Raw genomic sequence first — 62,778 nt, 5'->3', positions numbered from 1 at the left:
TCGTAAAACTCGTAATTTATAATTATATTATTTTGATTGAGTTCATATATTAATATTTCATGAACATGCTCCTTGTCACATCCTAATTTATCTATGATATACAAGAACAGTAAATGAATTTGTGGTTGTATATATCATCATCCATGATGATCATGTTTTAATTTATCAATGCTAACAACCCCCATTAGACCAATACTCTAGAAATTAAGTGCAATTGATATCGACAAAAAAAAGGTAATCAAAGAGAAGAAATTGAAAGATTAATATTAATTAATTGATATTATTATTATTATTATCTCTTTGTACGAATGATGGGAATCCACTTAGCTATTTGCATGGCATATTGGTGCACTATGCAATTTCAAAGTGTTGGGTCACAAACATATTTGGCTCAACCACTTAAAGCGCCACTACATGGTAATAACCTTAACCTATCAAACTACTTTAATGTTTAGGGGACATAAAATAATTATTGCTGATAAAGGTCATATGATAAGATTTTTCCTTGTTTAATATATATTTAAGGTAATTATAAAATCTTTGGGTCTTGAGATTTGATGCACTAACATAATTCTTTTTGTATTAAATTCATAATTTGATGGTTATCAAATTAAATTCTAGTGATAGCTAAAATGTTGACAATGATAACTGGTGCTCCTTATTAATAATCTTGATATTGATTGAACACTTTGATAGTCTAATACAACTTCGATCTTCAAAATTACAAGTTGTATATCAACCACTATAATTTGGCTCTATATACTAGCTTCCACCTAATTCATACACTTAACCAATAATTAATTGTCATTTAACTCTTTAATTATTATGATTTTATCTCTCTTTTTTTTCCATTAAAAAGATACCTTTGTATCATATTATCATTATTAAATATTTTGATTTTTATCAACGTTAATTGGGATGGAGTGTTGAAGACTCCTTCTTTAATTAAAAATCTCGAATTCGAATTTTGAGTATGAAAATTTATCATGCTTGGAAATTTGAAATATTCAATAAAATAATTCAAAATTTTTCGTAAAAAGTAAATAAATGAATTTATACATCTACGGGAAAAAAATTAAGCAGACGGTAAAATTGAGTAAATTTACATAAGAAACGAGGACCGCACCACTAGTCCATTGATGCATTAAACCTTTTAATAATTAACCTATTGTAATTGTGCATGCCCATTTGAGGTGCCATTTATGAAATTTGCATGCAAAAAGGTAAACATCTATATGAATAGCAGCAGCCACTTTCCTTTTTAAAATTGGAAAATTTTAACCCATTTCAACAATGTGATTGATACGTACAATGTGATGAAAATTTCTTTACATCTAAATGATAGAAATCTAAGAAACATATATATATATATATATATATATATATAATGTACTAAAATACATTTATTTACATTTAATATAATTAAAAAAATATAAAAACCTAATAAATTAGCCCTACAATTTGTGCGCTTTATGTAACAGATCATATATTAAAAATGGATCCACTTATATTTGATTTAACACGCATTTTATTTATAAATTTTTGCATTGTTTTTATATTTTTTTAATATAAAATTATTTTCCAACATATTATTTCAAGTGCAACCCAATATAATTTGATATTATATCTTTTTACAAATAGATTAATTAGCATATTTTCATCACCTTTCGTGCCAATAATTAATACTACATATTTTTTGCCAATTTATAAGCATCAAAAATAAATTCTTTCAACGGACTTGATTTGAAAAAAATAAAAAAATAAGCGAAGCTGCTCCAGCATTCGGCCTCAGGGGCAGGGCAAGTTTTATTTTTAAACCTCTTATCTGCCTTGTCTTGAAAAAATCCTAAACAATTCTCTCCAACATCTAAACTATCTCAATGCCAAATTCATATTCTTGCAAGCACCGATAAATATTTAAAACACGACATTTATTCTCTCTACAACACATCTCTAACATTTACGACCTGTAAAAATCTCTAACCTAAATGCATTATTGACCTCCGGAAAAAGCATGAAAAAGAAAAAAAAAAAAAAAAAAAAAAGACTCGAATGGTATGATCCCTCCATCGCCACAAAATGAAAGGGGCGATCTCGTAGTGCTAGAAGATAACAAACATATATATATATATATATGTAATTTTAGAATGTTAAAAGGTTGCACTAATAGCTACCATATGATAACCATATAGTTTTCCCAACATTTCTTCTTTTAATTATAATTTTTCTTCTTAAAGCATTCATCGCCGCATATAAGAGTATTCGAGCTTCTGTTGAAGGAAGAACTGCACCGGATGGGACAGCAATACAGATAATAAATAGTTCCCAATTTTCAAGCTATAGTCTGTTCAACAAACTGCAAATTTATGCAACTAACTTCTCTATGAATAGCAAATTTATGATGTCCACTTTATAATTTTGACTGAGGTTGATATATACCTCCTCTCAGCCTCTATTCTTTATAATGTTTTTGAGCTTCTCATTTCCAACCACAAGTTCTGCAGCTATTCCTGGTTCATTAGCAGAATGTCCTGCATCTGGAACAACCTGTTCAAAGTGCACTTACTCAATAATAATCTAATTAAGCGGAAAAAAAAAAATGAAATGAAGTTTTTTCTAATAAGATAGGTTTTTATATAATTGTATGTACTAAGCGCCAAAGAAAATCACTCCCGCAGAGAAAAGCAAAGCACTAAATACATCAACTGACAACCAAGATGTACACTTTTTGGTTATAAACAAGGGAGATCCCCATTGTTATTTCTTACATCTAAATTTAACCCAACGGATTAACTCATATTAGGACATCTTTTACTTAACTGCATAATTCACAGTCCAATCTATGAAGAGTGAGGACTGTTGACTGAAACAGCAGATGCATAACTAGCCTACAGGATACAATTATGTTTAAGGATTCAAAGAAAGGCATTAACAACCCAAAAATAAAATTAGTTATTGCAGTCAGATTGGTTGAAAGAATTTATGAACATTTTAAATGAACAAAAAATCAATGACCAAGATTCTTATGCCTTAATTGGATGAATTCAGGAAAGAAGCTTAGTAATATAAACCATGTAATATCAGCAATTGGAAGGTGCTAAGAGAAAAGCTAATCTACACTTTGGCTTATCATGTACTCTTATCCACAATAAAAATGTTAATAACAACTACCCCATAGAACTCTCCAAGATAGTTTAAGCATCATATTTGAAATATGCAATAGAGGAGAATCTGTCATTGAAATCCTTCATTGGGGAAAAAGAAAGTCTTAAATCAGCAACCAAGAATGCCTAAAAGATAAATATATTGTAGAAGGGCAGTGAAGCTTAGTATTGAGCAATGCCTCAAGATCATACCCTCCTTTCCTTTTCCTTTTTTTTATATATCATTTTCTTTGAAAGGTATTACATCTCTTAGAAATTTGCCTACCTTAAAATCTGCCTCTGGCCATGCCTTGTGAAGATCCCAAGCAGACATCATAGGGCAACAAACGTCATATCTTCCCTGCACAAGAATTCAATAAATAGAATCATCTGGATGATGCAATCGCGATTGAACCTACTAAATTTGTTTGTCTAACTAAAGGATTCAGTTTTCAAAATAAGAGGAGAATATAAATAGCAATAAAGGAAATGTACCTGTACAATTATAGTATTTATATGCCTTATTTTATCAACATTATCTAATAGGAAAGAATCTGAAGTGAAAAATCCCTTGTTCACAAAGTAATGGTTTTCAATCCTCGCAAATGCCTGCAAGGGACAACACAAATTTGTCAATATTTCAATCAGATCAATTTGCCTGATGATCAATTCACTATGACAAAAAAGGACAGATTCCAAATATTATAATCCAATAAAAATTATTCAAAACAAGTATGCTATAAGGAATTAAAAATCCCGCATAGCTTTTTGCCCATTCCCCATTTCTTAAGATTTGAGCTCCCCATTGAGAAAATTTTCCCAATAAACTGTCTTTTTAATGCAGAATCTATGGGCATTCATTAGATTTTCAACACTAAGATTGCATGACCTCTTAGAAGTATCCTGCCTTTTCCGGTACTTTGGTTTGAAGCCCTAGCTCTGATATGCTGACTGACGGCTATCCAATGTCCCAGTGCTAGAATGGAAGAATTCCCTTTTGTTGATATATCATGATCGTTGTGTGCGTAAAGTAAGCATCGACACAGTTATCTGTGCGTGTTGGTTAAGAGAACAGAATTGGTAAAACAAAGTCAAATCTTTCTCAGTCCTCCTTTCTGAAGAAAAAATATCTCAACTCTTCATCCCTTGCCATTTTGGCGCTCCCGTTGTTTGCAAAAAGACAAAAAAACGGAACCAATTATAGCAACAGTGACACTGTAACATTTCATATCAAGTGACAGATCCATAAACATTATCATCTTTGGCTGAGGGAACTTTCCTTTGGAAGTTATCTTTATTGAAACTGTTTTCATGATGGTATTCAATTCATTCAGCCAGTGAATCATTCACCCACAACTTTTCACTTCAACTCCCTCACTTCAGTTACAATAAACTAGCCAACCATCTGCTTCCAACTTGTCCACTAAATTGTCTCCAATCAAGCCATGCACAAACAAATAGCACTAATTCATGCCCTTGAGAGAAATTAAACCTCCCAAAATAACATGGCCAGTTTTCTAAACTAAAGAACTTGGAAGACTAGCTTGCCTATTTATAAACAAAATTTCAAGATATATTGGAGCATTGTCAACCAAGCTATGACCAAGGCTTTTGATGCCTTTGAGTAACTCCCTTTTGCTTTCTGACCAACATTTCTCTGGAGATTGCCACATCATTACTAAAATACATGGCCTTCAATTCTTTCAACTAGAAAAATATTTACTATTAGTCATTTCCTTCTCATCCATCAAATCAGTTTACTGAACCAACTTGGTCAAACCGATACATTTGCTACTTCCAACTAAGAAAATATAAAACACTAAAATAATCTATGAATTTCTGCACCTGAAGAACCTAAATCTCCCATATAACACATTGAGATAATTAACCAACATGCACTGGAAATTTCTAACAAAAATTAAGGAAATAAGAACTTCTTGTGGCAACTGTGCTAAAACTGGAAAAGCCTATATATTGTATGAAAAGGAAAGTGAGAGGTAATACATGCAATTTATTTAACCTGGGAGGATATAACACTCAGCTACTCACAACTCGAGCGAATTGTTGCATCGTAGTCTGAACATTTTGCATGAATAACATATATAAAACCCCACTAATTGCCTAGAAAATCTCCATTCTGAATTTTGCCAGCCCCACAGTTGAATGATTTATAAAGAAAGGGAATTATACTATACAGTTGAATGTTGTATAAAGATTCAACATCAAATAATTAAGGAATTATACTATACATGGACGTGGCATTGGGACTCAATAACAAAAATAGGCATAATTCAACAAAAATTATGCCCATATGCAATTGAGTAGGCATCCAATAAGTATGCTGCTCATACAAACTATGCAAAAGCAGAAAGTTATTTTCTTGTCGAAAAGTAAAATTATTTATTCATATGGAATAAGGCATCAAAATTAGTCCTAAAATAGAAAAAAAAATAGAAATTCTAATGCTCGATCCTGGGTCACTTACCAAAGAAAAATTGTCATCATCCCCTTTTTTGATGTTCTCTTCATTTGGAAGAAGATGGGCAGTCATCATTTCCCATTTGGTCCATGCTCTTGCAGCTGCATACTAAGAAATTATGAGGGTAATGTGCCCATTATTCAAACAGTAAGAACCTGGTTCAAATGTAATTTAGAGACATGCACTTACTTCTGATCGGATTTCGAACTTGTATGTACCAAAAATCAGAAAAACAAAACATAATATTAGCTGGAGAGTGAAATTGAAATAGAAGACATCTGTTAAAAACAGATGACATCTCTTACAGTCTTACTTGTGTTTCTTTATCATCAGAGTTTAATCTCTTGCTGTAAGCATCAATGAAACAAACCCTTTCATTTTCTGGGATGAGATCTCTAAATGGCTCCCAAGCTGTACATCAAAAATATACACACAAGCAACTTAATATACTGCTACATTTTTTTATCACAATTAATAAAATAAAATAACATATTGGTTCTACAAGTTACGTTTGAGAGGAAGACATGAATAGTAATCATAGAGTTTACCTGACACATTATTATCAATAACTTGGAATGGATAACTGTAACCACAAAATTCTATGCATGTACATCAAAATTGTACTACAAAATAATATTATCATCACCTCTGAAGAAGAAACATAGAAGTCAATGAATAAGGTCACTAACAAATTTATTAACAATATCATAAATCTAATTCCAAGAAATGAAATGAGCCGTGAATGCCAACTAAGTTCTCATTAATTTCTACACACATTCCATGATGAAAATTTCAGGTTATATATATTGCATTTCTAATACAATATCAATTATAACATCTAAAGAAATAAATTTTAGCATACCATCTGGGTAAATAGCAGCAGCACCACCCTCGTAAAACCAATCAATCTCTTTCTTCCGCAAAAGAAAGATCCCTCTGAGGACCATGCCAGTAACCTTAGAAACAATGTAAAAATGTCAGCAAATAAATGTCAGTTGTGTACACGTCCAGAATATATTACCATGTTTCAATTGACCTGGTTTTCATCGTCTGAGAGTTCCTCAAAAGAAGTAATGTTATAGTAAAGCAGTTATGCACCTTATCAGGGTGAGCTTGGCTGTATGCAAGAGCCAGTGTACTTCCCCAAGACCCACCAAATACCTGCATGGTAGAAGAGAATTAGCAGTCAGTGTACCATCCACAAATAAAGTTAACGTTAAATTTCGTTTCCAAGAATCAGATAAAACTTTGCCTGCCACTCGGGAATTTCGAGGTGTTCTCTTAGCTTTTCAATGTCAGCAATGAGGTCCCATGTGGTGTTTTCCATCAAGCAAGCATGAGGTGTACTCTTGCCTGCGCCTCTCTGTTGAAAATGATGTACACAATTCATGTTTTAGAGATAAGATGTAGCATACAGTTCAGTTTGATAGTGATTAGCAGTGATATTAACCTGATCAAATAGAACGATCCGATAAAAATCTGGATCAAAAAATCTACGATTGCTTGGCGCTGTTCCACCCCCTGGACCCCCATGAAGAAAAACAACCGGCTGCAACAAGAGTTAATAACATGATAACCATATGAAAACTTAAAGTAACTTATCTTTGTTTTATTGAACAAAAGAAAACATTAAAAATTTTCAAGAGGTGGCAAGAAAATGCACAGATTATTAAATAAGACTTTTCACAGGAGGATACTTGCATACAACCAAACTACTCTAGCAAGTAAAGAACAAGAACATAAATTTATTTAAGCTAGAATCACATACAACATGTGCTAACAGCTAGGCAGTATTCGTACTATAAGTTTTATTCTAGAAAGCCCCTAGACTTTTGAACTCGTTGAAAAACATTAGCACTTTTCCAGTTGGTACTTAATGCATGTACAGGCAGTATAAATGCTCAGTATGATGACCAACAGAGCAACCAAAATATCAGCATGCATTTTCTAAGTTCTAATATAATCAAAATTTTCCCATTATCCTCCAATGTAAAGTAAAGACTCAATTAGCTGATCAAATGAATATTTATTCTTCTAAATTTAGAAAATTCAAACTAAAAGTAGCATCATCACGTGTATGTAAGGGGATACAGAATTCAGCTAAAACTTGGAATTAGATGAGGCTGCGATGCCTCATTATTGCATTTTCGTATCATTCTAATTTCAAAACTTTTTTGAACTAAGAGCATTGCATCAACCAAAGCCTAAGCAGTTAGTATAAAATTTCATCTTCCCCAGCCCATCCCAACCCAAAATTATATCTAAAACAAACCACCATTCCTAATAATCTATTCTTAGCTTGCACAAGTATACCATGACATATAATGCGTACAAAGAAACAAAGAGAAAAAAAAAAAAAACCAAAAGGACAAAAATGATGCAATAACCACTCACATGACCACTAGGATTGCCCGATTGCTCAAAATAAATTGTATGAAGATCCGAAACCTTCAAAAAACCAGTACTATACGGCTCAATAGGGGAATAAAGATCCCGATTGAGCTCCGGTGTCGTCTTTCCCGATTCCATAACTTCTAATTCGCTCTTATAACCAATATTTCGCACACGTAACAATAAGCTTCTCCTTCCTGCGGAGTCACAAAACCAACAAAGAAAATAAGAAGAAGATGATCAAAAGCGCCACGGAAGTGGAGAGGGAATAGTTGCATGAAAGACTTAACTGGTGGAAGGATAAGAGAGGGAAAGAAGATGGGAAGAAAAGGTGGAGAGAGTGGAAATGAAGGGAAGTGAAGAAGACAGAGGAGTGAGTGAAACTGTAAGACCTAATAAACCCATTGTTAATGGGCATCTGAGTAATGGGTAGTGTCGTAAAATGTGGTAGACTAGCTTAAGATTCCCAAAGCCCAATTGCCGAATTCCATTTGCTAAATGGGCATCGAATTCCACCTGTTTCTTTGTCATTCTCATTTGTACATATCTAGAGGAATAATAAAAAATAAGTAATATTTTTTTTATTTTTACATTTGTATAAAAATAATAACAAAAATAAGATTTCTTTTACTATTGGGGGAGGGGAAATAAGATTTTTTTTTTTTTTAATATTGACAGAGAGGATTCAAATCTGGATCTGTTATCAGACCGTATATACACATACAGATTAATTTTCTCACTTTCTCTAAGAAGGTGAAAGATAGGAGGGTTCGGTGGTGATTATAGGAGATAAATGATGATTGATTATATGGACCTTCAAACTAAGTATACAAAAGAAATACATATACTAATGCAACCAAATGTTTTCCCCTAATTTGACCAAATTTAATTATCGCGAAAACATTGCAAAATTTTCTTTCCTGAAAATTTACTTTCCTAGAAAAGTTTTTTCTGCAGGAATATTGAATTCTGGTAATTAAAGTTCTCTCCAATGAAAGTTTTTTCCTTAAAATGCCTTATATGAGAAATTATATTACTTACAAGGCAAAAATTCATTATTATATCACTTACAATCTAAGATCTAAATGATACATCCTCTTGTTCTTAATCTGTTGCTTAAGGACCTTTTCCATAGTAAAAATTAAGGTTAATAAGCTTTCAAGTGCTCATATCAAATGTGTTACAAGCTTTCATATTCTCATCTTGACTATTGCCAGCTTCTTTCTTGATGACAGTAATATCAGTAAGTTTATGAGGTTCAGCTTCTTCCAGCATTTGAACTACCATTCTCATTGATGGTCTTAAAGCTGGGATCTTTGCTGTGCAATGAATAGCGATCCGCAGAACTTTAATGGCATCCTCTTTTAGGTTCTCTGATATGTTTGAGTCAATCATATCCAGTGCACTCTCTTTGCTACTCATTTTGCTGCAAACCCAATACACTATATCTTTATACTCTCCAAATTCTGGTTCAACTGGCCTTCTTCCTGTGACCAACTCCATTAGTACTACTCCAAAACTATACACATCACTTTTCTCATTTACCTTGCAAGTGTATGCATATTCTGCATAGCAAAAACAAATTATGCAACAAGTTAGTGAAATTATCAATGCAAGATTGAAAGCAAATAGGAAATATTGTCAATGTAAGATTGAAAGCAAAGAAAGAAGTGACAAAAGTTACCAGGAGCCATGTATCCATGAGTGCCTGCAATGATATGACTCCAATCTCCTCCACCACCAGCCTGCACAATCTTAGCAAGTCCGAAATCAGCAATTCTAGGCTTCCACTCTTCATCTAACAAAATGTTACTCGACTTCACATCTCGATGAATTACTGGTCTGTCAAATCCATGATGCAAATACTCCAATCCCTTCGCAGCCCCTACTGCAATTGTATACCTCAACTCCCATCCCATCTTAATCTTGTTACAAGAATGTAACCGATCCCACAAGCTTCCATTTGGTAGATACTCGTAAACCAGCAGATTGCTATCCTCACTTGTTATACTACAATACAGTTTCACAACATTTACATGCCTTACAGCACTTAATGTAGCCACTTCTGCATCATATTCTGCTGACCGGAAATTCTTTCTACTCAGCATAGCTGAGCTGCTTTGCAGGCTTTTTCGGTCGCTTGAATTCAACATCCAAATATGTTTCACAGCCAGTTCATTTCCATCATCAAGCACAACTTTATACACATTTCCTGATCCTCCTTTCCCAATCAAATTCTCTGATTTGATAGCATCAATAATGTCCTTTTCACTAAAACTTAGTATTCTAAATGATTTCATATCCCAAGAACCACGCTTTAGTGGATGATCAAGATTGTTTGGTCTTTGCTTCAAGAACAATAAATAAACAGCAGAAATTACCACAACTAGCAGACCAGCTGCAAAACAAGATAAAAGCACTCGAAGGTGACCAGAACTTCTAGCAGTTGATGAACAAGGTTGGATATTCCTCAAATAGTTGCTACATAAGCCTGGATTCCCACTAAAGCCTTCACGAAAGACCTCAAGTGATAAAGATGCAGGTATTGGACCAATCAACTGATTATTAGACAGGTCAAGATTGCTAAGCCTTACAGATGATAAACTCTCTGGAATTTGACCAGAAAGTTTATTACTGGACAAATTCAAGGAATTCAAAGTAGGCAAATATCCAAGACTTTGAGGGATTTCTCCAGAAAATGAATTCCCAGAAAGGTTTATAACAGTAAGAGAGACACATGTGCCTAATGAATTTGGTATGGTACCAGAAAAAAGGTTTCCATCCAAATAAAGACTGTTTAGTCCCTTTAATCCACCAATACCTTCTGGGATTTTTCCAAGAAATTGATTTGAACTCAACTGAATTGACGCTAATGAAGAAGCATCAGAAATTGCAGCAGGTAACTCACCAGAAAACCGATTATTAGATAAAATTAGTAATCCTAACGAATGTGCATTACCAATATCAGCTGTGACAGGACCTTCAAATTGGTTCATACTCAAATCAATGATAATAAGATTTTGCAAGCCCCATATTCTTGGAGGGACAGTACCTGAAAGTGAATTGTTATTTACACGTAAACGAGTCAAAGACTTACAATTTGCATAGCTTTCAGGTACTTGGCCTGTGAACTTATTCTGCAGAATAAGGAGATCGGTCATTTTCCCATTTTTGCACATATCAGGAGGTATTGGACCTGTCAAGAAATTCTCTGAAACATCAATGTATAGGAAGTCTGCCCAAGAGCCTAACTTTTGAGGCACTGAACCTCTAAACTTGTTAGTGTAAATAGAGAACTCTTCAAGGTACCTAAAGTCACCAAATTCCTCAGGAATCTCACCAGAGAATTGATTTTCAAAGAGATGTAAAGAAGCAAGATTTTTCAAGGATTTCAATTCCCCAATTTCACCTTCAAGCCTATTATGTGAACAATCAAAATTCACTAGGCTTGTGATATTTCCAATTCCTACAGGAAGTTTTCCAGTCAAGGAATTATTATAAATCTCAAGCTGTATAAGCTTGGAAAGCTTTCCGATTCCTTCAGGAATTACTCCAAACAACTGGTTATCAGAAAGTTCAAGGTTTTGAAGCAAAGAGAGACTTGAAATTCCCTCTGGAATTTGCCCTCTGATGCTACAATTAGTAAGGTAAAGCCAATATAACTTTTCAAGCTTTAGTACCTCAACAGGAAAAGAACTTGTAGCATCAAATGGATTATCACCCAAGCTTAAAAATTCAAGACTGGTAAGATTTTCTAGTGATTTCCATGGAAAAGAACCAGAAAATCCACTATTATTCAAACTCAAAATCCTCAATTCAACTAAAGTAGACAAATCAGGCACTTCCCCAGAAAATGAATTCCCTCCCAAGTGTAAGACTTGCAAGCTTCTGCAATTTTTTAAATCTTCAGTAATGCTTCCGTGCAAGAAATTTGACCCCATTGAAATTATTTCCAAAGATTGCAAAGAGCAAATTGAATCGAAAGGAACAACACCGACAAGTTGTTGTCGAGAAAGATTGATTTCTTTGACAAATCCATTGTTATTGCAAATGATTCCAGTAAAGTTACAGACAGGATTTTCTTGTGTCCATGAATTGAACACATCTGTTCTTGAATTCTTGAAAGCAGATTTCAAATTTAGAAGAATTTGACGTTCATCTGATTTGGCTGGACAAACTTGTATGAGAAAAATAAAAAGAAAGAAAATCACCAAAAAATGACATTGCCGGAAATATTTCCCGTCAGACATTCCTGTGGCCGGTGAGGGGCTTAGGAGAGGTTTTTGGGTTGTAGTAAGAGAAGTGTGGAAATGTAAGATTTTTGGCAGACTATAACATTCCAAGTAGAAGGTTGGCTTGAATTTTGACGCTAGTTCACACTTCAACATGTCATGTGATAATTGCAAGAAAGAAGGAAAAATAGAGCACGTAAGAGCAAACAAATCTTAATGCAATATTTATATTTGTATTTTTTTTATTAGTTAAATAACAAACATACAACAGTCAGGATTATTTGGTTAAATTTCATATATATTATTATTGTTTCTAGTCAATCATCCGAGCAAAATGCGTCGGATTATATAATTTTATATTTTTTTAAATTAAATTTGTTATTTTAAAAAAAATTATTATAATTTATATTTTTGTTTCTTTAATTTAAATAATTCACTTATTTATTTTTAATTAAAAATAAAAAGTAAAATTATATATTTTTTTTTTGAAATTTTCAAGTAATGAACTGAAATATTAGTTAGCACAATTAATCATTGTAAATAAATTATTGTAATTCAATTGATGCAATTGATTAATTATTTTTTCATCTTTTAAATTCTCATATATTCAAGTTACATAAGGTATATAAGAATATTTAATTACAATGACATAAAATTTTAGTGAATTTAAATTAATATTTTAATTCTATTTGTTAATGTAACTATATTATTTAATATTAATAATTACTCTATTATAACTCCATTAGTTTTTTTATAGATAAAAACTATTTTATAAAAAACTCAATATTTATTAAATGTAAAAAATATTAATTATAATGAAATCATTCATTAAATTTATTAGTTTGTAATTCCATTATTTCATAAAAAAATGATTTTTATTAAATATAAAAAAATATTAATTATATTAAAAAAAATAAAATATCATATCATTAGTTTAATATTTTAATATGTCGGCACATAACCATTTAAACTTTAGAAAGTATATAATTATATAGATATAGATTTTTTATTTTGATGTATTATGTAAAAATAATAACTTTGTATAAGTATGTATTTATCATTTTTAAATAACAACAAATAAAATGTTTACATAAAAGCTACGAATCAATGTGAAAAGTTTAAATATGAAGCCGATAGAATATTCTTACGTCTATTTGTTATAAATATGAGTAAATAAATGACACTTTAAATAGTGTATTTAGTAATTATAAGAGAATATAATTATATTACATTACAGATTTATTTAATAATTAAAGTTAATCTTTTAAAATTTTCATCTCAAATTCTTTCTTTCAAAAGCATAATCAAGTCTTTCGTATTAATTTTTATTTTTATCAATAAGGGTAAAAATAATTTTTTTCGAACAAATAACTAAATAGTAATAAAATTTTTATAGATTATTACTAAATAAAAGGAATGTAGTTGTAATTTTATTTAAATTTAAGGAACTTAAGTAATGATTATATTTTTTTTACAAGCTATTTTCTTTTTGAATATAATCTATTATTTTGATATAATTTTCATAGTAAGTAAGAAAATTAGATTCAAAAAATTGAGAAAAAAACAAAGGCTCTCTCTAGAAAACGTTTTATTGATAGGCAGTAGAAGTCAGCACGTGAAGAACAAAAATGGAAAACGTTGTGGCCGCCCAAATTGACTCAGCGCTCCATAGGCTGCCACGTGGGAAGAATTTGTTCAGGCGGTGACAAGGAAGGTTGACTTGTTTCTAGAAAAACAAAATATATCATCACCTAGCATTAATCATTTAAAAGAGGCTGAGTGTTGAATTCTTGTAAACAGAATAAATAATGTTCTTTAATAAATAAATTTGATGCAAATAAAGTTTAATTCCATTTCGGTTGATGATACATGTAGTGTATATAAAATTAAAATAAAAATATGATTAGTCATTCTCAAAAAATAAACCTAATTAGAATTAGTCATAAATCCATCACTAATTATAATTAATTTCCCGTAAAAATAATTATTAACAATATAATTAATATGGTTAAATTATAATTTTTTTAATACCTCTTTTATCCTTATAAATTCCTCTCTCATGTTCATATTAAAAAATAAAGCATACATAAACATGGTGATATAATAAAAGCCAAGTGGCAATTGGTAATATTAAATAATAATTTCTTCAAAAAAAAAAAAAAAAAATAGAGAGTCAAAAAGGGCCAGTGAGTAAAGTAGGATTATGTTGCTGTCGTGGGTATATGCCAGGAAAGTGGTGCACTCGATTATGAACCTTTGACTCACTGCAAACCTACTTTATTTCTTTCATGCTCTTCTTTTCCTCCTTTCTGACTGGCGGGCAAAATAGATTTCTAATTATAAATATTAAAGGAGAATTATTTAATTTTTCTTTTTAACTTTTTTGAAAATATAATATTTATTCAAAGTTAAGTTTTAATCAATTTTAACATAAATTTTTAATAAAAAAATTAATAGGATAAATGAGTGATATAATTTTTTGTCTAACTTAAATAGATTATTCATTTTTAATTAGTGACGAGGTGATCTAATTTTGTTCAGCAATAGCTTTTTAAGTAGATTTTAGTGTTAGTATTTGAATTATCTTTTAGAGATTAAGGTAGTATTTTATAAAAATGTTTAGCCTTTAATGTTTTATGAAAAGCTACTAAAATAAAACGGCTAGCAGCTACTAAAACAACTAATTTTGCGAACATATCCAAGTAAAATGAACAACATTTTATATAAAAACTATAAAATTCATATTTTATATAATACATTTATACATACTCTATTGTATTTTGCAAGGAGGTAGTTAAAAAATGTAATTGACAAATAAAATGGGTCAAAATTATTAGTTTTCAAACATTAAAAATCAATTTGTACATTTTACAAGTAGATAATTTATTTATATATGTATATTTTAAAAAATAAAATGTTGATTTATTTAAAATCTTAATCATATGTGAAAAGTAATCAATATAATTTATTCATTAATCCATATTAAGAGATGGGTGACACTCAACAGCCTAGTTAATTAGCTTAAGCCTACTTAATTAACTTAAACTTAACAAGTTACTTTTCTTTATGCAACATTATTTGAATGTTCCAATAAAGAAATGTTTATAGAGAGCTTCCTGTCATTTAATTAATTATTTATTTATTCAACCCATAAACTTATTATTTATATTATAATTTAATTTTCAAGAATAAAAATAAGAATTTTAGGAAAAAAAGAAAACAACATGCAAATATTTTAATTTAAGATAAAAATATTATTGTGATGAAGCACTCACTAATAAACTTGAATAAATAAATACATAAAATAAATAAAAGAAGCCATCTTAAGCATCCACCCACTAGATTCTGTTGCATTTGAATTGGACCTTTTTGCAATCAAGTCCATATAGATTGCTTGTCTTTTTCTGATTATGATACCAAAAAATGTTCAATTAAAATTGCATTATTGCAAATCAAAATATATATATATGCAGATGTGAATTGTTCCTCAACAACATTACAAATCCAAGTAGTAATTAAAATTTGTTTAATTTCCATACGTGGTTAGATATCTTGAGGATTGTCTTATAAATCGACAAGAAGTGACATATCATCACGAGAAAATATTCAAGATCAAGTGTTAGGTATATATATTATATATCATTGAAATTATGGTTGGTGGGTTCTTTTTTTTTATTTATTTATTAATTTTTTTTTACTCTTTTCTTGAATAAAAGATGAAAGTAAAGAACTAATAAAGTGTTGATTGGGGTAATAAGCAACCTAAATTCCTGTAAAAATGAAAATAAAAATTCGATATTCGAAAAGCATATCTTGTTGAAGAGCAATAAGTTTATATGCTTTTATAGGTCGAGACAATTACACTTTGTGATTATTAAAAAAGAAAAAATTAAAGGCAATGGGAACAATAATAAAGATAATAAGAAAAAGAGGAGAACAGAAAGAGACTGCCTGGACTAATAACCATGCATGGGACATATACACATTCAGTGTACCTACAGAAAAGTCGATGCCCATAGTCAAAACTGAGTGTCTAAGACCAAGACATGCCTCCCTTGCCTATGCTTTTTTCCGAGCTAAGATCAAGAGAGCTGGGCCAATCAAAAATAAATTAAAAAATTATATGTATGTAATTAGTGATGGAGCCAAAAAAAAATTTTAAAAATTCAAATTAGAGAAATTAAATCAAGGAAAAAAACTTTTTTAAGAATTTAATTTGTTAATAATAATAATAATAATAATATCAAGAATTACAATCAATAGAGAGTTTGTTAATATTTTAACAAATCAAAAGAATTATATTTTAAAATTAATATATTAATCACAATAGATTCCCATTTGAATTCTTTTCTTTCTAATATTAAAATAAAAAATAATTAATTTAATAACTCTATTCATATGGAATATGACCTGCCATACCTGTTAATGGGCTCAAGGATCCATTGGACTTGACCCAAAAAATACCGTCCTTGTGAATAACAGTTTTATCCTCAAGAGACAAGTTTGGATTACTGACTTTGTTCGGTAAACTGAAGTGATTCAATTTGATTTAATTTAATTTCATTTTTAATATATTCAGCTTAGTTTGGTCTTGATAGAAGTAAAAGATTGAGGCTAAGAGAATGCTTGAAATGTTTTCGATTGTAATGTGTTCTCTGGTGGATGAAATACAAATATTTATAATATCTTATATATTTTAACCGATAAGATAAATGCCGAGTAAAAATTCCGATCATAAATGACAAGTGGAAATTTCGAACATTAATTATATGATTAATATTTGAATTAGTTTGAGTAACGCTCGATTTATTTTATTAATTGCTCCTATCAGGTCTTGATAAAAAAATGAATTTTTCTATTTGATTCAATTTTCATTAATTTCGAAAACAAGTTCAAATTTATCCAAAAATAATTAAAAAATGAATCAAATCAATGGAATCAGCATTAAAATCTTGAACTTGAACCGCATTAAAATCTTAAAAAAAGTTTATTATATCTATTAATAAATGGAAAAGATAATATTTAAGATGAGCATATTTTGGTTCTAATTGAAAAATTCCATATCAATGAACAATGAGCAAGTAAAAATATAGGCTGGGCTTAAGTAGTTCCATTTCCCCAAACCCAACTTCTAGGCCTTTTGGACATGTCTGCTTCTGCACATCTTACACATTCTTTGTCCCAACTACCAATAGTACACACAAATCACTCTAACTGCCAAACCAACAGACATCTAAGGTTATGGATGGATGGACTGAGAAAGAAACCAAAAGAGAAGTTACACATTGTGTGAGAAGGAAATGGCAGAAAAAAACACAACCCTTTGTCAAGAAAACATTTGAGCCACATTCAATAATTCAGATGGGATAAGGGTTCAAGAAATTGTTTCCACAAAAAAAAAAAAAAGGAATTTTGGTAAGAAATTTATATATATAAACCATAAATATGTCAACTTCTTGCCTCCCTCTCCCCATATATTATTTTTCGCATTTATCTCTTCATTATTTTCTTCTGGCTTTAAATACATTCCTTTTATTTTCTTGCTTGTAGTTTGTGATACCTCAGTTACTTACCTTCATCTCTCTATCATAACTCATAGCAGCCATGGAGTCGAGTTCAGATGCTACCCAGAGAATTGCAAGAATTTCAGCTCATCTCAACCCTCCAAATTTTCAGGTTTTTCTCTTCCCGTGAATTATTTGAATTTTAGCATCCTGGTACTTGCTGGCCCTTTCTTTGTATGTGTGACCATGAGCAATCGTTTCTTGCATCATTATGGACTATTCATGTGTTTTATCTTGTGGCATTCCCAATATTCTTCTTGGGTAATGAACTAAAAGCCTAATTTATACTCTTAAAAAAAAAAAAGCCTAATTTATACATTTTTTCTTCAATTGGATATGCATAACCATTAGGTTTGTCTGGGGTCTGATCAAATCTTTCATACGTCCTGTCTTTACAACTTGTTTTAACCTATTTCAGTTTATGTCTATTGAAAATTGAAGTAATTGTAAAGATTAACCTCAAGTTTACTTTTAAACCATTTAATGGGTTTTGATTGTGCTGTGAATGTTGTATGGATTGTGGCTTTTCATTAGATGGAGGGAAATTCTGTTCTGAAGAGAACTGATTGCCGGGCGAAAGGTGGGGCACCTGGGTTCAAGGTGGCTATCTTGGGTGCTGCTGGAGGCATTGGCCAACCTCTTGCATTGCTTATGAAGATGAACCCATTAGTCTCAGTTCTTCATCTCTATGACGTTGTGAATGCCCCTGGTGTCACTGCTGATATTAGCCACATGGACACTGGTGCTGTGGTAATCATCAACACTCATTAATTAGTTTCATATTTGTGATTGAATTATTGTCATTTTGTAAATCAATATTATTATTCTTATTATTATTTAGTTAATTTGGTTTCAGCTTGAGTTTGAATTTGCAGTGTTGGAGACATCTCCAGTGCAATTCAACCAAAGTTTTGCAAATTAAAATATTTTCTGAGATTAAATATAGGGATTTGAGTGGATTCTTGGAGAAAATTAGTGAACTGTTTTTTCTTTTCCTTTTTTAGTTTATGGCTTTAGTTGAACTGCTGCATATAATTTTCTGAAGTTTTATAGTCATTCAGCCAAGTAGAACATAGTGGCTTGGACTCTGAACTCTAAAGAAATTGATGCTAATCGTTAAATTTGGGTTCCTAGGTTCGCGGTTTCCTAGGACAGCCACAGCTTGCAAATGCACTGACAGGTATGGACCTTGTAATCATACCTGCTGGTGTGCCAAGGAAGCCTGGAATGACTAGGGATGATCTTTTCAATATTAATGCTGGGATTGTCAGGACTCTCTGTGAAGGAATTGCCAATTGCTGTCCCAAAGCAGTGGTGAATTTGATCAGTAATCCTGTTAATTCCACAGTACCGATTGCAGCTGAGGTTTTCAAGAAAGCTGGAACTTATGACCCAAAGAGACTTCTAGGAGTTACAATGCTTGATGTTGTGAGAGCAAACACTTTTGTGGTACGCATTGAAGAATAGGGTTAACTCTCAAATGTTCAATGTTCATTTAGATAAAGTGCTTACACAGTGATTTGCAAGGTAAGAATATGGTCAAATATTAATAATTCAGTGTCATGGTTACAGGCAGAAGTTCTGGGACTTGATCCTAGGGAAGTTGATGTTCCAGTTGTTGGAGGTCATGCAGGAGTTACAATTTTACCTCTTTTGTCACAGGTACTGGAGATTATTTGCCAAATGTCAACTCAACATTAATTAGATGTTTTAATTGTTAGTATCCAACTATTTGGCACATATGCTCTCTTTGCAGGTTAAGCCTCCCTCCAGCTTCACCCCAGAAGAAATCGAATATCTAACAAAACGAATTCAAGATGGTGGAACAGAAGTTGTTCAGGTAAGACTTGAAAATTAAATATGAACAGATTTTGTTTGCCGATGGTACATCTCCATACTAATAGGTGTTACTAATCAAGATTGCCATAGTTACGATCTTTCATTAAGTGCGATATTTTCAGTCAATAATCTCTCATTATATTATATTTCCTAATGCATTGTTCCTAGGTATACCTTTCCTAATGTACAAGTTGCATGAATTGCTTACAGTTATCTGCTATATTTTCTATTCCATTTGCAGGCAAAAGCTGGGGCTGGCTCTGCAACACTGTCAATGGTTAGCCAATTTTGTTTCCTGTTTTTTATCAATTTTGTAACTTTACTTGTATCATCCAGAAATTTCTAATTGATGAACATGCTGAAGAAAATAAAAAAAAGCCCCACATGATATTTACAGGCATATGCAGCTGCAAAATTTGCTGACGCTTGCCTTCGAGGCTTGAGAGGAGATGCTGGCATTGTGGAATGCTCATTTGTAGCTTCTGAGGTACATTATCAAGCCCCTTTTTTATGAGCAACTTAATAATTTCTACATGATCTTTTTAATAAGCTAGCATATGGTTTGTGACAGGTGACAGAGCTTCCTTTCTTCGCATCCAAGGTGCGACTTGGTCGTAATGGAGCTGAGGAAATTTATCAACTTGGCCCTCTGAACGAGTATGAGAGGTACGAATAGAAAAACACTATCAAATTTACTAATATTTAGCAACAAAGTATTAGTAAATAACTGTTCTGTTTATTCCTCTTATGACTCTCAAACAGAATTGGCTTAGAAAAGGCGAAGAAAGAGTTGGAATCAAGCATTCAGAAGGGAACTTCCTTCATCAGGAAATAGTTTCATGTTTACGAAAAGCTTATTATCGTGTAAATTTGTCGAGTTCGTTATAGGAAATCCTCTTGTATGTAGACCTTTTCACGGTTAATCCTCCGAATAAATTTTAGCTGATAAACATGTTTTTCAGCTTAAGCAGAGGGGAGTCTGTAGTTGGTGGAATTATTCAGACATGAACATTTTCTTTTACTAGTTAATTAGCTTTTTTTTATAAAAAAAAAAAAAAAAAAAAAAAATTGTTAAGTACAAGAACATTAACTAAAAACCACTTTGATGTGAATCCTTGCTTGTTTTTGGCATAAATTAATTAAAACATAACGATTTTTCCATGCAGCTGGAGTGAAAATATCCCTGACCTTTATTATTTCTTTGCATTTTGTTTACAAATATACATCTCATCATAAATATATGTTTGGGGGGAAAAAAAAGCACAAGATTTACACTCGCTAGTAACTTTGGGCAAAATAAGTTACAAGGAGAAGGGGTTAGAGGGCGGGTGAACTGTAGGTATCTTAGACACCGTCACATTTCCCTGGAGAACATTAGATGCTACAGTATCTTCCACAACCACAGGGTTAACCTGCATTACCCTCTCAGGCACAACTTTGTCTCCATCAACCTTAGCCAGAACCTCAAAATGCATCCTGACAGACTCGGGCTTTGTCCTCCACTCAGGAAAGTTTTGCCAATCAAAATCCCCTTCTTTCAACTTCTTCTCAACCCCAAATCCGATCTTCACGAATGTCTGAGCTGACACATCTGCCTTCAACAACTTGAAGGAGCCTTTCTTATTTGCCCTAGGACCCAACACAGCAGCCAGCAATTTCTCAAAACCTAGCAAATTCACGTTCGAGCCATTCACAGAACCAAAAGGCCACATTGTAGTGAAATGCTTAGGAGTTAAGACTGCTGTGGCTTCATCCAAATTAACAGGGGAGAGTGCATCAACAGGCTGGAATTTTGCACTTTTGGATAACTCCACGAGGCCTGGGGCGAGGCGTTTTAGCTTGAGCCTGTTATTGGAAGAAGATGACGACGATGATGGAGAAGTGAGGGAGGTAGCGCCAACTATGCGGAGGGATAGAAGTGGTGCTCCTTCAATGCGAGAAGCATGACGGAGATGTTCAGCTAGGGCCAGAATACCAGAAGCAAAACCATTTTGAGTTCGATTGAAGGGTAATGGAAAATCAATTGGGTGGCGTAGGCTAACTGATCGGGCACCCTTGACTGTTACCACAGCACCATCTGCCAATATCACTTTTTTCAAGACACCAGCATCTACATCATGCTGCAGAATAAACAAAATCCATCAGGTAAATAAATGAAGAACTTTATCCATTTAAGATAAAAATCTGAATTCAGGTTCTCATTGGCGTGTGTGAGAGAGAGAATATCTAAAGAAATTATTGAAGTGACTGATTTGCTGTAAGAACAAAAGCAACTAATTTAACTCGAGCATAAACTCCAGTCTAAAAGTGTGATGTTCCCATCAACACATAAGAACAGCTCCAAAAGGCAAATTTCAATATCAATAAATAAGGCCATTACCTAGTTATGATCCTATACCATTAAAATCAAAATTTCAAAACCAATAAAGGTCATCTAAAGCATCATACACCCTTCAACAAATTTTTTGACAGCCTTCAACTTGCACCTACTCAGTTAAAAGCCCAAGACTTTTAGGCTATATTTGTGTAATGAAATGCAATGTAATCAAATGTATTTCTAGCAAACATTACATTAAAAATGCATTTGACTATATTACATTTCATTACATCTCAACAAACAGAGACATAAAATTTAACCGCATAGTATATAAACCCTTAATTAGATTAGTAATATTAATTTCAAAGCCAATCTGCATAGAACCTTTGATCCAGATATTAAAATCAGGACTCCTTTCCACATTTCCCAAATATGATTTCATATCTATCTACCCTACCCAACACATTATTGAGACAATGCCAATGAAATCTTAGCAACAATAAACTGAAAGTATGCGTATTCAGTATACTTATCTCCCACTGGTATCCAATTATTCAATTCCAATATCATCAATCTTAAGCTGAAACCCAATATTGTGCCTCACTTAATGTTCAATAAACAAAACAACATTTCAAATACAAAACAATTAAAGGAAAAAAAAGTACTTTCCTAATGATAGCAAATCCCATAATGCATAAAACTAATACGTACCGGTAACTTAATACGCATATCCTTAGCATCTTGAATCCAAATCTCCATAGGTCCAGCAAGCTGAAAAGGAGCTAGGACAGGCAACCCATGATCCGGCATCACCTTCTGTTTCACTAACCCATTCTGATCACCAGCCCTAACCAATCCCTCTTTTTCAACTCTAAAAATAGGCAAATCCACATACTCCCATCGATTCACATCCTCTAATAACTTTAACGGAAAAACCTGATTATCTATTTCAATGTCGAATTCATACGCTACCGATCGACCAACCAAAGCATCTCTAATATCAAACCCTGAAACCTTAAAATCTTCCGCTTGAAACCCTAGTCCCTTTACAATGGCCTCCTTCAAATCCTAAAACAATTCAAAAATTTATCAAAATTAAACAATACTAAACACAAATTCAAAACTTAATTAATCTATAATTTGTCAGAAAAGCTTACAGATATGGCTTTGGGATACGGCGGTGAGGGGTTAATCTCCGGCGACGACACAAGAGCATTGGAGAAGGACAGACTCGTAAGTAAGATGAAAATGAGGGTCAGGTAATAGACTAACATCTTCATTCGTTGATCTTGATCGTAAAAACAACTTCTGTAACATTCGATTTTTCGATATTTTAATGGAGCATTAGCAATGGCGATTTATAAAGGGGAAGATACTGGAATAGTGTAGGAGGATCTAAGAGATGATGACGTGGCAGGGTCAACCACTCAGAATTCAGAAGAGAGAATGTGATGTGGTTTGAGAGATCTGATTGGTTACGATTCGCTGGAACTTGGAATTTGTTATGATGACGTGGAACGAATTTTTGACGAAATGATGGGTCAAGAGAAATTTCCGCCGGTAGTTATTTATGTCTTAAAGTAGCTTAGTCGACGTCGTTTTTAATTTGCAAGAGTGAAAAAACTAACTACCAAAATGAAGATATGGCGTCGCCCGGACTCGAACCGGAGACCTTCAGTGTGTTAGACTGACGTGATAACCAACTACACCACGACACCATTGTGATTTACATTAACAGTAACTAAATATTAATCTTTTAATTATTAATTTTCAATGCGCTTTGTTGTTATTAATGGACCTAGGAAGCCCAATTTGAGTATGAATTTGGTTATTTTTATAAATTAGGGAAATTTAGTGACCCATCTCCCTCTCTATTTTTTTTTTTTGGATTGAAATTTAAAATGAATTGAGAGGGGGACATAAAATAGAAACACAACGAAGAGAACAAATTTGTATAAGCTCTTTGAAGTATAAGTTTGACAATGACAGTTACCTTGATAAATAGATACATGTGACTAAGGTTTTGACATGGTAAAAACCTAAATTGTGATGTGCAATAATTTTAGATTTGTCAATCAATTTGCCACCCCTATGAAAATTGTCATACCATAGAAGTGGAAATTTTTTTTTATGGTCGGAAATATTTTCATATCAATTTACGTGTTGTCCAAGGTAAAATTAAGATTAGATAATGCGTTGAAATTAAAAATTTTCTTTATATATTTGAAGAAATTGCAAAACTTCTATTTTAATTTTAACTTCCCATTAATTTTTTTTTTGACACTACAAAAGTGGTTTATATATTATTCATATCAAAAATAAGAATATCATCGATTAAAGTTGGAGGGACAACACCCCACTCCAATAAATCAGTTATAGAACCAGCTACCTGTGAAAGCATATGAGCAGCTTAATTTACTGATTTTTTAATAAAACTAAAATCTATTGTAGCAATATTAGATATAAGCATCCTACAATTTGAAATAATATTACCTGCAAAAGACAAATCAGTACGATTTGTATTTAATGCCGTGACAACCATTAAACAATCACTCTCCAGCAGCAACACTCTATGTGAAAATCCTTCCTTCAGCCAACCGAGCACTTACCTTGTACCAAGCAACTTAGCCATAAACGACTGAAAACATCTCTAAACGACAAGCCCCACAACCTAAATAGAAACCATACTCACCACGAACCAGCCACCCCACACCTGCTGTATGTGTTTCCGGACTCCAGGAGCTTCCCATTAATTTATTGTATGTTGATTACAATTCCTTTACTTCAATCCAACTAATTATATTATTTTCTCTTAATTTTAAAAATAAAAAGTACCTTCAAAACGTAACGGTAGTTAAACTAATTATATATTATTTATTTTGAAAATATCTTATTTTTAATAAAAAATCAATTTTCTTACCGTATTTTCCATCTAAATAAAAAAAATAGAGATGAGATCCATATATTCATAAATTAATCTTTTTGAAAATATAAAATTTCTATTACAAACCAAATATCGAAATCTTTCCTTTTCGTTTTCAAATTATTTTTCTCCTCAAACTCAACGACGTAATTCCCTTGTAATATAAATAAATTAATGGTTAAATTTTTATCTCCTGCCATATATGATGTCACGACTTCAAATCTGATAATTAAATTTTCCAAATCTTTTTCATGTAATAAAATAAATATTATTATTTTTTATCAATAGCAGGCTTCGAACTTAAGATAACAACAAATAAAAGAAGATAGTAAATTATTACAACTTTGACGTTACTTGGAAATTTCAATATATGGTAAGATCCTCTTCATCATTAGAAAAATACTCCATTGTCATTCCTAGCTATCATCATTCTTCTCTTTACAATGGATTTTTTTGTAAGAAGCTAATTAATTAATGGTTATATGGATTCTCAATAGCTAAAATAAATTTTATTGTCTGGAGATTGGAGACCATATGTCAAAACATCCTGCATTGTCATCATGAATTCATGTCAATTATTGAATTTGTTAGACAAACAAACAAATAAAATTAATATATTATCCATTAATTAATTAACTAATTATTAGAGTGTCTTCCAAAGAACAATTAATCTTATTTTTTGTACATTAAAAATAAATTTTGATTATTTTTATTTAATATTTTTGATATAATTTTTTTTAAAAATAAAGATTTAAATATAATATCAAATCAATATATTTAGATTGAAATATTTAGAGAACGTTTAGATGTAAAAATTCACTGGAAAGTAATTTGAAAAAGTAAAATTTCAATATTTAGTTGATGTGGAAAGTTTTATATTTCCCATTTCAAAATGTGAGAAAATTAATTTTTATGAAAAATAAAATATTTTAAAAATATTATTATATTAACACTTTTGATTATTTTATCTAAAAAAATATTTTTATTCAAATATGATAATTTAATATTTTTAAAATTATTTTTATAAAATATATTTTTTTTCTAAAAAAGTGATATTGTGTGAAAATATTAATCTCTAACAAAACACATTATACAGAATATTATTTGCTAGAGGCATAATTTTTTCTGCTTCATTAGCAAACCATGAAAGGGGAAAAAAAAGGAATTGCATGATTGCTAATGTTCCATTAATTAGCTGAAATATCCTGCCAAGGTAGGATTTGATATAATTAGTGTAGCATCTCAAGTTTAGTAAGATATTTTTTGTTTTGAGTTAGACTCGTTCACGGTTTTGTTCTTGGGCTAGAACCACCTTATAGCCCAAAAAGCCTTTTTACAGGTTGATAGGATGGAACCAACTCACATCTATCTTAGACATTGCAAGATATTGTTCGTTCTGGCGAATCAACTCAGGCCTTACGGCTTTAAAAGTTTCCTACTAGTCTAAAGCTTGTCATTTTTTATGTATTTTACTTCCATCTCGTGTTCAGATGATGTGAGATTCGTCTAAAATATCACAATCAGTATTAATAAAAATACAGGAAGTGACCTTCTGTAATTTTGTAAGATGTCTCTTCTATGTCATCTATATGTCTTTTTGGCTATCAAGCTAACCCTAGTAATTGTATGAGATCTTTTCAAATGTATGAATGGAGTTGACGAGTGGCCAACTCATGCAATTGTATGAGAAATTTTCATTAGACTAACCGAGATGTTGTGCAATAATTTTTTAAAGCAATTTTTAGTGTTTTAACTAAATGTTAATTTTTTTATTATTTAATAACATAACGTTTGAATTAACTCTTAAAAATTAAAGCAATTTTTATAAAATGTTAGCCGTGCATGCTATTAAAACAGCTAACTGTCAAAAAAATTAATCTTGCTGAATAGACAATAAACCCGAATCTCCTGTATTTCTCCAATTTGATGTCAAATATATCCTAATAAATAATTATATATATTCTACTAAATCATACATGATACATATGGCTAGATCACAATCTCTGGTATGGACTAAATGACAAATTACATCAAAGTCATATAAGACTTTTGTACAAACTTTATTTAATGAATGCACCTAATTAATTTATGATATAATAAAATTTTATAGACTCTTTCCTTCAATTTCTTTTTTTTTTTTAAATTTAGGACTATCAATTTTTTTAAAGTCATAATCAAGTACCCACTAATCTCAAAATATAGGCTTATCCTCTTATTAGCACCTACTAATTGGCAATAATTGTACCAGAATTTTGTTGGAGTTTGTCTTATTGTTCATCCTTCTTACCATGAAAATATTAAATCCATTCTTATTTTATTATTATTATGCTTTATTCTGGTCTTTAAATCATTTAATTGCTATCATCAACATAGATTAGAGGCATTCTTCTAACACAAAAATGTCAAATTCTGAAAATTTGTCAAGATGGTGGTTGGAAATGTGTACAAGACATTGTCAATTACGAAAAAAAAAGGAAGTTTCATGAAAAAAGGTTCAAAAATTACATGGGTTTTCTATAATATTTTGTCGTGTGATGGTATGCAAGTTTTTAACATTGTATTTTTTTTCCTCCCTTAAAAATATTGTAAGGGAAATCCATATCAATTTTTGAGATAACGGCAGGATTTTAAAGCTTCTTAAAGTACTGAATGATAAATAATTAATAAAAAAGTTAGTGTATACAACATAAACTTAAAATTTAGTTTGAAACGATGATCATCCATTTGCTTGATCCATGTTCAATCCTCCACGATAGTATTCCATTATGTATAATGTCTAAATATTGACTCTGCTGTCTAGAAGCCACGGTTCACTTTGTGGGCTGCCTTAGGCGGGCTCTACTGTCTTGGGCTGAGAATCGTAACAATACGATCTTGTAGGAAGGGGGTAGTGTCTCCCATTAGTGCTTGGGGATTGGCACGCCCTATGCGAGTGTCTTAAATCGGGACATCAAGACCTACACCAGTGATCCGAGCCGATGGGAGAAGTGACTAATACACCTGGTAGTCCTTTTTTTTCTTTTTAAAAAAATAAACTTAAACTTTAAGGGTTAATGGTTTTGGATTTGATATTTCCTTCAGACACTTTGATCAAATACAACAGTCTCATGTTAAAGACCTAATTAATTTAAAAGCAACACTTACAAAGATAGGTTGGACAATAAGTTTTATGTCTCCAATACAAGCCAATCATACTAAAAAAGATGTGCATAGTTTACAAGCCATTAAATTCAAAATTATATCTTTTTTAATTCACATAAAGATTTAATAGGCAAAATTAACACTGCGAGTTATACAAACAGCAGTAGCTCTTTTCTTAATTCACCAAATTATAAAAATTATTATGATTAAGAGCACTCGAACCCTAAACCTTCCACTCCTCACAAAATTTAAAATTGTATCAAAGATAAATACAATTATTAATTAATTTAAACATTATCTCATCTAACTCCCATAAATTTAGCAATTAGAATAACCATATACAATAGTTGCCATGGACCTAATAGTTTAGTTTTATGCTACTCCTGTTTATCAGTAGCCCCTATCTTCTACTTTCTACTATCTCTTTCACTTCAACTTCATTTTGCTTTTAATTTTCTTTTGCTATAATAAACTCAGATCTATAACTCGATGGAGTCTGGTAATGCAACATGTTCCTCCATTGATACTATCGACGCATAACGACGGAAACTCATCTATATTCTTGCTATGTTGCAAATCATTGAAAAAGCAATTCAGTTATAAGATCCAGAGAAGTTATTACTTTGACGTCCAAATCAATTAACGGACTAGTTGTTGCTATAAAAATTTATATCTTTTGTCAAAATCAACTCCAAGCAGAAAAACTTAATATTATATTTTTTTTAGTTTCACTTTCATTATTTAAAAGGATATGAATTTCTTTATTTCACTAGAAAATCAGCAAATTTTATTAGACTATTAGCTATCAATAGTAAAGTTTTATGTCTGGTATATATACTTATTTATAATTATTGATATTATATATTTAAAAAAAATATAAGAAATAATAAAAAAATCATAAAATTATTAAGCCATAATAATTATTCCATTAATGTCAACCACATTGTTACAAACCATTAGACATTACAAAGAAAAAGAGGCTTACGACTATATGCCTCTAAAACATTGACAAAACCAAACAACAAACTTCAACAAAGGCCTGTTTGTCTACACACCTAAAAAAACCATTTTTCCCTGTTCAACCACCTTAGGTGGCCCTGAAAAGGAAAGGGAAGAATAATTATACATCAACCTCCCACAAAAACATTAAAAAAAAAAAAAAATCCCAAACAAGCTGTGAGATTACTATTTTAAAACAGGTGGGTGTTGAACATGGTAATTAATTTAACCATGCAAAACTGACTGGTTAAAAAAACCCTCCTGCAAAATGAATCTCACAGTAAAACAAGCTTACTGGTCTAAAATGATGGAGCATTACAGGCCTCATTTTGACTGATTCTGTATATCTTACTCTATATTTTTATAAAAGAGGATTGTTCTAGCAGCAGCATAGAACTTAAAAGAGATTGTTTCTTGCAGATGTGAGTTGAAACCTTGAGGCTTCTTGATCACATGAAAAACTTGAAAGCTGAGTGTAGATTCTTCACAAGATCTTTCACTGACATCTCATATTCACTATCCATCTGTAAAAGATTAAATGTTCATAAGCATTGATTGTTGTTGCTACTGTTGTTGAGCATATTGATCAAAAGAAATTAAAAATTTTTTCTTAAGGTAAATTAAACATTTTTTTCCCATAAAAATCCAACTTGAGGGGGAAACAAGGAAAGAAATTACCTGAGCAATAATAGTAACATCAAGAGCAGAACTCCCAAAAGTAAGAACACTGCTATTGATGATATTAAGGTGGAGTTTCTCGACTTCAGCTATAGTTTTCTCCAAAACTCCTTTCCTTATCTCACAATGGATTCTTATAAGAACATGTTTGTCACAAATTCTTGCTTCAATTTCTGGTAAAGTTTCATCAAATGGGCCTTTGGAGAAACTCTCATCTGAGGAAGAACTATCATCCTCACAAAAAAGCAGTTGAGATTTCTTCACAATAACTACAGATTCCATGGTTTTTCTCTTTGTTTGCTCCTCAAGTGTCTTAACTCTCTCTTGCAATTGTTTCAAGTACTTTATAGCATCTCCAAGAACAGAAGCCTTGTCCATCTGCAAGAACACAACAACATAATAGTCAAATTAACACAATCTGTAAATCAAATTAATAATTTTAAAAGAATGCAAGATGGTCTTCATATTACCTTCTTGAGACCAGGAACTATAGCAGACAACGCTATGAATCTTTGACTAAGCTTCTCTCGCCGCTTTCTTTCTGCTATAATATGATCTTGGCTTTGAGAAAGTCTACCATTGTTGGTGTTGATCCTCTTAGCTCCTTGACAAGCCTTGAACATATAATTTTGGTTCATAATAGAACCTTGAGGAATGAGCATATCAGAAGGGGGAGTAGTGTTATTGATGCTTTTAGAACACAGTACTGCCTCCTCTTTAGGCTTAACTATCGATCCCATTAGTTGATTTGAATTGGCAAAAGAAAGAATGTTATTAGGAGAAAAAGAAGGTTGTGGGTTTGGCAAATTATGAAGTGGATTTGGTTTGAGTTGCTTCGTGGGTCTAACAATGGTTGTAGTAGAAGAAGAAGTGTCCATAGGGATTTTTAGGTTATTGATCAAAGAATGTTGCATATAATTCTCTCCAAATGCAGCTACCAGAGGTAATAAGCTCAAATCATCAATGGAGTTCATTGGCCACTGCTCTATGAAGCTGGGATCCTCCATTTCCTATAAAATTAATTAATTTTCACAATTTTTAGTCATTATATATAGCAATGCATTCATAAATTACTGAAGAATGTTATACGAGAAACAACATTTAAAATATAATTTTATACTTAAAAAAGGTAATTTGTATAAGAAAATATACATGCATAGACATTTTCAAAACACAGAAACGCTCATAACTAAAAGTTTCCGCGCATCAGCTGAAGAAAAACCTAATTAATGAAGAAAAAGAAGGAATTGATAGCTGAAAAGTTTCATTACTTACCAGTTCACTTAACCCACTAATGGAAGATATCTCCATTGGAGAAAAAGCTTCTTTCCAACAACCTATAACAGAGCCTGTTGGCAAAAAGTTAAACATAATTAATTATCCTAATTAACTAACATTCTTTTACATATAGAATTAACATGATTAAGCAAAACCAACATAGAAAAAGTTGATTAACCTCCAGACCAAACAATAATTAAGGTGCTCAAAAAACACAAATGATGTATATAACACACAGAACAATAGTATTTCAATCAATTAAATTCCAAAAACCCAAGAATTATATGCACCAAGTACAAAGTAGAATTAATGCATTCCTTCTTACCTTTACAAGAATGGCCAAAAGAGAGCTTTCTTTGTCAAATCTCCACCGAAGCAGGAGAGATTTTCTACTTTCTACACTTGTTCCAATCTTTATAATAGCCTTTCATATTGGTAATACTCTCTCTCTCTCTCCCCCTCACGGGTCAGTGATGTGAAATGGCAATAGAATTTGTTGATGATAATGATTTTTTTTTTTTTTTTTGAGAAAAAATAATAATGATTATATATGGGTTGTAAACAGATTAATACTTTGAAACATTAAAATAGGATAAGGATATATATTATATGTTAGTGGGTCGTTTTTGCTGACAAAATTAGTGCCTATGATAAGGTCTTTTTTTTTTTTTTTTTTAAGACTTTAAGGAGATTACATTACCAAATTAGAGTTGAAATTTTCATTCAAAGATTTTGCTAATGAGAAACCAACGACCAAGGCATTAGGTTTATCCTAATTGGGATTTTAATTTCATGTCGTTTTACTTAGTATTTATGTATTTTATCGTATCTAAATTTTATTTATAACCATAATAAAATGATTTTTGCTATATTTTAGATTATATGTCACTGAGAAACTAACAAAAAAGATATTTTTTATCATTTAAAAAAAAAGATATTTTGATATATAATTACTAAAACATTTTCGGTAGATAAATATTAAAAAAAAAAAAATGGTGGTCCCTCAAAATGGTCTCGATCAAACTTGCAAACCCCATAAATTAATATTTGCTGCATTCTATATAGGCCAACTAATTTTCAATAATAGAGGCAATTAGTAAATGATTAACACAGTTTTAGAACATGTGAATTGGTACGTGTCAACACATGATCAATCCAAATGAAATCATTTCATTCTTGCTGTTGGTGTGGTGCAATTGGGAAGTCTCCTTTGATTTATGGTGAATGTGTTGGATTTTAAAGCCAATAGGATTATGACACCTGTTCATTTGGAGTCTGCGTCGTTAGGGCCGGTGCAGTCTGCCAAGCCGAACCATTAAGAGGTTGGCTCTTGATTACAACCAATGACCCAGACCATGATGTGTACTTATATTTAAAACTTTTTGACCAAAACTAATTAACATCATCCTATTAGTATATTATAATTTTATTTTATTTTTTAAATATTTTAAACATTTTTAACTCATTATTATATAAAAATATATTATTATAATTAAGATCATGTTTTTTTTTTTTTTTTTTTTTTTACATTTGATGTTAAAATTCACGACTATCTTTTGATTTTCTAAGTAAAAACTAAATTATGAGTGACTCTTTGAAATAAAATTAAAAAAAATAAAATTTGGTCAGTGAAAAATAATTAACTAAAAATACATGACTCTAATAATTTGTAGAAAATTTGTAATTTGTAACATGCTTCTTAATAATTTGTAAAAAAATGGTTACTTTTTATAAAATTGTTGCAGCGTTGCAAAATAATAGTTTTAATACATAAGTATTTTATAATATTTTAATATAATTATCTTTTTATAAACGGTCGAATTATAAAATAATAGTCCCATTATTAATATTTTATAATATTTTTTATTTCTTATAAAAATATCTAAGCATTGATTGTCAATATTTCCTAAAAATGTACTTTTTTTTAAATATTACGGGTCTATAAAATAGTAGTTTCAATTATCCATGCATTTTAGTACTTTTTGAAATTATCGAATCATAAAATCATGGTTACAATTATAATTATCAATGTTTTATAATATTTTTAAGTATATTATAATATACGACCGTTTCTTCTGTAAAAGTTGATATTTATAAAATAATAAATATTAGTTGCATTATTTTATAGTATTATTAAATACTTTATAAAATTATGTATTGCTTTATAAAGAGATGTTTATGAATCAATATTATAAAATTTTTTAATATTGTATAACAAATAACTATTTTTTAAATTCAAGTAAAATTATCATCATTTTTCTTGAATACGCATCTCGTCATTAGTAATCAGTTTGTCTGCTATAGACTTGTAGCTCCCATACTGCCCATGGCATCTCCGCATCCAAACTTGGAGCTCCGACCCTTAGGAAATACGGGCCTCAAGCTCAGCTGCGTGGGTTTCGGAGCTTCCCCTCTTGGCAAAGTCTTCGGCCCTGTCTCTGAGGATGATGCCATCGCCTCCGTGCGTCAGGCCTTTAGCCGAGGCATCAATTTCTTTGACACTTCTCCGTATGTCCTCTTTCTCCATAGATATTGAATGCATCTTCTTATTCGTGATTTACTGTGGAAAATCAAAGGAAAGTTTTCATCTTTGTTATAAAGTTTGTATCTTGTTTTTTTTTTGAGTGTTAAAATTTCTATATAGATGAATGTTTTTGGGAATTCGGGACTGTTGATCACTTCTCCGTCGAGACTTACTAGAATTTTGAAGTTCTGGATTGTAAATTTGGAAACTGGGACTATGTTTTATTAGCCAGGTTTATTGTGTCTATATCAACTGTATGTTTATGAATTCACCTAATTTGTAGTTTTTGTTGTTGCCCAGTTCTTTTAGTAACTTCTTGTTGCTATTTTAAGGTATTATGGAGGAACATTGTCTGAGAAGATGCTTGGTAAGGCACTTAAAGCCCTAGGAGCTCCTAGAAATGAATATATTGTGTCAACAAAGTGTGGGCGGTATGCTGAGGGCTTTGATTTTAGTGCTGAAAGAGTGACTAGAAGCATTGATGAGAGTTTGGAGAGGCTGCAGTTGGACTATGTTGATATACTGCAATGCCATGACATTGAATTTGGGTCTCTTGATCAGGTTATTGATTAAAATTTACGCGTTATCTGGTAACTTTTATATCTTGGAATAGTATTATGATTCTCTGACATTGGTTTGAATGATAGATTGTGAATGAGACAATTCCCGCCCTTCAGAAACTAAAGGAAGTAGGGAAGATTCGATTTATTGGTATAACTGGACTCCCATTAGGAATTTTTACTTATGTGCTCGATCGGGTGCCTCCTGGCACAGTTGATGTGATTCTATCATATTGTCACTACAGTATTAATGATTCAACGCTGTTGGATATATTGCCTTACTTGAAGAGCAAAGGGGTTGGGATAATTAGCGCTTCTCCACTTGCAATGGGGCTTCTTACAGAGAATGGCCCTCCAGAGTGGCACCCAGCTTCTCCTGAACTAAAGGTATACCTTATTCCCCTGAAATGATCTACAATTTTTTCTCTGTCATTTTCTTAGTCAGCTTCTCCTGCACTAAAGGTATATCTTATTCCCCTGAAATGATCTACAACTTTTCTTTCCATGTCATTTCCATAGTTGTCAGCATAATACTCAATAACATAATTGCCTGCAAAAAGTCTGGTTAGGCTTTATTCCAACAAAAGATGTGTTTATATGTCTGTGCGGCCCATAAATACAGTAGGCCATGCATCTGTACGTGCATGTGATAATGCTCCCACCACCCACTCTCTCTATGTGCAAATGCTCATCCGCCAATGTGTACACGCAAAGTTCTTTTAGCTGCTGTTATGAGATGATCGATCTTAGAGCTTCCTTGGTGCAATAGAGGAAAGGGAACTTGTGATCATGAAATTGAATTTAAGATGATGGTAACTGTCTACTTGACAATACCCCTCCTTTTAATGGGATTATTCAGAAGGCACCTAAACTTGGATACTGTCTTTTGATACGATGAAGAACTGTTGCATACTGAATTGAATTTTCTATAGAGACATATTGAACAACACATAGACTTGGCGTATATAAGCACTTACCAAAGTGCCTGTTTACCGTATTAATCAACAGTTTCAACCTGGACCATTTGACCAAATCGATTCAAAGAATGGCATGATTATTTATCCCCCATCTGCAGAAGGCCTGTGATGTCATATATATATCTAATATTCAAGATATTGAAGATTCACTCGCTCTTTCTCACTTGAATATGAATTCTTTTGTCAAAATTAACTAATCTTGACTGGGTGTTTATTTTCTCCAAGTCTGCATGCCAAGCTGCTGCTGCCTATTGTAAAGAGAAGGGGAAGAATATTTCAAAGTTAGCCATGCAATATAGTTTGTCAAACAAGGATATATCTACAGTGCTAGTTGGCATGAACTCTGTTAGACAGGTACTTGTTCATAGTTTACTGTATTGCCAAATTTCTTTGATATATAGCATTAACTTCAATTTTGTTTCAATTTCTCTAACACTTCACTGCATGGTTTCAACCTTTTCTTAGGAGGCCAAGGTTGCATTCCTAAAAGTATCTAACTTTCTCAAGATCAAATTTCAACATGCATATGTTGGCTCTTTTTACCCCCATGTTTCAGATGATTATGAAACTGTATTTCATTAGGAAGTTCTTTTTTATAATAAAAAATAATAAAATAATAAAATAATAAAAAAAAAAACAAGAAGAGAAAAAAGAAAAGAAAAGAACAATTTTTTTTTTTCTTGCGGTTAAAACAAAAGAAACATCCTATACTGATTGTAGTCCACTGTTCAAGGGCTTTCTTGTAGTGTACAAAGTCAAGGGTTCAAATCCCGGCATTTCCCTTCGTTATCCCTTCATTACTGATGTATGAAAAAGAAAAGAACAAAAAGAAGGTGGTGATTGCTATATGTAGGACTTGTTAGAAAGATTTCTTGGTGAATATCAATTTAACTACTGCATTGAAATAGGGACTGCCTGCATTGCTATTTCTGTGGTTATTTAAGATAATGAAAGTCATTTGATTCGTGGATGTCATCATACTCGTTAGTTTATAGGCTATCGACCATGTTTGTCATTGCATGGTCTTACCAGCGGCTCTGCTCATGTAGATATTGTAACCGTGGCAATTTGTTGCGTGGCACTGTAATATCTCAGGAAATCACTTATTTTTTGCAAACTGAACAGCAGCTACCCAATTGAACTAATACTAATTTTACATGCACTGTATGACTTCTGATGTTTACCATGCCTCGGATAACGAGGGTGAAAGTCTATGTGAATGCCTTGGGCAATTGTGTTTTATGCCTGAGGATTATCTTAAGCAAATAGTTTATATTATTTATAATAGACAGGTAACCATTTATTGCTGAGCTTGTATTATGGCCTGTTTGATATACAAAGTTATACGATGATCAGGTTGAGGAGAATGTTACTGCTGCCATCGAACTCGCAACATTTGGGAAGGATCAACAAACTCTGGCTGAGATTGAAGCAATTGTTAGCCCTGTGAAGAATCAGACTTGGCCCAGCGGAATCCAACATAGCTAACATTTTCGCCGTCTCTGAGATTATGTTCGACTTGTATTTACTCATAATTCGAATTTCCAATCTCCGACCATTTTACCCTGAATTTCAACCGCAATCCATTTTAGATCAACAGAGCAGCATATTGTATTGTATACCTAGCTGCCAAGGAGTTGATAGCAGGGGCTTATCTTTTGCAGAAGGCTCAATAAATTGTATGGGTTGTTCAGTCATCTCGTTATGTTCAAGAGGTGGATTACCTCATGTTGTGACCAAATTATTTACCATAAAATTTTAGAGTCAGATTCCGGATTCAAGTTGTAGAATCTGTGAATCAGTTAATGCATCAGAAAGTTTTTTCACCATTTCTTTGATCAATTATTCTTGATTTACTCAAACTTAAACCCGTTTTCTAAAGATCTGTTGGGTGTCAATCCACGAATAGTTATACATAACAGTTCTCTTAAAGAGTAACTCTGAGTTAAAGTCAATCTAATCTCTGAAGAGAAAGTCTAGGTTGGGTTAAGTCCATGGAATATACAAGGGTTATTATAATCCACCAATGACATACATCTCTTCAAACTAAAAACCTCAAATTTGTAGAAATTTCCATTTTAAGTTAAATAGGAATTTTCATTCACTCCACAAATCACTGCAATTCATAGGTGTATTGTTAATGGATAGCTCCTGTTAAAGATGGGAATACATCTCTTCCACAATTCTTAATAAACGATACAACATGAAAATGGAGGAAAATTGAATGTTTTGGTATGTATTTCTATTTCATGGCATTGAATGTACATAGAATGATCATTGTGTTACCTATATGAACAAAGTTTACATATGAACATGAATTTAGATATGCACAAAACTACATGGGTCTTGGCAAGTTACAAAGGTTATTTCACCTAGCAAAAAGCAGAATTTTCGCTCGCATTAGTTCTAGCTGGCAACCTGCTGTAATGGTGGCCAAGCAATTTCATCATCATCTGTGTAGCCCTGGATGATGAAATCTGCACAATTCTTTCGGCATCCATGGTTATATGGATTTCGAAATCGTCCATCCGGACCACGCAGATACCCATATCGAATGGCATTTGCCAGTTCGTTGGTGGTGATGTTCCGAGCAATCTGTACAAGATGTTTTAAAGATATCCATTAACACTGAACTTTTACCACACACCAATTTAATACATTGCAAAAATCAGTTTTTCACTTTCTTTCCACCAGGAAAGGTCTCAAAAAAACCCTTATTGAACTAATTGATAACATCCACAAAGACAATTATCCAGGCTGTTATGCCATATAATAAGCTAAAAATGATATACGACATGCCAAAAAATAGCAGCAACATAGAACAGTATGCCAACATTGAAACTTCAAACTGAACATAAAACATTTTTTTCATCAATTACCTGTGATGCTTGTGCTGTGGTTAAAGTTGTTGCAGCAACGAAAATAATCATGTCCAATACCAAAAAGGCAACAACACCAAGATGTTGAACTACCACGTAATGCATCCATCTTTCAGTATGCAGTAACTGCATGGCAGTCCGAATCCCTGCCATAGCCAAAGAAAAGGATTAGAAGAAAAAGCATGCTCTAAAATGAATCAACAATTAAGATATATCCTAGTGTGGGTAATTGAAGATTGATGGGTTTGTGAAGCAAGAATAAGATTTTTCAGCAAGAAACATACTTTGAACTGCAATGGCAGCGCTAAGGAATGACGTCAAAGTTCCCAAGCATAAAAAAATAAAGAAATCCCGTTTATTCCTCTGCAAGGTACACAACAGTGAAAAATAAAAAAAGAATAGATGAGAGTAATGGAAAAGGATTAAAACTTGATAGCAAAGTCACAAAGCATTTAATAATTCAAAGGAAAAGGTTAAAAGGCAAGGATGCATTTAATAAGTGTTCTAATATAATTGCACAGATGTATTATGTATACACAGCCACTGGAGGATAGAAGTAGTGTAGATCTCTATGTCAACTTGCAGAATGGGTATGACACAATGCTGCAAGGTCACATCATTCTAGCATTTCCATGGGCTGTCATGGGAACAAGAGCACATACACCAGCCAATGACATCCTCTCATGCAAGTTTCCAAAATAATAAAAAACGCCAAAGAATAAACAATGCCCCTAAAACAATGAAGCCAACAGTTCACAACAGAAACATACTTATTAATGCATCTTACATGTCACAGCAATTGCTTAGCTTAAAATCGGATGCCCAATTTATTATAATTTGGGTAGAGGTTAATAATTGGATAAAAGGTTAGAACCTGTGAAGTGAAATTTATGTATACCGATGCTAAAAGATTAGTACTAAACAAATTAGCTAGCTAGTTTTCCACCTTTATATGCCCTTTATGGATGTGACATTTATTTAGTGTGGGATTCTTACTACTCCCTCTCAAGTGCAACCAAGACTGGACATCCAATTGACGCTTGAAATTTGAAATCCTCACTCTAAAGTTGAATCGTGCTTTTTCCTTGAAAAGGAACTTGAACAGGACTCACTGGGGCTAGATATCTAGACGAGAGCCCAAATTGAAAAGCAATAGGAACACCGCTGAACTAAGGAATAATTGAATCGGGTTGAACATGTTCTGATTATATTATAATTTGGGTACAGGAATAATTGAGTAAGAATTTAGAATCCATTGAAATGAAATACGAGTAATTTGAACTTATTTAGGCTTGGACCAACTAATGCTAAATGTACGGGGATACCTCACTCTCCAAAAGCTAGCTCAAGGAAAGGAGGATCGCGCAAGTCTTATATGTTGACTAAACACCTTATCCTAAACCAATGTGGGATAATTCACCCTCCCTCATGCCCAAGCATGAACATCATGAGCGTGAAGTTTATAGGCAAACACATTTGAGGGTGGCCCAACATAATCAAAGAAGAGTAAGCTTTGATACCATGTTAATAAAATGGACCGCGCCTAACTTACTCCCCAAAAGTTAGCTCAAGTCTTATATATTGACTAAAAACAATTTCTCACCTTCCCCACACAATTAGATATCCATGGGCAGTGATGGTCAAACTGCTCAACACAACGCTTACACGTAGAGCAATGCTTGGAGCGAACAGGTCTAATTATCTGAACAGTAAAATGGAAACGGAAGCTAAATTAGTCAAGAAAGAATCTCAATCCTTTTATGAACTAGTTCAGGAAAAAATAAGAATGATTAATAATATCTTCAATATCATAATCATAAATAACAAATCCATTTGTCATACCTTGCAGGTAGGGCAAAGTTGAGACCAATTCCCCATCCATATAGAGGAGTAGTTCAGATCAATATTTAATAAAGGATCCTGCATATATTGATTGGTGATCAGCAAATGGTGTAACTAAAGAAAAAAATTCATATAATGATAGTCACGAATCTGAAATTTTATAACCATAACCCCCAAAACCATTGTTCTAAGAATGATACACCTAGATATCCAAAGATTAGGACAAGAAGCCGAAAACAAAACATGAGATAAATTGGAAATTACTGAAAATTAAAGGAAACCATAATGCTATGCGTGTTTGGTTTGAGGGAGAAAGAAGGAAGTAGAGTTCGTGCAGAAAAAGCAAGAAGGAAGGACCTCTAAAACCATTCAGATAAGAAGCAAGGAAAGGGGAGAAATAGAAAGGAAGAAAGATGGTTTCATATTGTTTCCACCTTTGCCTTTCTCCATTAAATATCTAACCATATAAAACAATACATTTCCCCATAAACAAAAAGAAGTTGCACATTCCTTCACCACTGGAAACACGAGAGAAGCATGTTATTCCATTTTTTCCACTGTTTCCTACCTACTTTTTCTCTTCCCCATTTTCCTGAGCAGACACGATGTAAAGGCCTGTAAGGTATCATCTTTTATGTAGCATTTATTTTCCTGGAAGTTTAAGGAGCTAGGGGTCTAAATTAGGCCCAGAAAAAAAAAAGAAAAAAAAAAAGAGAATCATTTATGGAGAAGGCCTTTCAAACTTCCATCTGGCTGTGGAACAAGTATTTTACTAAAACATGTGATACAAACAGTAAATAAGACATGTTACCATGAGAATGCAACTAAAAAGAGCAGCAGAATACCTCGATATCTGCATCTTTACCCAAATCTTCAAGTCTCTTGATGAAACCTGGATCTCTACTGCAGGTGATTGTGAAAGAACATGAAAAAAAAGTAACTCTGCGATAAAATTCTCAAAAAATCTTAAATCTAGTGGTATGCATACAAAAGAGTTATAAATTCAGCAACACCATATAAATTTAAAACGATCACTCAAGAATAGGCAGCAGAGAAAATCTCATTATTTAACAAGATGACTCAATAGGCACCTTGAAGCTTTAGGTAATTAGGTTAATGACATGGAAAGACACAAACATACAGGTTGATTGAACCTAATGTAGTTAATTATCTATGAATTGCATACGATAATAGATGTTCTAATGGATCTCAAAGGCACTAATGCAAAATGGATCTAGTAAGTTCAGTTCCACCATCTAAAAAGTCCTTTTTCTCTCTTTTTTATTTCTTTCTTTTTTTTTTTTTTTTTTTTTTTTTTTTTTGACAATAATAAATCAACAAGCCCACACTGGACAGCAGATTTCCTTCAGTTTCAAAACCTAACAAGACCCACAAATTCAGAAATACTACATGGGGTTTGTAAAGAACAGGTGATATTTTGACAGGCAAATCATAAGCCAGAACATGTCAGCTGATCATACACAGTAAAATATAGCACTGAGAATGAGTGATGGTAGGAATTCAAAAATTTGTGATTTTACGTAATTAAGGATTGAAGTTGGCAGTTCTACCATTCAAAAAACACAAGGAAGAAGTAGAGAAGAATATAGAAATAGATAACAGGAAAAACAGCATGCTGACTATACTGGGAAGGATGAAGCACAAAACAGAAACAAGCACTGAAGCCAATAAATAATTCTTACAGATATAAGAAATCGAGGCAAGCAATAAGTATACCAAAGACTATTGAGTCCATGTCAGTAGCAGCAAGAAATTACCTACTACACCTGTAGAACATAATCAGTGAAACGACAGCTAGAGAAAGAGCAGTAAATCCCCAAAGTCCAACAACAGCAGTTACCTTGGGAAGATTTGGAGCTAGAAAAACAGTGAAGGAATAAGAATATTAAGAGCATAATCCGCCATCAGAACTTAACTTTGAACCATCTCAGTTACCTGAAAGAACTGAGTTGATGAAGAGGAACATAAGAGCAATCACAATGGAGAATAAGATAGGAGCATAACCAGTGTCCCCAATCTTCCCAAGGCCAATTTTGTCAAACCAGCGTTTGTTTTGTTTCTGTTGTGCATTAGACTGAAAAAATCAAAACAAACACTGTGAAAACTTGCCCAATATTGTGTAGATTTAGATGGTCTCAATGCAAGACTTAAGATTCCCATGATTGAGTTCAAAAACAGATTAAACTAAAAATCAGACCATATAGGATACCATCAATTTTTATAAAGTATAAAGGCCATTAATATTATTAAAATCTATAATTTAAATGGCTGGATAAGAACTAAACATTACCATCTCAGAAGCAGTAGTTAAAATAGGCTTCAATTAGAAATGGTTCACCTTTAGCAGATAACTGTTCGATGCCTTTATTGTCTGAAATTAATAGCCCTCAACTAAATGTGACATATAGCAATGCCATGATCTCGCCTAATGAGGATTTTTTTTTTTTTTTTTTTCGGTCCATGCAATATGGCAATATACCATAAGCGCAAGGATAGTTCAGAATTATTCAATCTTTCCTGTCAAAGTAGTAGATAAAAAGAAGGAACAGAATCAAAGGCAGAGGTGCAAGAATTCAAGCTATCAAAATAGCTGTACAGCATGCCAATACATTGATTTTCTGGTACCAGCAAGTCAGCAATAAAACCAAATGATTACCACACTGGTAATATATATTGTTCAATGACATACTTTTGACAACTAAGGGCCAAGACTCCCAGTATCAGAAGGAACCGGCAATTAGAGGTATCTCTCATAACTTTCAGCATGATATACTGTCCAGATCAAGACATTCATACAACAATGTTGGCTCCTCAGGTCTCATATCTAGAAAGGTATTCACATTAACAGAAATTGGTTTAAATTTTGTTCGCATTCAACTATTAAAGGGTAATATTATCAATACAACGTACGTACAAGGAAAAGGGCGACATGCCGATGACCTTTATCAGATGCAATCTCAACTGGAGTAAGGCCAGCTTTATCTTTTACTGTCAGTTCCAGCTTTGTGCCAGCCTGTACAAGCACAGAACTTGCCTCAACATTTCCTCTTAATGCAGCCCAGTGCAAAGGGGTGCAACCTGATGGCATTGGATATTTAAGATCAGCATTGGTATCCAGACGAACAATAAAATGATTTCTTCTTTTTTCACAAAAATGGAATCATGCCCAGGAGAATTTAATTAAGCGAATTGGTTGTAGAATGTTGTGATAATGTTCCTGACTTGCTAGTTTTGTTGGTTCTATATACAATCAAATTTTCTTATTTCTCAAAAAATAACATCAAACTTTCATGAAGATTATGCTAGAAAGTAATCTCAGACACTCCAGAACGTCAAAAGTATGTGCCAGGCTCATGATAATGGATTCAATATAATCCATTATGAGACCTAATATATTTCTTTCTTGGATTGATTTTTATCCATTATGCTTTGCTTATTTCTTGCTTTTAATTGAACAGAGAGGAAATGGTAAGAAAAAATTTATATAGCTGACCCCAATTAGTATGCAACTAAGTCTTAGTTGTTGTTATTGTTGTTGATTGCATCATGTGTCTTCTCATCCTGTGTAAAGGAAGTTATGCCTATTGTTCTTCTGTCTCAATAAAAAGATATGAGAAGTTTTGTTTGTGCATATGAATGTTGCAAACACATTATTACACATGCTACAAGAATCCTGTCTCTTCTATTTTTCCAAGTGATCTTATGTACAAAACTATTGAACCACGCAGACTCCATTTTCATTATTTCTCTTTCTTTTAGAAGAAATATACAAAACATTGTAATTGTTCCCTCATTCAAATAAATTCTAACTGGTTCCTTTTCACCCCAAGCACCAAAAATCATGTTCCAGATTGTTACTTCAACTTTCCAGTTTGATATGCTCTGAATTAATTTATCCCTTTTAATTTTTTATGAACGTCATGCGTCATAAATGATACCATTTAAACAGTGAAAAGGGGATAACTTTGGATGTTAGAAAACCCAGAATAGGATACATAGAATTGGAGAATGAAACTGCAGTTTATCTACTTAAGGCAGTGATGGTTCCACGACTCCAGTCACATGCAATTTAGAGGCAATAATAATTAATAAATGTAAGATAAATTAAATTAACAAAGATAAAAAGAGAAATGCATTTTTGCCATGTATACCTTCTTTATCTTGTCTTCCTTGCCTTGCATCTCTAAATAGAAGTAATCTTACGGTGTCAGCATAACCCTTGTATGCAGCCCTGATAGATAGAATCGCAAGAATAAGCTTCCCACTCATACATTCTCACAGTTTAAAAAAAAAAAAAAAAAAAAAAACACGAATCTAGAGCATATCAGATCATAACTTTAAGTAATAAAAATCGCCTCATAACACCTTGTAATACCACTCACAGGTGAAAGTTTCATCTTACTATGTGATGTAGCAGCAGAGAATTTAAAACATTTTGGATACAAATTGATTAACAAAGGAGTGCCATCACTTGACTTCTACATTGAATGCAAACTAATAGGACAAATGTCCAGCACTTAGGATGTGTTTGGTTGAGCTTATTGTAGATAAAAAGAAAATAAGTTTGTTTGTTTTGTCTTTTTAAATCAGCAGCTTATCTGAATATAAAGGCAAAAAATTAGCTGATTCAAAAAGCTAAATTTTCTTAGCTTATTCAGTAAGTTGTATAGCTTTTTTGACCAGAAGACAAAAATATATGCACCTGATATTTAAAAATCACAAATTATATCATAATATGTAAGGGACTTTATATTGGATATAATTTTAACTTTATATTTTACTATGTTGAGCCATATGCTTCAAGAAAAGCGGATATAATTTAACTTTATATTTTTATTATATAGTGAATTATAGATGATGTGTTTTAATTTTATATTTTGTAGTGAATTTTTTAAGTTATTATGAACTATTTTTAACTTTTACATAATTAATTTATAACATTCATCATTAAATTAAATTTGTATATGAACAATATACATTTATATCGTTTACAATCTTATTATGTTAATAGTTGAATAATAAATTAAATTTGTATGTTTGGCTTTATTTTATTTAATATAATGTCAATTTTATTATTATGTAAAAATACATAATATATGAAAATAGAGAAGGTCAAATATAAAAAATTACACTCATTCAGATTATTCAGATATATCATTTACCAAACAATCTTAATCATTAAGCAATAAGTTCTTAATGTCATCCTTAATCATTTAGTTCAATAAATTGTTGATTCAAATTCAGCATTCAGTCCAAACAAACAACCTCTTAATCAACAGTGAAAAAGCTTTCATAGAAGAATGCAAAAGAAGTTGTATGCTTACAAGCGTGTAGTTATAAGTACTAGGACAAGATGAATTGCGATAAAAAGCAGACAAAAAAAAACGAAAACCTACAACAAATATCTAAACAATTCCAAGAGATATGAATGCACAAAGGGAATTAGAAAAACCTCAAGTTTCTAATCTAACCATATACAGTTCTCATGATACATGAGGAAGGCATAATAAAAGTACCATTTCACCCCATACATTTCAATTTTGTAGCACAAAATATCATTTCACACCAATGGTCAACTATGTATTACCACATATTTTGAACTTCAACATATTATTTTATCTTAAGGATACCAACCTCAACTGTGTTAAGATACTAAACAGATAATAATTAAAACGAACAACTCCTACTATGTTTGATAATTATTCTGCTACTTGCACAATAAATTTTGGCATGTGTATGGACTCAAACATAATTCCGCTCAATTGAGAATAGGCATAGGAAAGGGATGAGAGTGGCAGTTTTTGAAAGGCAGGTACCAGATGAAATAAGAGTAAGAGTGAAATAAAAGTATCCACAAGTCCTTAAACCATAATTATTTTAGATACCAGTGAAGAGGGCTTCTTCCATCATTATCTGGTGCATCAAAATCCGCATGATACTTAGCAACAATGAGATTTAAGAAAGCTGTCTGTCCATACTGAGCAGCAACATGAACTGCCTGCAGCAGACAAATCAATAAGAAAGCAAACTTTTAGAAAAGCAAATTTCGAAAAAATAATAACATAAATGTGGAAATCCAGAGCGTTAAAGAAAATATAAGAAAAATAGTTAAAAAATAAAATAGCCTTAGCTAATTCCTTATGGAGGGTGAGAACTTTATTCTCAAGCAGAGCATGTTTTCAGCAATGCTAAATGGTGTCATACTGGACCCAACATGCATATGATCTCAACATACTGAGAGGTGCACATCAAGCAAACTAAGTATTTGTCAATTGATTATATTTCAGCTGGAAGAAACTTGAAAGATCATTCAACTACCTAAATCGAGAACTGGCAAGAATTCAGCTCAAAGTAACCCTCCCTCTTTTCATTGACCTAGGGACAAGTCCTATGAATTGAAGAGATTAAGCATAAACTACAGCACAATAAATTTCTACAAAATATCCACTCCACATGGTCAAAAACTTCCGACCTAAAGTTCCTCAAATGACAAAGCCCTTATTGGTGCTTAAGCGCAAGCCAAAGGTAAGCAATTAAAACATTCTAAAAACTTCAATCAAATCAGAATAACACCATAGTGTGTTCTGAGTTTCTCAACATTCAATGACACGTATCTTGAATGGACTGTCTAACAACAAATTGAAGAAGGTAAGCCACATGTCAAAACATATTATATTACATTTTATATAATAAGTAAATTATGTGATATACATAACTTGTCGGAAGCAGAAGGAATAGAATGCATGCAGCATTACGATCAAAGTTTTATGAGATCTCCTTTCTACTAAGCAACCTACATATCTGATTAACTGTCCATATGGTCTAGTGTGTATATAAATATGAATAAAATAAATAAAAAGACATAAATTGTCGAAATAGAGAAAAATTTACCCGATAACCATTTAAATCAGCTGCCTCAACTCGAGCCCCATTTTGCACCAACACATCTGCTACAGAAATTGAACCCCTAACTGCAGCCCAATGCAAAGCTGTCTGCTGCATATTATCGGTTGCATTCACATCACCCCCATGCTTCATCAGCACAAACAGAGACATATAACTGAGTCACTCGATCAAACTCAGAGCAGCCAACTATTGTAGCAAACCCAGAACAGTAAAAATTAAAAGATACGAAAGTTATGCACGTACACATGCATAAACTACCTCAATAATGTATTGTGCAATATCAGGGAAGTTGTTGAGAGCAGCCCATTGAAGAGCGTAATACCCATTACCATCGGCAATAGAGAGAGAAGCACCGTCTTGTTCAACAAATTTTCTCAATTTCTCGAAATCTCCATAAGCAGAAGCTGAGAAAACATCTATCACAGGAGGTGCGCCATTGCTGGGACTTTGCTGGGGCTGCGTTTTGGTTTGTGATGATACAACCTCGATCTCTGAAGATGCCATGCGATGCTTAGGTTGGGCAATGCATGCGAAATGTAATCCAATTAGGGTTTCTAAATATTTGAGGTTTAGGGTTTATCGCCCTAATTGGAATAAAATGGAAATGGTCGGTATGGTTCTGTTCTTGACTTCTTGTAAAGAAAGCCGTCCTCTATACATTTAATCCCTGGTCAGAGTCAAACGATTAAATCAAACCATCCTAACTCCAATCCATATTATTCATGTTCTATACATATAATTGGTGTCTAATACTGAAAGAACTGTTCTATTTTAGGCGTAAAATTCATTTTTAATTGATTAACTATTTAAAGGGATAAATTATTTCAATTTTTGATCCAGGATAAATTATTTTAATTAAATATATTTAACTGAAAATTTTTATTAAAAAAATGAAATAAATATTTTTTTTTTCGGTATAATCAAAATGTGATCTCTCTCAGGAAGAATTTATATTCTTACCTTCACGAGATTAAAGTCGTTTACCTTGCCAACCAATATCTTATTTATTAATAAATATTTTTATTTAATAGATAATACTGTTCATATATATTAATTTTATTTATTTATTTATTTTAAGTACGAGAGTGAAATAAAAGAGAAATGTAATAATTTTAGGAAAGTAAATGAAGTAATGAAAATAAGTTAGTTTACCCTTTCAAAAAAAAAAAGAAAATAAGATAGTTTATTATTAATTTTCAAATAAAAAATTTTACCTAAATACAATTGATTACAAAATTTTTTGTCAATTTAGGAACTTCACGATAAAAATAAGGTTAAGATATTGAGGGAAAATAAAATAATCATATACTCTAAGATTTTGTTCCCCTTTTAACAAAATTTTTTTGTGTTATAACGGTCAGCGAATAAAGTTGTTCACAAATGCATATTTTATGTATGACCATAAAATATTGTCCCTTCTTTGTTTATTATTTATTTTGTATTGAATGAGTTGGTTTTGTATTGAACGATTTGAACAATGCAAGTTTGATCATTTAATAAAAAAAAAAATAGACTAACGAGATATTTTTCAAAGTTTATTTTTAAAACTAGTTGCGATTTACGCGGGTTAATTGCTTTATTGTTAAATATTATATTTTATAAATTGTATAATATATTATTAAAATATCTACTTTCCTATGGGTTGCATTATTAAATTAGTATATTATGTTGTAATGATTTAAATAATTATAAAATTTAATATCTTGTTTAGATAATTCTATATAGATAATTTAAATAATTTAAACACCATATATTATCGTAGATAATTCTATAAAATTTTAAGATTCAAATAATTTAATATGAATAATATATAGATAATATTGTTTATAATTTAATTATTACAAATATATAAAATATAGAAAAATTGAAAAATTAAATACTAATATATAAATTTCAAATAAAAAGTTATTTTAGTTTAATTTAATATATAGAACTTAAATAGATTAAAAATAGAAAGTTTTATACAAAACAAAGTCTTAACTATTTATATCTATAGTTTTAATTAAAAATTTGAATTCAAAATTTTTAAAAATTTTTAAAGACCTAATTTTTAGGTTTTATATATATATATATATATATATCCAATTAAATAGTAAAATAAATAAAATTTCAGTAATTTCTTAAAAAGGATAGAATGCTTTTTTTATGAAAGAATACTTGTACTTCTAAATAATAAATAATTATTACAATAAACAATAATTATATGAGAGTGGTAATAACCAAACATATCAAAATCTTTAAAAATACTATACTCGAAAATATAAAAATTAAGAAGATAAAATATTATTTTATAAAAAATAAATAATAAATAATTAATATTGAATCTATAAGTCATTTATTGGATTTTCAAATACAAATGAACAGGATATGCAAATAAATAAAAAAAAAAAACAGAAAAATCTATAAAAAGTTTCTTCTATAAACAGAAAAGGGAAAAAAAAAACATATTAGAGAGTTAATTACATCAGTTGGAAAAGATAGTGATATATTTGGATAAGAGAATTAATATTGTCATACTTCTATTAATTAAAATCTGAAAACAACAATAACATATAAATCAAAAATTAAAAAATAAAAAAACACAAAAAATTGAAATCAAAATAATTCAAAGAGGCAACAAAAACATAAAACAAAAAACCCTTGTGAAAGAAAATTATTGAATAGAGGTATTTATAGATTGATATAGGTACATAGATACAGATAAAAAAACTCAAAAAATTTTAAAGTTTAAATTTTGAAAATTTAATAGTTTCAAAGTGGTTTATATCTTGAGAAAATAATATATATATATATATAGAAGTAAAAAATCGCAAAAATTTATAAAAAAGAAAAGTAGAAAGCTAAAAATTTATAGCGCCACATCAGCATTTTTAAAATATTTTTTGTTTTAGGATTATATATATAAATAGATATAGATATTGATATAGATATAGATTTTTATTAGTTCACATGACGATCTAAAAATGGATGAAAATACTTTTAAAATTTGAGTAAAATTGATAGAGATGTAAAAATAGAATGAAATTGCAAAACCTCTTAAAATTCAAAGTATTATAATGTATTAAGCTAAATAGCTTGTAAGAAGTTTCAAAATTAAATTGTTCTAAGGTTAAAGAAAAAGTTAAAAAACTTTCACAATGAACTTTTTAAAATATGAAAAAGTTAGGAAGGAAATAGAGTTTGGCTAAGTATATAAATTAACTCGCTTTATAACTTTAATTCTATGTCATGTTGAACTTTGTGAATTTTCTATTGTGCATTAAAACTTGCAAATTTGATAATAGTATACACTTTTACATACTAATAGCACTAATTTTTATGATTTTTAACTTTATACGTAAACTATTGAATTTATATGTAGTTAAATTAATTTTCATATATTTTAATTATTTAATAGGTGTTTAATTGATGTAATTTTATAAATTAAAGTTTTCAATAAAATAATTATGCAAGTTGAATTGTTTAATTTGTGTAATTTTACAAATTACAATATTTAATCGACTTAAAATAAAAATTGAGAGTGCCAACAAAGTTGTAATAAAATTCAAAGATGAATTTATATATTCCGTCGTAGAGTTTTGATATCATAGTAGAAATATGTTAAACTTTGAACCTAATAAGTATTAAGGTTAGTGTTAGGGTGAATACTTATTAATTAGAGCCGTTAAATTGAATGAAAATAATCTGATTAATTTTTTATAATTGATTGGTTTAATTGCTCGAATTATTAATTTGGATAATATCGATTTTGAAGTTTTGATTTGATTATAAAAAATAAATTTATCTAAATTCAAACAGAGGTAATCTAATTTGATTCAATTTGGTATATAATTTAATTTTGCTTGAATCTAGAAAAGAGAATATACTTCATTTCTATTTCTTTTCAGTACTTAGAATAGAGGTTTAGGAATGACAACAGTTCCGAACTGTTGATTTCAATTATAAATAGGGTGAAATAAAAATTGATCCGTTTTTAAATAATTTTTAAAAACGTTTTTGAAATTATCGGTTCAATTCCATTATAATTTAGAATTGAATTAAACAACCATTTTCAAGCTTTTATTTATTTTTTTATTTACACCTTGAGTAAATAATTATGATAAATATTAAATGTTTTCAAATAATAATAATAATATTGAAAATACACAACCAATTTATCAAAAAGTGTTAATTTTAAAAAAATACAATAAATAAAAAATAATATCAAGAGTTTTTTTTTTTACGATTTTCAAACTGAAATGCATATTTAAATCAAAATAGTTGTTTCTAATTTTAAAAAATAAAAAATAAGTATAAACACACAGTTTCAATTACGATTTAAATTAAAACGTTAACTATAGTTTGATGTCGATTTGGTTTTTCAAAACCCGCCTAATTAAAAAGACGTTAGGTGATTCATATACTTGACAGTTGTTTCGTGCTTAATAACTACATTGTTGATAGTTGATAGAAATAAGTCTCAATTAACTATTGATTTCATCGGTTATATTTTGAAGTTTTTTGAATGACGTGGTAGCTCATTTACACTTTATATTATTTTAGATTTCATTATCTTCATAAAAATAATTGCAAATGAATTTTTTTTCTTATAATAATTTTATTTATAATTAATTAAAATTAAAATTTTTCTTAAATATTAATTTAAAATTTTAATAAATATTTTTATTTATATGATATATTAAAATAAAAATAATATGTTCACCTTAAATTAAAAAAAATATATATATATCTATTATACATTATACATCACAATTGAATTATACAATTATGCTCTTAATAGTAATTATACATTTTTTTGGGTATTAAGAAAGAAAATTTAAATTTGAATCTATTATCATATCGTATAAATAATATAAATAATATATGTATTTATCAATATACTATTTTTTAGTGTATAATTTTATATACCTTATATTTTAATAGCCAGATCAATTAGCTATGAGTTAGTACGTAATGCTCAATCAAATCGTCGTTAAAGTGTCAAGCTAGGTAACACTAAATACCATATAATAAAAAATATTTTTTTTAGTGTTGTATTTTACTGGAGATTCCGGGTTGATCCATTAACGATAATTAATATTGGACCCCAATAAAAAATAATCCTACTATATATACATTAAATATTATATTATTAAATAAAAAAAAACATAAAGCAGCGCAGCCTATCAAGACTAGACCACCTGTTCTTATTCTGTGTGGTTCAACACAAAACAAAGACAAATCACTCACGGTCACACTTCACTCTTACCTCTACCTCTCTCCTCAACCACGGCAAATGGCGGCCGCTAGAGTGATGGCAGCAGCTGCCGCAACCAACGCAACGACGTCGTGTGGCCTTCTCCTTAAACGACCATTCGTTTTGAACCAAAAGCCTTTCTTCAATGGCGTCGGTTTCTGCTTTAATGGCAAAAGACAATTACCGTTGTTCTCCTCTTCAAAAAGATCGGTTTTGACTTGTACTGCTATACATAACCCTGATGTTAAAATCAAAGAGGAAGGCCAGCCTGAGACCCTCGATTACCGTGTGTTCTTCCTTGACAACTCTGGGAAAAAGGTCTTTCGTTTTATCTTTGCTGTTTTTGTTTTGATATTCTGCTGTTTGGTTTGCTGGAAATGTGGGATGTCAAAGAAATTTAAGTGGGTTATATTTAGGTTCTCCTCTATCTGTTGATTACAGTGTCATGTTTATACTGATACTTGTGTTTTTTGAAGGAAATCCAACGTTTTGTTCAGTTATTGTCTGTGATTTTGATCTTTGGTTGGAGTTATATTATGTGTGATTTTTCAATGTTTTGATAACTACTTGTGGTAATTTAACTAAAAATTACCTCTTTTTAAGGTTTTGATGGTTTTGATGTTCAATTAATATTTTAAGAAACTGTATGGCTCAGTTTAGGAAATTCTGTGTCTGTGTTATTTGCTTCTTTTTTTTTCCCCCTTTGAAAGACACTTTAAAAAAAATAAAAAAATAAAAAAATAAAACTGTAATAGTTTGGCTAATTTTATCAGTTATATTTATCTGCTGACATGTATTTCTTGCTTGCTATGCAGGTTTCTCCTTGGCATGACATACCGTTGCACTTGGGCGATGGTGCGTTCAACTTTGTTGTTGAAATTCCCAAAGAATCAAGTGCAAAGATGGAGGTTGCTACTGATGAGCAATTCACTCCTATCAAGCAGGACACAAAAAAGGGAAAACTTAGATATTACCCGTAAGATTTTCTAGTTTCTTTCTTTGCATTTTGTTTATTAGTTTACGTCTTGAGGATGCTTCTACTAGTTGTGAGAACTTGGAAATAGTAAGTTGCTATTACTTGGAGTGTGAAATTGGTAAAAAATTTTGGTCGAGTTCACAGTTGTTTGCACTAGAGAAAGTCCAATTATGGAACTCTGCATTAGGGATGTTGGAACTTGGGAGTATCTCTTGGCTGTTTTTTTGTGAGTCAGTGAATGTTGACCGGCTGAATGTGATGCCATATCCTATTTGCGAACTGCGTAATTTTTTCCATCTTGCTCTGGGATCTGCATACTACAATTTTTATCTTGCATTTAGAATCTTATATTATAACATTGACCACTAACGTTAAATCATGGAGATAGGAATTCTCTTCCGAATAATATGGAAAAACTTCTTGATGCTTTTAGCATTCGCCTGATCTTAGTTCCTCAATATACTCATTCATCTTGAACTTGCATGTAGGGCCATGGTTTGATCCTCTACTATTAAACTTTTAGCCTGTTTATATATTTCCTTGGTGCCTACTATATAAAAAAGAAAAATAAGTCCCAATATATTGATCCAATTTTCCAAAATTCACAAGTCTGAACTCTCTTTCTCATTATTATACTTGCATCAACTCAAACTGACTTTGCTTTTTCATTAATGTCGGCAATGTTCTTTGATCAAGTATATAAGTATGAGCACTGTCCTCTCACCATCATTCTACTTCAAGGGTTAAAACATCTAATCCTTGCATTAGTAATCATCAGCACACACTTCAGCACTTACAATTAAATTAAAGTGACATAGATGTGCGAGTGACTGACATGGTCGTTCAATAATCAATACTCATTTTGGAGGTTCCTCAGCCACGACCAGTCTACTACCCCCTTTCACAGTATTTTTTGGCCTCATAATGAAACCTATGTTGTATGGTATTCGATCTTAGGTTTGTTTGGTGCTTCAAATAGTTTTATTGGTATGTTTTTGCATTTTTGTGACGCAAGGCGCATGGGACTTAGATGCTTGTTTGTTTGTTTTCAACGCCAATTTTTAATGGAAGGATTAATAATAAATGAAACTTAGTACTAGAACAGAATTGAGATGGCAGTTAAAATGACATCTTGCATTCTTCTTTTTTAAGTAGATAATAGTTTATTGGACATACCCATCCCCTCCCCCCCCCCCCCCCCCAAAAAAAAAAAAAAAAAAAAAAAGTTTAGTTTACTGCCTTTTACTTCATGTATAATTTTCTCCTCATTCTGCTATATTTTCTTTTAACGTACAGCTTGTACAGTGATTTTACACACAACCTTATAATCTTATGGACCTTTTCAAGTTTATATAACTTTCATATAATTCTTTCATCAATAGAAGAAGCTACAACTTGTTGTAGTTGGTGTACTTTTTATATGATTATTATTGATTTCATTGTGCACGTTCTCGGTTATGGCAGCTTGTATACTTAGACAAGCCTTAATCCCAAACTAGTTGGTTGGCAACTTGTTAGTTGGATCAATATCTTATTTAAAATATCAATTGTCTTCTACGCTTGTTTCATTCTTTCATGTAATTTTATCACTTTATCCTTTGTTATTTTTCTTCAGCTATAACATAAACTGGAACTATGGATTGCTTCCACAAACATGGGAAGATCCATCTTTTGCAAACCATGAAGTTGAAGGGGCATTCGGAGATAATGACCCAGGTATATCATCATAACTTGTTTCAAAATCTTTCTTTCCAGCATATTGGCACTTAAATTAGTTACATTATTTTCTCAAATTGTAGTTGATGTTGTTGAGATTGGTGAAAGACGGGCAAAGATTGGTGAAATTCTAAAGGTGAAGCCCCTGGCTGCTTTAGCCATGATTGATGAGGGTGAACTTGACTGGAAAATTGTCGCAATCTCATTGGACGATCCACGAGCTTCTTTTGTAAACGATGTTGATGATGTGGAGAAACATTTCCCGGTAGGCTTCCTTCTCTTTGCTATTGTGATGTCCATAACCTGGATAACAATGGTTTTCTATCTGTACCAATATAACCAGGAAAAAAGACGTGTCTGTATGATGGGAATCAATTATTTATAGTTTCTTCATTAATTTCAGTCAACACATTTGTTTACTAGCAGGCTATGTGGCTTCCCAGAAGTTGTCTTTTAATGGATATATTGCCATGAAATGGTTGGCAAAATAATATCCAGTCATAAATAACAAAATAGTTGATATAAATAGCTGGCAGTATGTTGCAAATGTAAAAGTACGAAGTCACGATAAAGATGTGTCGGGAGAGATTTTATTGGAAATGTTGAGTTTGTTGAGTTGGTGGATATAGAGATAGAATAACATCCAGTTATTATGATATTGTATGAAGTGACTAAAAAATGCATTATGCCAAGGTCATGTATTGATACTGAAATCAGGAATACTGTAATTAATTGTTTACCAAGTATACAACTAATCTGCTGGTGTTTTCATTAGGGAACTCTGACTGCAATCAGGGACTGGTTTAGAGACTACAAGATCCCTGATGGTAAGCCTGCTAACAAATTTGGTCTTGGGAACAAGGCAGCAAACAAGGTATTCTTCTTCCTAATTTTCCTTTTCTTATTACATGTTATACAGCATAGGCTTGCTTTAAGGTGATATATGTATATGGTATTTCCGTTTCACATTTTGGACCCAATACAAACTAGGGAATAAATCATTCCATATTCTGTAATAATACATACACATTTGATAATTTAGTGCCTTGTTAAATTGTAGCCTCAGCTAAAGTTTAGGATTCTAGCTGCTAAACAATATAATGCTTGAGACTTGAGAAGGATACTGCAGCTCCTTAGCTATAGTGACTGATGTCTCACGATTAGTTGTCCTTATCTAATGACTAGCAATAATAGGAAATTCGTATGTGGTATAACCATACTTGAAGTATAATTGTTTTTCTTTCTCCTATGCAAATTAGATGTTTATTGCTAGCAACTTCATATTATAAATGATTATTTTCCTCATATGATTTACAATGTCTTTGTGATGAGCAGGATTATGCTCTGAAGGTTATCACCGAAACAAATGAGTCTTGGGCTAAACTAGTCAAGAGAACAATTCCTGCTGGAGAGCTCTCACTTTTATAAATGCCTCGAACAGAGTTGGAGCTTGAAGTAGCAGTTGCTTTGGTTGTCGCTTGCCAGAGTTTTGCTTTCTGGCAAGCCAGTCCTAGTTATCAACACTTTTTTTCCCATTGAGTTTGAATAATCCATTGTTTCCATGTTTCATATGATGAAATCACTACATTCCAGGTTGATTCTAATGCATTTCCATTTTCTAGTGCTTTTCTTGGTTCAATTTTATCCTATATTATTTACTTTTCTTAGTTTCCACTTTTGTATTTGTATAGAGGAGGGAACAAAAAAAAAGACAAATGAAAATAAACTAATATTTCACATTAAACAATGCATTTTTTAATTCTTTTCTTTCTATAATTTGGAGAGATTCTAATTTTATGAGCCTGGAGGAGATGGTATTTATTTTTCATTCCGTGGATGTTTTCCTCATCTTTTTCAAATAAGGGGGAAAAAAAATTCCCTTCCTATTTTCCTCACATATTTTGCCCTTTCCCAAGAAAAAAATAATCCCATTACCAAACCTGGTTTCCTTCATTGCTTTTTACTTTTTTTTTTTTTTTGACTGAAAAGATATCTTAATTATTATTAAAATCCATCAACAAAACATCATGAATAATAGATGGAGGAGACAGTTCCCACTCCATAGGGCCAGACATAGAACTAGTAGCCTTAGCTAACAAAAGCTGAGGACAAAGAAGAAAACTCCTGCATAAGGGTTTTACAATCTAAGATTAAAGAGCCAAAATAAGAGAAATCCTCTCACTGCGAATTCAGAGCTTGTAACACAGTTAAACAATCACCTTCAACCATTACTTGAGGCTGTCCACCCCTATTCTTCAACCAACTCAGCGCCTCTCTTACGCCCTAGACCTCTGCCATAGCTGCACTAGAGACAACCCAGAATCTGCATTTTACCACCCATACACACGCCTCTATCGTTCCTCAAAATCCATCCTGCACCTGCCCGACCTGTTGCACTATCATACCCAGCATCAACATTTAGTTTGAAACCTGTAGCTGGACGTCTCCATTTTGCAACTGAAGGTGGCTGGATATCTGCTTCTTGACTTGAGTCCCCTACCCGAACTTCCGTCCAAGCTCTTAAGAAAGTATGAGCCCGTCGAACCACAGACCCAGACATCGGTTGTTTACCCTGCCAAATAAAAGAATTACGAGCACACCATATTACCCACGCCAACATACCAGCTTCGTTCAGCTTCACATCATCACAACAGGACATTAACAACTGAAACCACTCCTTAAAATCTGAAACCGCACTACCATCCTGTCACTGATCCATTCCAGCATTCCTTTGCGAATTCACACGTAACTAGACAATGCAGCATACTTTCTGTGCTATGATTACAGAGTGGACATAACAAAGGCACTTGAACATTTCTCCTTCTTAAAACCTCATAAACTGGCAAGATATCCGAAACAGCTCTCCATAAAAAATTTTTGACCTTTGGAGGACACCCAAAGCCCATATCTTCTTCCACACCAGCACCGGCACCTGTGACGACCAAGAATTCTGATTCTCCAAAAACTGATAGCCGCTTTTTACTGTATAAATTCCCTTGGAGTCATGATACCAATACCAGCTATCCTCAGTAACAACACGCGAGAGAGGTATATGCTCAATCAACTGAGCCTCATGGGAAGTAAAAAGCTCATGCAATAACTCAGTAATTCAGTATCCCATCTGCGGGTATTAGGAATAAACAAATCTGCTAAGTTAACACTCTCCATAACTGTCAAATTCAAAGACTGAATGCGAAAATGTGGAGGGTCCGGCACCCACGGGCATCCATAGACTGAAGTATTAGTCCCATCCCCTATCCGACGTAAACAACCAGCCATTAACGGCTTTTGACCAGCCATCAAAGATTTCCAGATAAAAATGGGGTTTTTGCTGAGCTGAGCAAGTAAAAAATCAGATCTTTCATAATAGCGTGCTTGACAAAATTTTACTAACAAGGGCTGTAGGCCTAGTTAGTAAATTCCATCCTGTTTTCGCAAGCATCGCCACATTAAACCTGGCCAGAGACCGGAATCCAATACCTCCTGCAGCTTTATTACGACACAAAATTTTCTCCATGAGAACCAATGTATTCCCGATTTTTCCTTTATGTGTTATTTATATACATTACAAATGTTTACATACTCATATTAAATATAAATTTAAAATATGTTAGTCTCATATTGATTAATTCTAATTATTTTGATAATAGTTGGACTCATCACAAACTCAAATTTAAAATTCTATATTCTACTATATTTTTTTGTTTTCGGAAAATAATTTAGCTTTAGAAATTCATTTTCTATTATTTGATTGCAATATAAAACTTAAAATTTTGTTAATTTTAAGACTTTAAAATTTTTATATTTCAAAAATTATAGTTAAATATGAAAAATATGTAAAAATATACTTACGGGCTATGACTCAGTTGACAATGTAGATTGAACATTTGGAAAAAGCTCTCAAGTTCGATCTTCACTAAGCGCACCTGCAGGGAGAGATAAAAAATCTCAACTATAATTAAAATATATACATATATATTAAATATTTGGGGCCAATAATTGGTGGTGACTGTTAATTAACTGCAATTGATCAAAATGTGTATTTATATGTGAAAATAAAATATGTGTTTATACAATTTTAATATGTTTATCCATATCTCTCTTTTTCTTTTTTCAAAAAAAAACAAAGTTTATCCACATCTAATTGGAAATTATACAAATAGAGACTTAATTATCAACCATACCGTGCAAAACAGTATAAAAGACACAGAGTTGGAAGTTCTGTATTGTACGTAATAACACAAAATAAACGCAGAGAGTAGATATGAAGAGATCGGCGGGAAACGCATTGGTATTGGCTGAAGAGGCTAGGAAGGCAGCCAGAAGAGCAAAGCTGGCCGCGCTGGCGGCTGTTGAAGCAGCAGTAAAGGCTACTTACTCCAACATCCGCCGCCGCAGAACCCACCCTCCCCATGCACTTCACAGCAGCGTTGTAAACTCTCAATTGAAATCCAGAACGACACCGCTTGCTTCATCTACGTTCGGCAAGTTCTTCGGTCTTGTTGATCCTCCTTGCACTGAAAGATCCAAAATCATCTCTCAATTCACCAAAATGCATGTTCGCCTGGTACTGTAACTTTAATACCTTTTACCTGTTTTGACGGCTGACAGTTTATTTGCGTTATAGTTTCGTTCTAGTTTCGTTCATTAATGTCCTCCACGTGTTTGACGAATGAACCAAGAGAACGGATATAGCTCGTAACTAGTTGAAAATTTATGTACTCTTTTTTGAATTTTGACGCGACTGCTTTGTACCACTGTCTTGCAGAACCCTGGAATGAGGAAGGACCGTTTGTTTGAGCATAAAATTATGCATATGGTCAGTTCAGGAAAGAGGATTGGACTCGAAGAGCTTACCAAGTTTCTGTCCAAGTAATTGAGACTTTACAGTTCGGGTCTTAAGGTTTTTTAGTCTCCATCATTGCTTTGCTACCGCATTTTCTTTCGACATATTTATGGCTTTGAAGATTGTTTCAGATATGTATAAACTATAATTAAAACTAGTTGGAATTTAAGCATTGACATTTTAAGATGTTCTATGCAAAATCAAAGAAGGTTTTTATTCCTCCCTCCCTCTTTTTGTTATGGTGCTTTATTTTTAATTATGGTTTGTCTGTTACATCCTTTTGTCCCACCTACTACTTGATTAATCAAGTGATAATTACACAAAAATAACCCTTTGGCCACAAAGAAAAAGAAAATGGATAAAGGGAAAATATTTGAAATTTTTTTGTAAGATTTGCAAAAGAGAAAAAAAAAAAAACATACAAAACCCTATTGATATTTACCCAAAAATTGAAGTGAAAAATTAACCCTAAGATCATGTGACAACAGTCAAATCCAATTCAAAATTTGTATTGTGTGTCTGTTTCTCCTCTTTAAAAACTCTAGAGTTTTTTAAATTTTTTCAAGCTTTGTTTTCTGAATAATTGAAATTAGTTTATGCTGAAGAAACCAATTAGACAAAGAAACAGAGAACAAACAAAGAGCCAGAATTTTCATCAGAAAGTTTGATTGATGTTGAAAGAGTAATCATTTTAACTTGTACCTTTCCTTTGTATTTGATATGCATGTTTTGCTATTAGTAGTTTATCTATTCTGTATTTAACTATTGCATTCAATTGCGGCATATGCCAAATATAGCTGCAAGGTTTCGAAACCCAGAAGAGCTTTGCAAAAGAGAAAACACATATGATTTCATGTAATCATTAGTATATGCATGCACAATTTTATGAGATTTGCAAAAGAGAAAAAAAAAATTACATAGAAAACCACAGCTACTGCTTGATCAGTCAAGTGATATTTACACAGAAATAACCCTTTGCCCACAAAGAAAAAGAAAATAGAAAAAGTGGAAATATTTAAACATTCCTTAAGACCAGCAGCTATGTTCAAGAGATTCTTCAAAGCTCTTTTCCATAGCAGAAGAAGAAGAATCAACAGCAGGCAAACAATTAGAAAGATCAGTAGTGGATGAATCTTTATCTTGATTATATCTTCCTTTGAACCATTTGATTGCAGAAAACTTAACCTCAAAAAAAGAATAAGGTGGAAGAGGAGAGGCTGTTGAAGGAGGAGAAGGTGATTTAATATGGGTTGGAAGAATTAGCATTGCAGCTGTAGGTGCCATTGTTGTAACTTTTGAAAATTCCCTTGGAAAGTGACAAGCTTTATAGTCTACTTGTAGACTGATAAAGGATAATAATGGTTGGCTTGAATTAAAACAGGCAAACAAAATCTGTGGGTTCAATTAGTTGGTTTTGCTTGTGGGGACAAAAATTAAATGAGGTCAACACCATGGTAACCACTGACCAGTTTGACAAAATTTAGAAGGTAGGGTTAATTACACTTTGATCCTCATTGTTTTAAACTTATCAATTTCAGTCTTTGAGTTTGGTTAATAATTAACAATTCAATCTTCAATTTTGAAATTATGAACTTTTTTTTTTGTCACACTTGAATTCTTGATCCTGTAGCATCTTTTTGATACATTTTATTCTTTAAAATTTTAAGGTTAATTGTGTTTTAGTTTCTAGATCATAAATTTTTTTTTAAAGATATTCTAATATCTCACTAATATAGAATTAAAAGTTACTTATTTTAAAACAAGAAGGACTCAATTATTTATTGAATGAAATTTTAAAGGTTATCTTATAATTAATGCTAGAAAATATTAGGTATATTTTATTTAGACCTGTTTCGATAAGCGAGGGAGGAATAGAAAATCGACTTTTAGTGTTTGAAATTCCAAGTTCTAGTTAAAAATATTTGATAAATCTAGCAAATAAATGAATGCTATTTTAAAATTTAGTGATGATGGTTAAAAAATATAGGAAAAATTTGGCCTCTTTTGGTTGCAGCCAATTATGATTAGACAAGTTAGTGGGACAAGTAGATTTAGTTGTTGTTGATTCTTATCGTCTCTCTGTGTTCTAAAGGGGAACGCTGTTTTGCTGATGCTGTATGCTATCCTTGTCTGGAGACAGGTTCATCTAATATTGGATTAATTTTTTTTCTATTTTATCTTTATTTCCAAAATTCACATTACCAATTTACGAATATGGCCCATTGGCCCAATACTCAAATTACTTTACCAAGTTCCCTCTCACTTCCCTCCGTTTTCCTCAAGAACAAACGTTCCCTTCTGTCTGTTCGAAAATGGGAAAGAAACGAAAGGTTCCGGTGGTCCTATGGAAGCTATTCAGGGACAGAGCACAGACCTTAGCCACCGTTATCACATCTTTAATTCGACCTCACTCTTCATCGCCACCGCCACATCCACCTTTCTGCCAATGCAAGGGTCGGCTCTGCCTCAACTGTTGTGGTAGTAGTGAAAACGCCATGTCTTTTCTCGTACAACCCCGAGATCCACTCGATTATCGCAATCTCCTCAATAACTGCTTCGTTGTCGTCAATGACAATGCTCCTCTTGTTTCTGCTGCTGAGTCTCGGCCTCATAACAACTGGCCCCAAAGCGAGGTTGTTTATTGTTAACAATCGTCATGTCGTTTATGCATATAATCTTGCAAGTTGGTTTATCAAGTAATGTGCTTGTTGTGGTTTCAGATTGTGGTGAGGACTATTGAAATGATAATCAGAGAGCAACCGGCGAATTCGAATGTAATATGCAGTGCTTATAACAAGGCAAGTAATTTATAAATGCTAATATTTACACCTTCATTATATAGTTAATTTGACTAACTTGAATTCGTCTTGAAATTACATGTTTTAAGTATAATTCTTATATCTTATGTATTTGAATTGGATTGGAATCTTGATAGGTTGCATCTGTTTATTTATTTAGTACTTCTTTTCCTTATTTGAAGGTTTCTTTCGTTTTTGTTGTTTGGATGACAGTGTAATCACTCAAGCCCCATTGTTGACCTTCTGACGTCTTCAGCATGGAGTCTTCTATTAAAAAGGGTATAATGTGGATTTCAACTATTGACTGATTATGTTCTTTGATGTTTTTCATCAAATTATATGAGTTGGTGCGTAAATTCCATAAATTGCAGGTGGGGGATGGTATCATGATATATCTTCTAAAGCATACATCAATATTTTTGCCACTTCCTCTTAAGAAACACCATCAGGTGGCTGGTCCACCTGTGAATAATTTGGTTCTTAAGTTGTTGAAGCATACAACAGTGCCACGAC

General features: G+C 31.9%; 10 protein-coding genes, 1 long non-coding RNA gene and 1 other non-coding gene across 19 annotated transcripts in view; 5 read left to right on the top strand and 7 right to left on the bottom strand.

Annotated features, from left to right (window-relative positions):
- Window positions 1–2,110: 2,110 nt before the first annotated feature.
- PIP (proline iminopeptidase) lies at window positions 2,111–8,461 on the bottom strand. Of its 2 annotated transcripts, XM_012219146.4 has the most exons (12): window positions 8,304–8,461; window positions 8,017–8,210; window positions 7,073–7,171; window positions 6,875–6,985; window positions 6,721–6,783; window positions 6,485–6,578; window positions 5,936–6,033; window positions 5,812–5,829; window positions 5,629–5,730; window positions 3,639–3,752; window positions 3,430–3,504; window positions 2,111–2,547 (listed from the first exon to the last, which is right to left on the bottom strand). In XM_012219146.4, exons 1-12 carry the CDS (start codon window positions 8,416–8,418, stop codon window positions 2,446–2,448), a joined length of 1,185 nt encoding a protein of 394 aa, XP_012074536.3. In that variant the 5' UTR covers window positions 8,419–8,461; the 3' UTR covers window positions 2,111–2,445. The 2 variants fall into 2 exon arrangements, with proteins under 2 accessions (XP_012074536.3, XP_012074537.3); XM_012219147.4 differs by lacking the exon at window positions 5,812–5,829.
- Window positions 8,462–9,041: 580 nt separating this feature from the next.
- LOC105635991 (receptor-like protein kinase 7) lies at window positions 9,042–12,428 on the bottom strand. Its single transcript, XM_012219148.4, has 2 exons — window positions 9,698–12,428; window positions 9,042–9,578 (listed from the first exon to the last, which is right to left on the bottom strand). The coding sequence occupies exons 1-2, from the start codon at window positions 12,399–12,401 to the stop codon at window positions 9,172–9,174; spliced, it is 3,111 nt and encodes a 1,036-aa protein (XP_012074538.1). The 5' UTR covers window positions 12,402–12,428; the 3' UTR covers window positions 9,042–9,171.
- Window positions 12,429–17,500: 5,072 nt separating this feature from the next.
- On the top strand, window positions 17,501–20,618 carry PMDH2 (peroxisomal NAD-malate dehydrogenase 2). Of its 2 annotated transcripts, none has more exons than XM_037635190.2 (10): window positions 17,501–17,660; window positions 17,848–17,921; window positions 18,344–18,559; window positions 18,944–19,258; window positions 19,382–19,471; window positions 19,566–19,649; window positions 19,890–19,925; window positions 20,046–20,135; window positions 20,220–20,314; window positions 20,411–20,618. In XM_037635190.2, exons 2-10 carry the CDS (start codon window positions 17,850–17,852, stop codon window positions 20,481–20,483), a joined length of 1,071 nt encoding a protein of 356 aa, XP_037491118.1. In that variant the 5' UTR covers window positions 17,501–17,660; window positions 17,848–17,849; the 3' UTR covers window positions 20,484–20,618. The 2 variants fall into 2 exon arrangements, with proteins under 2 accessions (XP_037491118.1, XP_012074539.1); XM_012219149.4 differs by having other exon boundaries at window positions 17,504–17,660; window positions 17,796–17,921.
- A 197-nt stretch (window positions 20,619–20,815) lies between these two features.
- On the bottom strand, window positions 20,816–23,314 carry TIN1 (tunicamycin induced protein). The gene is made up of 3 exons (XM_012219150.2): window positions 23,123–23,314; window positions 22,677–23,033; window positions 20,816–21,768 (listed from the first exon to the last, which is right to left on the bottom strand). Exons 1-3 carry the CDS (start codon window positions 23,243–23,245, stop codon window positions 20,950–20,952), a joined length of 1,299 nt encoding a protein of 432 aa, XP_012074540.1. The 5' UTR covers window positions 23,246–23,314; the 3' UTR covers window positions 20,816–20,949.
- A 295-nt stretch (window positions 23,315–23,609) lies between these two features.
- Window positions 23,610–23,683, bottom strand: TRNAV-AAC (transfer RNA valine (anticodon AAC)). The gene has a single exon. It is a non-coding gene; the product is annotated as a tRNA-Val (tRNA).
- Window positions 23,684–28,913: 5,230 nt separating this feature from the next.
- Window positions 28,914–31,468, bottom strand: LOC105635995 (transcription factor bHLH25). 3 transcript variants are annotated; one of them, XM_089722405.1, is made up of 6 exons: window positions 31,310–31,468; window positions 30,982–31,055; window positions 30,177–30,716; window positions 29,707–30,084; window positions 29,463–29,552; window positions 28,914–29,126 (listed from the first exon to the last, which is right to left on the bottom strand). In XM_089722405.1, the coding sequence occupies exons 2-5, from the start codon at window positions 31,015–31,017 to the stop codon at window positions 29,478–29,480; spliced, it is 1,029 nt and encodes a 342-aa protein (XP_089578531.1). In that variant the 5' UTR covers window positions 31,018–31,055; window positions 31,310–31,468; the 3' UTR covers window positions 28,914–29,126; window positions 29,463–29,477. The 3 variants fall into 3 exon arrangements, with proteins under 3 accessions (XP_089578531.1, XP_012074541.1, XP_020535698.1); XM_012219151.4 differs by having other exon boundaries at window positions 28,914–29,552; window positions 31,310–31,467; XM_020680039.3 differs by lacking the exon at window positions 31,310–31,468 and adding an exon at window positions 31,163–31,211 and having other exon boundaries at window positions 28,914–29,552.
- A 1,785-nt stretch (window positions 31,469–33,253) lies between these two features.
- On the top strand, window positions 33,254–36,874 carry LOC105635996 (NAD(P)-linked oxidoreductase superfamily protein). The gene is made up of 5 exons (XM_012219154.3): window positions 33,254–33,492; window positions 33,841–34,069; window positions 34,156–34,455; window positions 35,271–35,399; window positions 36,402–36,874. Exons 1-5 carry the CDS (start codon window positions 33,311–33,313, stop codon window positions 36,531–36,533), a joined length of 972 nt encoding a protein of 323 aa, XP_012074544.1. The 5' UTR covers window positions 33,254–33,310; the 3' UTR covers window positions 36,534–36,874.
- Window positions 36,875–37,255: 381 nt separating this feature from the next.
- LOC105635997 (Ankyrin repeat family protein with DHHC zinc finger domain-containing protein) lies at window positions 37,256–47,352 on the bottom strand. Of its 2 annotated transcripts, none has more exons than XM_037635154.2 (13): window positions 46,952–47,352; window positions 46,679–46,819; window positions 45,673–45,785; window positions 43,939–44,018; window positions 42,702–42,865; window positions 41,723–41,861; window positions 41,545–41,644; window positions 40,612–40,666; window positions 39,767–39,844; window positions 39,528–39,626; window positions 38,209–38,287; window positions 37,925–38,070; window positions 37,256–37,640 (listed from the first exon to the last, which is right to left on the bottom strand). In XM_037635154.2, the coding sequence occupies exons 1-13, from the start codon at window positions 47,195–47,197 to the stop codon at window positions 37,452–37,454; spliced, it is 1,629 nt and encodes a 542-aa protein (XP_037491082.1). In that variant the 5' UTR covers window positions 47,198–47,352; the 3' UTR covers window positions 37,256–37,451.
- A 4,506-nt stretch (window positions 47,353–51,858) lies between these two features.
- Window positions 51,859–56,260, top strand: PPA6 (pyrophosphorylase 6). The gene is made up of 6 exons (XM_012219157.4): window positions 51,859–52,247; window positions 52,745–52,905; window positions 54,521–54,621; window positions 54,705–54,886; window positions 55,397–55,495; window positions 55,957–56,260. The coding sequence occupies exons 1-6, from the start codon at window positions 51,969–51,971 to the stop codon at window positions 56,047–56,049; spliced, it is 915 nt and encodes a 304-aa protein (XP_012074547.1). The 5' UTR covers window positions 51,859–51,968; the 3' UTR covers window positions 56,050–56,260.
- A 346-nt stretch (window positions 56,261–56,606) lies between these two features.
- On the bottom strand, window positions 56,607–58,933 carry LOC119369188 (uncharacterized). The gene is made up of 3 exons (XR_005176861.2): window positions 58,806–58,933; window positions 58,474–58,547; window positions 56,607–58,104 (listed from the first exon to the last, which is right to left on the bottom strand). It is a non-coding gene; the product is annotated as an uncharacterized LOC119369188 (long non-coding RNA).
- LOC105635999 (uncharacterized) lies at window positions 58,721–59,693 on the top strand. The gene is made up of 2 exons (XM_012219158.4): window positions 58,721–59,188; window positions 59,390–59,693. Exons 1-2 carry the CDS (start codon window positions 58,886–58,888, stop codon window positions 59,495–59,497), a joined length of 411 nt encoding a protein of 136 aa, XP_012074548.1. The 5' UTR covers window positions 58,721–58,885; the 3' UTR covers window positions 59,498–59,693.
- Window positions 59,694–61,587: 1,894 nt separating this feature from the next.
- The window catches only part of TERT (telomerase reverse transcriptase), a 6,589-nt gene continuing 5,398 nt past the window's right edge, over window positions 61,588–62,778 (top strand). The window contains exons 1-4 of one of the 3 annotated variants that reach the window (XM_020680073.3): window positions 61,588–62,100; window positions 62,188–62,265; window positions 62,479–62,544; window positions 62,637–62,778. The exon at window positions 62,637–62,778 is cut by the window's right edge and continues 30 nt beyond it. In XM_020680073.3, coding sequence (XP_020535732.1) covers window positions 61,780–62,100; window positions 62,188–62,265; window positions 62,479–62,544; window positions 62,637–62,778 — 607 coding nt within the window. In that variant the 5' untranslated portion in view covers window positions 61,588–61,779. Of the gene's footprint in view, window positions 62,101–62,187; window positions 62,266–62,478; window positions 62,545–62,636 lie in introns of those variants that run through there. The other 2 variants (XM_037635187.2, XM_012219162.4) reach the window with 2 other exon arrangements.

The sequence above is a fragment of the Jatropha curcas genome, chromosome 6 (genome assembly GCF_041381405.1).
Source record: "Jatropha curcas cultivar XTBG-Jc1 chromosome 6, XTBG_Jcur_1.0, whole genome shotgun sequence".
NCBI classification, from domain to species: domain Eukaryota; kingdom Viridiplantae; phylum Streptophyta; class Magnoliopsida; order Malpighiales; family Euphorbiaceae; genus Jatropha; species Jatropha curcas.
Note: the sequence above shows the minus strand (reverse complement) of the source record. Positions and strands in the feature narration are given on the sequence as shown.

Bases quoted from the DNA above. Each gene is read 5' to 3' on its own strand.
- PIP (XM_012219146.4), bottom strand. From the start codon at position 8,418: ATGGGTTTATTAGGTCTTACAGTTTCACTCACTCCTCTGTCTTCTTCA. The intron at 6,986-7,072 runs GTTAATATCACT...CATTTTCAACAG, and splicing joins GGATCGTTCTATTTGATCAG to AGAGGCGCAGGCAAGAGTAC. The intron at 3,505-3,638 runs GTACATTTCCTT...ATTCTTGTGCAG, and splicing joins TAAATACTATAATTGTACAG to GGAAGATATGACGTTTGTTG.
- LOC105635991 (XM_012219148.4), bottom strand. From the start codon at position 12,401: ATGTTGAAGTGTGAACTAGCGTCAAAATTCAAGCCAACCTTCTACTTG. The intron at 9,579-9,697 runs GTAACTTTTGTC...TTTGCTATGCAG, and splicing joins TCATGGATACATGGCTCCTG to AATATGCATACACTTGCAAG.
- PMDH2 (XM_037635190.2), top strand. From the start codon at position 17,850: ATGGAGTCGAGTTCAGATGCTACCCAGAGAATTGCAAGAATTTCAGCT. The intron at 19,926-20,045 runs GTTAGCCAATTT...TGATATTTACAG, and splicing joins GCTCTGCAACACTGTCAATG to GCATATGCAGCTGCAAAATT. The intron at 20,315-20,410 runs GTACGAATAGAA...ACTCTCAAACAG, and splicing joins CCTCTGAACGAGTATGAGAG to AATTGGCTTAGAAAAGGCGA.
- TIN1 (XM_012219150.2), bottom strand. From the start codon at position 23,245: ATGAAGATGTTAGTCTATTACCTGACCCTCATTTTCATCTTACTTACG. The intron at 23,034-23,122 runs GTAAGCTTTTCT...GAATTGTTTTAG, and splicing joins CGTATCCCAAAGCCATATCT to GATTTGAAGGAGGCCATTGT. The intron at 21,769-22,676 runs GTACGTATTAGT...TTTATTCTGCAG, and splicing joins ATATGCGTATTAAGTTACCG to CATGATGTAGATGCTGGTGT.
- LOC105635995 (XM_089722405.1), bottom strand. From the start codon at position 31,017: ATGGAGATATCTTCCATTAGTGGGTTAAGTGAACTG. The intron at 30,717-30,981 runs GTAAGTAATGAA...TTAATTTTATAG, and splicing joins TTAGTGGGTTAAGTGAACTG to GAAATGGAGGATCCCAGCTT. The intron at 30,085-30,176 runs GTAATATGAAGA...GTGTTCTTGCAG, and splicing joins TAGTTCCTGGTCTCAAGAAG to ATGGACAAGGCTTCTGTTCT.
- LOC105635996 (XM_012219154.3), top strand. From the start codon at position 33,311: ATGGCATCTCCGCATCCAAACTTGGAGCTCCGACCCTTAGGAAATACG. The intron at 34,070-34,155 runs GTTATTGATTAA...TTTGAATGATAG, and splicing joins AATTTGGGTCTCTTGATCAG to ATTGTGAATGAGACAATTCC. The intron at 34,456-35,270 runs GTATACCTTATT...ATTTTCTCCAAG, and splicing joins CAGCTTCTCCTGAACTAAAG to TCTGCATGCCAAGCTGCTGC.
- LOC105635997 (XM_037635154.2), bottom strand. From the start codon at position 47,197: ATGGCATCTTCAGAGATCGAGGTTGTATCATCACAAACCAAAACGCAG. The intron at 42,866-43,938 runs GTATACATGGCA...CAATGCCATCAG, and splicing joins AGGAAGACAAGATAAAGAAG to GTTGCACCCCTTTGCACTGG. The intron at 39,627-39,766 runs GTATGACAAATG...TTTACTGTTCAG, and splicing joins AACTTTGCCCTACCTGCAAG to ATAATTAGACCTGTTCGCTC.
- PPA6 (XM_012219157.4), top strand. From the start codon at position 51,969: ATGGCGGCCGCTAGAGTGATGGCAGCAGCTGCCGCAACCAACGCAACG. The intron at 52,906-54,520 runs GTAAGATTTTCT...ATTTTTCTTCAG, and splicing joins GGAAAACTTAGATATTACCC to CTATAACATAAACTGGAACT. The intron at 54,887-55,396 runs GTAGGCTTCCTT...TGTTTTCATTAG, and splicing joins ATGTGGAGAAACATTTCCCG to GGAACTCTGACTGCAATCAG.
- LOC105635999 (XM_012219158.4), top strand. From the start codon at position 58,886: ATGAAGAGATCGGCGGGAAACGCATTGGTATTGGCTGAAGAGGCTAGG. The intron at 59,189-59,389 runs GTACTGTAACTT...ACTGTCTTGCAG, and splicing joins CCAAAATGCATGTTCGCCTG to AACCCTGGAATGAGGAAGGA.